Source organism: Musca domestica, unplaced genomic scaffold, assembly GCF_030504385.1.
Source record: "Musca domestica strain aabys unplaced genomic scaffold, Musca_domestica.polishedcontigs.V.1.1 1, whole genome shotgun sequence".
Classification (NCBI taxonomy): domain Eukaryota; kingdom Metazoa; phylum Arthropoda; class Insecta; order Diptera; family Muscidae; genus Musca; species Musca domestica.
Window position 1 is genome coordinate 39,836,927 of NW_026712114.1, and position 67,901 is coordinate 39,904,827.

Here is a 67,901-nt window from a genome sequence, read left to right on the forward strand (position 1 = left end):
ATACAAATGGACAGCTGGGTGGAAGATATTTCAAATTTAGAACCAATTTAAAATAAATTTTGAGAAAAAAGTTATTTTATGAATTGGGAAATGCCGGTTGGAAATGGTGTTTAAACATTCAAATTTTCAAACATTAAGGTACGCCGTTATATGCGCACTTTACCTAAGCATGGACGGATATATTCAATACCAAACCTCTTTGGAGAACAATAAATTTCTATGTCAAATTTCATTCGAGTATCTTAAATATCTTGACAAGATATTTTGATTTCTTAAGACGGGAGAACGAACACCGTTATCTGAATTAGATTTTTTGGTGGGAGTAGGAGTCATACTGCCACTGTCTCTTTATACATAGACTTGTGTAAAATTTCATTGATGAGCATATCTTATAACACCCATAGTTGTAAGATTTTAAATACAAAGATGTTTTCTCATTAAGCTTTTTGGGATTTCTCTTTTTTTTTGGGAATCCCAAGCAAAGAAGCTTAGATATGACTCTTAAGTTCCCACCGAAAACTAATATAATGTTCCACTGTGTCTGATATGTTAACACTTAAATGCACTATATTTTTAATGCACTTACCTTGCAGTCTTTAATAGCAGACAATTAAGAAATTTCATAACCATATTAAATGTTACTCTAACTGTACGAGTTTTATAAGTTATGGTTATGTGAACATAAGTCCAATAAACCAAATGCAAACACTCGCTGACCACCATGCCATACAAAATCGGTCATGCAGAGAATTAGAGAAATTAATGAAGACACGAAAAAAAGAAAGAAATACCTCACATGGTATATTAACAATGAAATAACAGTCCACATGTTTCAATGGCATTATTAAAAAAAGATTATAAACATCAACAAGAAACAAACACCTCGAAGGGATTTATTATAGCCTTTATTTACCTCATGCCTTTAAGTACCAAATTACAAAATGTTACTACAATAAATGCGCCTAAAGTAGTAATACATCAGCGGTAATCTCTGCTGCCTCTGCTGCTGATTGTTTCCCTTCAACACAAATACTGAACAACAAAATGAGCATTACAATTTTTGCAGACCAACCAAAAAAAAAAAAAAAAAAAACATATAAAAAATATCAAACAACAGGCACGCAGGCAGTCAGGCCAAAACAGAAAAAAAAAAAACAAATTAAATACCTACTCTCCGCGGTGAGTGAGTGCAAAGACCAACAACCAACACAGTGATGTTGGCCAAATTCATTGCATTTCGTTTCAGTTCGACTCCAACATTGCCAAAGTGAAATTCTCTCACCAACTACCCCATCATCATCGTCAGTAACCAATTGATTCAGCGGCGGGCATACCGCTTTATATCGATCGATAACCGTTATTGATTGATTATTTTCTGTTCGTATATTCGTAAAATATTTCGTTGCTTTTGATCGGCGTCTTTAAGCAAAGTAAAGTTAGTAAAAACGGACAAAAACAAAAACTATTAAAACGGATAGAGATTAAACTTGAAAAGCCCACACAATAAAGATTTTCATAGTGTATGTGTGTATGTAAGTGCAAGTGTTATTTTGTGGTGATAGTATATTTATGCACATTTAAAAAGCGAAGCGCAAAAAAAAAACGAGTTACTAAAATTTGATTGCCATTGCTGAAGCAACGGGTGCAAGAGCCTTTGTTTAAACACAACGTTTAGTTGTCATATTACAAAAAAAATGAAAAAAAAAAATGGAATCAATATTTACAGGTTTTCAAGATCAGTTTTTGTATTTCTTATTTATGGGGCTCAGTTCCAAAATATAGGTTTACATTACATGTCATCTTGGTGGAGAGCTTAATGATCTGGAATTTGGAAAACCAAAAAAGAGACAGAAGCGCGCCAATATTAGTGGAAATAAAGTGTTAATTTGAATAAACCTAAATATTTACAACTTTTTTGCAATTTTCTTCGACCTCTCCGTGATGTACATGAATTAATTTATTTTTTATGCCGGACTTTAATCGGTCTTTAAAAAAACGTTATCCCCAAAATATTATATACAGTTTTATAATTTGGAATGGCTTAGGTTAGTTTAGGTTGAAAAGAGGGGCGAAAATCGCCAATCCTGGTGTGCGCTCAAGACTAAAGTTTAAGTATTTGCAAACGATGGGGATTAACATAGAAAATTCTGCAACGTTTCATTATTCCCCGCATGCCCTGCATAGGCTGTTTTCTGCACATCCTATCTTTTATGAATGAGTCTATAGGCCCAGGTGACCCGTAAGGATGCCTTTTACCCCACTAATCTATTTCTTACCTAGTATCAAGAGGATCTTCGTTTTCCCTCATTGGGATTCCCCATTAGATTTTTGTGGTCTTTGTCTTCATTGTTCCATAGGGATATGGGACGTTTTTTGCCCATGTCTTTAACTATAGACGTGGCGCATTTAAAGGCTTTGGATTGTCCAAGTTTACTATTGCTAATTCCCTTCCTGTTTACGAAAGAGAGAAAGTTCGCTATCTATATGGTACCTATATACAAGGTGAAATGAAAAACTGCAACAAAGTCAAACGCCATAATTTTTACATTTTTTTTTTTATTTTTTTTGAATAAAAGCAAAATATGTCGGAAATAGCATCAAATTTTAGAAAAAGTTTAGATTTGTTCGAATTGGTCACCTTTGGTACGTTACACGCTGCCCGAATGTTGTTCTGCGGTATTTTGTCCCATTCCAGCGCTTGCTTGAGGTGTTGGTATTTTTTAGAACCAACCTGACATTCCAAAATGCTCCAGACAAAATAGTCCAAGAGATTGGTATCCGGAGATTTTGATGGCCATTACATTTTTAGCTGACCTCTTTGGCAAGTAAACACGGTCATTTTGTTTGTTTATAAACTGCTGGACAACGAATGTTTTCTCATCGGAGAAAACCAAATTCGGCAGTTCAACACTTTCGGCCAAGCGAAGCAACTCTTGCGACGCAGGTTTCGATCAAGTAGCTTCTTTACTTTTCGAACCATTTCTGCTGAATAACTTTTTTCTGGAAAATTCTCACCAAAATGCTTTTGTACGCTTGTTAACAATATCATGAGCTGTCACTTGAATAATTTTAACGGCTTTCGGACGAGTGGCTTAGAAATGACAACAGTCTGAATTTGATTGCAGTTTTTTCATCTCATTGCAGAAGACCTCAATCTATTCAATACTTTAAAAATTGGACAAGGAGTTATTTTCCAATCAGGTCAGGTTATCTCTGACATCAGAAATTTTTTCAAAGTAATATCCTGTATTTCAAATCCTTCGAAGGCTGTCTTTATTAACCCCCCAGAAATAAAACTTACGAATATTAACCCTTGCGTATTTTTTTATTATTAATTGCACTAAATAATTAAAGATACTTTTTGTAAAAATATAATAAAACGAATAGAAAAACAAGTAAGCAAAGGCTACAGTCGAGCGGGGCCGACCGTTGAATACCCTACAACACTATAATAAACGATACAGTTTATATAGGCGAGATACTCGAAAGAATTCCACAAGATATTGTGACAAATAATAAAAGAAAACCATCAGGTTCCGTTCTCTAATTTTCGAATAATAGCAACTTAAACTAATTTGCTCATTTCCTAGATCTGGAACCAATATTTCCCAAAGACTTATAATCTCTCAGAAGTGGCAAAAGATTAACATTTATTATTGGTTTTTGACTGAAACGCATCTATATGAGATTCAGACATTTGACTATATTCTTCAACGAAATCAGCGTTAACGAAATAGTCGGAACTGCCTCTTTCCTGTATTTGTGAATTCTCCAAAAAGTCACTGGAATTGACATTTCGTATTTTGTCTACAAAAGTTGGCAAACTATTTCACACATTGAATATTTTTGGATGGCTATCCAAAACTGCTTGGCTTTTGCAATGACCGGTAACACCCATTCAAATGTGCGTGAGGATCGGGCGATAATTACGACCAGCTGACAATTTTGCAGTTTTGTTGGTCCATTTCAACCGCTAAATATATGACGATCATCTCCAAAAAGAGTAGACTTATATTCTGAGCCTCATTTTATCCCCATGCAAAATTTCGTAAGGATCGGGCCATAAATGCGATATGTATATGATATTTGGATATCCTAACTACTTAGTTTTGTTAGCTGTAGAAATATTACCAAATGTTTAATTCAAAATGAAAATATACCAAAAATATGACAAAAATTGAAAAAATATGAGAAAATTTTACAAAATCAATATTTTCATCTTTAGAGAGATATTTTTATGCGATTTTTTAGACGTTGTTTCGTTCCTGCCAAGAGGCCATTCTGAATTAATGAGAACTGTCGAAATTAGTTCAGCCGTTCTCGACATATAAGAGATCTTTCAAGCATATCTTCTTTGATAGACATATATATCGCACATATTTTGCTATATATCTGATTTCTTGGATGTTAACATCAATGTAAAGATCAGAAGTAACCTTGTCATGGCTTTGTGATTTCGCTGGGATTTAAAATATTCGCGGTTTAATGAAAAATTTTGAATTTTTTCAACACAAAAGATATGGTCTATTTTACCCGCTAAATATTATCCGATGACCACCCAAATTGGTAGGCCGCCCTTAACTCTAGCTACATGCGAAATTCCGCGTCGATTGGTCTATAATTGCGACCTGTATAGCTACTACAAAATCCGACATTTTTTCAGTATTTGATCCATTTCAACCCGTAAACATTTGGCGATCATCTCCAAAAGAAATAGGCTTCTATTCTGACCTTAACCCCACCTTCGTGCAAAATTTCGTAAGGATCGGGCCATAATTGCGACGGACATACATAGCTAGATCAACTCAGCTCGGCGAGCTAGGAAGATTCATATATACTTTCCTATGTGGGAAATCAATATTTCGAGGTGTTACATAATTTTTGGCCCAATCAAATTTATAATACCCCCAACACATAGTGTTGTAGGGTATAACTATACGAAACTACACGGTAAATGAATTCTTGCATAGAGGGTAATTCCCTTCATCCTAAATTTCTGCAAAATCCTTTCCGCAATTTCAAATCTCTTGGAGCCTTTTTAAATTAAAACACACCCAATTACAACTGCCGCTCTTGTCTGCATGAAAATCTTTTGGTTTTTATTTCCACTTTGGGCCCTCTTATGTTGAATGAAAGCTTATTTCCTGCCGACCTTGTGCAATAAAATGTAATGCTTAGAGATAGACTTATACACGCTTTAGGAATAATCGCTTGACAGATAGTTTTTTTTTTTTCATACATGTATATCTACAACACCAACCATATGCACATTTACAACGCTTTGACGTGGCCAAAACAAACAGAGATCAACAGGCACTCTTTTTTTTGGAAAATGATGCTGGTGATTCGTTATGGCTTAAAACGAGTTGTTAAGCAGCTTGCCTGCGTTTTTGTGAGTAAATCGTTTTGTTTTTTCATTGATCTTATTTGTATGCCTGGGCGAAGAAAGTGTGTCAGGTGGTGGTGCATGAGTCCATGTATATATGAGTGTTGGGGCACCGCACCACCACCATCGAACACAATCAAACTTACACATCTCCTGACAACAGCCCATGAGCTCTGCAACAGCAAGCTACATCAATCGCAAGCGTAGGCATAACGATGTCTAAGTTTGTCAACGATTTCAGTCGCACCAAATGTACAATGCCATGGAAAGAAATCGACTGACAACTTCCACTTGGAAACTTACAGCAGCGCATATCCGCCGCATTTTAATTTCATGAAAAAAAAAATCTAGAAAAAAAAATTCAAATATGTTCGCTGAAATTTATGTTGTTGTGATCGAAGTGAAAACCAGACGTATCACTTCCAAAAGCCAAAAGGCACACAAACCATTTTAAACTCTATTACAAATAGTTTCAACGCCAACGACAACAACAATGGCATGAAGTTATTTTTTCACCAGCATCATCAACAAACACCGGTTTTGGCCAAAGTCAAAATGTGATTAAACTTTATTAGAAATCAATTAAATTTATGCATATAATCAAGTCGAGACAAATGTTTTGTTGTTATTTTTATTTATTTTTTTTTTGTTTTGTTGATTTTGTGCTGGGAAAGTTTTTGTCTCTCTGGCCACAACTGGAGAAGGTGGGGAATAGGGTAGATATTCAGACAGGCAGACTGGCTGAGTCGAAGATGTCGTGTGTGTTGTGATCAAGAGAAAATAACAAAAATGAAATGCATACTTTATCTCTGGTATTAAAAAATAGAAATGATTTATGTTCAAAACAATTGGTAATTGAAACCGAAAATAAATTTTAGTTAAATAGAAGAGAAATTTCTCCAAACAATATATTTTTGTATTCTGTCCAATGAAGATGAGACCAAGTAATCTAATACAATTGCAGAATATTTTTTGGAAAATGTGTCTTTTGCCATAAACCTTAAATTGAAATATTATTGAAAAATTTTACCAAGCAATGGTAAGGCAAAGTCAAAAAAGGTTCAAATATTTTTGATATGTTTGTAGTTCCTAAAACTATGATTCAATGCATATATCTGTAATGCTATTATGGCCAAATGTCGAAGTAGCATCAAATTTTAGAGTAAGTTTAGATTTGTACGAATTGGCCACCTTTGACACGAATTATGGCTTTCAAACGGCCAATGAAACCGTTACACGCTGCCCGAATGTTGCTTTGCGGTATTTTGGTCCATTCCCGGCGAAGCGCTTGCTTGAGGTGATCGACACTTTGGTATTTCTTAGTGCCACCCTTGCTTTCCAAAATACTTCAGATACGATAGTCCAACAGATTGGTATCCGGAGATTTTGCTGGCCATTGTGCGGTGGAAATGAAGCGAGGAACATCGTTTTGTAACCATTCTTGGGTGGCGCGTGCTGAGTGCGATGGTGCTGAGTCCTCTTGGAATGTCCAAGGACTTCGGCCAAAATGTTTGCCCAAGGCTTTAATACACCGTCCAGAACATTTTAGCGATAATTTTCAACATTTATTCTGACGCCACGGTCGATTAATACGAGCGGAGAGCGACCATCGGTTGTTATGGCGGCCAACACTATCACCATGGCCGGCGCTTGAGTTCTGGTGGCCAACCGAAGGTGCACATTTTCAGCTGACCTCTTTGGAAACGAATGTTTTCTCATCGGAGAAAACCAAATTCGGCAGTTCACCATTTTTGGCCAAGCGAAGCAACTCTTTAGCTCTTTTGAGTCTATTTTCTTTCTGTTACGGTGTAAGTTCTTGCACTTTTTGCAATTTCAATGACTTTACCCCGAGCTCAGTTTTCAATATTTTCCGAATGGTATATTTCGATATGTTCCGCTCACCATCTATTTTTCGGACACTGCGATGCGGGTTTCGATCAAGTTGTTTCTGTACTTTTCCAACCATTCCTGCTGATGTAGCTGTGTTTTTCCGTCCACTTCCTTGACGTCGAGCGGTAAGGAGCGATGGTACAAGACACAATAGATATATTCACAATTAAATGCTGGAGTGCACTAACGATTGCCACTTGTGGTTTTGCCGCCAGATATAAAGAAATCACACTATCACGCTTGAATTCCATCACGAATAACATTTTTTGTGGAAAAATCTCACTATAATACATTGGACGCTTGTAACCAATATAATGAGCTGTCACTGGCATAATTTTAACAGCTGTCGGACGAGTGGCATAGAAATGACAACTGTCTGAAATTGGTTGCAGTTTTTTTATCTCACCCTGTATATACCTTATTGCATTGGAATATTCCCAAAAATATACTAAGTTTATAGTTGTTTAAACTTATTATTCCTTCCGATCTTATTAATTATATTTTCATTATTATTTTCCTGTATTATAAATATATTATTAAATTAAATTAGAATTTTTATTAATTTCAATTATTTCCCTTCATATTTTTCCAGAGATGGATATGAAACCAATTGGATTTTCATTATTAATAACAACCGTCCTCTGTGCAACCATCTTAATTGGGCAAATATCAGGAGAAGCTTTACGTTTGCCGGACCAGCAGAGCCCTGGTGAACAGCAGCAGGCACAGACGCTTAACTTCAATCATGTCCAACAGGTTTATCAACCACAACCGCAGCAACAACCCCAACAACAGGCCCAGCAAACACCACCCAGCGGCGGTGAGGGTCGTTCTTCCATATTCGACATATTCGGTTTAGGTGGTGGTGAAAGTGATCCCTATTTGGCCCGAACTAATTCCAATTGTTTGACTGGCGATCTATCGGAATGTTTTAAAAATCAAGCCCTATCAAGTTTTGATGAGATCTTCTATCGCAATAGTTATCCGTAAGTTGAATTGGATATTGAAATGGCAATGGAATCGATTTTTATGTGATTTTTTTATTTTCCCTTCTTAAAGCAGTTTAACAGAATTTGCTCGCATTGTGCGTCTGCCAGAGACACAACAGCGTTCATTGTTGAGCGAGCCATTTGAATATTCTGAGGAGCCACGCAATGATGACAGCGACTGGGATCAAATGGTGAAATATGCCCTAAGAAGGGCCGAAAGGTAAGTTTCTTTAAATTAAGATTTAAGTAAAAAATCAAATATTTTTATGACTACATATTTCTCTTTGTTTAAATAGTTCATCTACTAGAACATAATTTTGTGGTAATGTTTTTTTGCTCTGTAAACTTCAGCTGTTCCGTCAAAAATTGCTTAAACAAATATGACATTTAACATATTTTTCTACAATGTGGCCACCTTTTTCTCAGTTGACTGTTTATTTTCACCCACTATCATTGCAAAAATATAAAATATTATTTCTACAATATTTCCTTACACATAAGACAATGAAAATATTGTACATATTCTTTAAATCACACCACTATGTAATAATGATGTCATATTAAAGTGTACAAAGTCTCTAGGGATTGCAGAAAACTTTGTTACTTATTTTGCGATACACGTCTGACATACAAACAACCGAATTTCGCATACATAATTAATGGTATGTGCGTACAAAGTTAGTGTCTTTAGAAAACTTTGTTTTCAAAATATTCTTAAGTATCATGTCAGGATGAACAAAATTTGCAATTCCGATTACGACTTTAAAGTGATTATTAAGTTTAAGCAATAAAGGGGGACCTTTAGCAATTAATCCTAAAGATATGCATAATTTTTACATCAAAGGGAGGAACTACAAGATATAGTGGTCTTTCGAGTAAATTACCCTTATTCAGTGATTGGAACACAAAAAGGAAGATATAAAAAATAATTTCAAAAAACTGTAGAATTTTTATATTTGTCTGTAGCCTTACTTGCAGGGTTGAAGCATTTCAACTTCTAAGTCCATAAATGGCATAATACAGTTAATTGGGGTAGAAAGTGTCTTAATTTCGTCAGTACTGCCATATAGAGACTATATCAAAATCTGCAGTGAAATTGATCACCAAGCAAGTAAAAAGGAAGTTAAAAAAAACCGGGCCGAACTTTGAATACCCTCCACCATTTGGGACGAATTAGGCAATTTTCAAAAAAAAAAAAAAAAAAAAAAAATCCATTCAATATTCTGTTAAAATCTTCAAAATACGGAATATGGGAAGGTGCCGATATTTGGGGGACATTGAAAAGTGTGGCTATATATATATGCCGATATTTGGGGGATATATAGACAATTCTCTTTCAGGGTGAAAAGTACTCACAAAGAACTCCTTGCGATGAATTTCAGAAAGTTCGATTGAAAAATGTGTGTAAAATAATCAAAAATCCGGAATATCGGGATGTGCCGTTATATGGGGGATATACGATATCGTGGACCTATATAGCCAATTCTATGTCAGGGGGTAAATTACTCATAAAGAACTCCTTGTGTGCAATTTGAGCCAATTCCATTGAAAAATGTGGTTAAAATCATCAAAATACAGAATATCGGGGTGTATCGTTGTATGGGGGCTATACGATGTCGTGGACCGATATAGCCCATCTTCAAACTTGTCCTGCCTGCAGACAAAAGACAGATCTGTGCAAAATTTTTGCTTCGTATCTTAATTCGTTTTGACTGTAGCGTGATTACAACAGACGGACATCCGGGCATGGCTATATCATCTTAGAATTTTACGCTGATCAAGAATAGATATACTTTGTTGGGTGTAAAATTATTAGAGTTACAAACGGAACTTAATATACCCTCCATACTATGTATGGTGGAGAGCATAAAAATCCGCTGGTAATAGGTAGAAACTATTAGGGTCTATATTCGAACTTGAAGTCCCTACAGACAAAAGACATATATGTATGTATAAAATTTCATTCCCCTAACCTAAATACTTCGGTAGATAGAGGGATTACAACAGATGGATGGGCGGACATTGCTAGATCGTGTTGTAATTTTTACTTTATGGGGTCGAAAATGGTTCTTTGAAACAATTACAAATGAAATAACAAAATCAATAAAGTTTTACTTCCATACAATAATTTTAAGTTTTAGCTAATGCAGAAACGTATGGCGAATATACCTCATATGTACTCGGAAATTAGAAATTTTTTGTCGAACATTACTAATTTTTTATTTAAAAAACCAAAAACTGATTTATTCTAAATAATAAAAGTTGCAGATGTTGGATTACTAACACTGCTTTGAAACCCAATCTAATATATCCACACACGAAATTGTGCAGCCTATAGTCGCAGAGTCTGCCTAATGGGATTTTAATATTAATAAATTATACTTTATGATAGGAAAATTGTTAAGACGACAACACTGTTAAAAGTTTAGTTAAATAATAAAATGTAACACAAGATTTACGACGTTTATATATACTACTAAAAAACTACATTAGACAAACTATTAATATATTAAATTTTTAATTTTTTTATAGATTTATTAAATCCACTGCCTTGGAAGTTGAAGTACCAGAAGAACTCACCGAAGCCGGGCGCTATGAAGCACGTTTCATTGGCAATGACATTGATAGTGAATTGGATATTATTGAAGAGAAACATGCTTCAACCTTGAGTAAGTGTTGCAACACGTCAGTCTACTTTCAGACATATAAAGTAACCACATTTTCTTTGCCTCTCCTTTAGAACGCAAGAAGTTGAAGAAATTGATCATCCCCTTGTTGTTGGTATTGAAAATCTTCAAGCTGAAATTGTTGCTCTTCCTGCCTTTCATTTTGGGCATTGTTGGTCTGAAGAAAGTTCTCAGTTTGGCTGCCATTATTTTGCCCGGTGTCTTTGCTTACTTCAAATTCTGTCGTCCTCCTGGTGGTCATCAAGGCGGTGGTCTGTTCTCTGGTTTATTTGGTGCCAAGGAATCGTTCACTCAGTATTCGCCCCAAGGTGTTGGTCCAGCTACCTACTACCATCATCATGATCATTATGAACATGGTGGCTACAGACCCGAACCTCAATTCTCCAAACCCTATGGAGATTATTACAGCAAGAATTATCAAGAAAGTGGTTCGGCTAACACGGTTAGCTTTGGTAATGCCCAAGATGCTGCTTATTCCGGTTATTATGGCAGAAGTACTGGCAAAGATATTGAAAGTACCCAAAAGAGTTAAATTTGAAGGGAGAAAATGCGTATGCGCATTTTCTTTTTGTACTGGCCATGAATTTTGTTGTTAGTGCAACATTTGTTAATAATACATTGTTAAATTGTTTTGCTTTGTTTAGATCATTTCTATATCATATTTATTTAATGTTGTTTTGATAAACATATTTATTTATATAGCTTTTTTATAAAAAAAAATAAAAATTAAAAAAAAAATATATTTTGGGTCCATTCAGTTTGCAGGCAACTCGAAATCGTAAAGAAAGTTTCACATGTACCTATCAAATGTTTAGGGTGTATTTATAAGCAAGTCATAACAGTTAAAAGTAAACTTTAGACCCTTCGAGAGTTTTCTTTCACTGTCAGTAGTCGATCTTGAAACTCTGCATTCTCTAGACAGTTTCCTATGTACACGTACAATACCTAATATTTCACATTTGTTATTATACATTTGACATTTTTGTCATGAAGCAGACTATTGCATTTTGTATATTACAAAGCAGTAAAGAAAAGCCAAAATTCGGGCAGGGCCGACTTTTTGATACCCTACATCCTTTTGCTTATTTTGTAGACCTAACCATAACAAATAAACGTTTTTCTGGGGATTATGTGAGAACTAAATCATACCAACTATGACTGAAGCTATATTTTAAAGTTGGGAAGAACTTATATATGGGCAGAATATCCTCCTCTGAGTAGATCTCTACTAAATTCGCGGAGGAATTTGAGTATGAACCAATATTCATCAAAATCCATCCTATTTGAAATGATATTACACTTTTTAGGCTCAATAAAAGTGATATCGGAAGAAGATATATAGGGTGAAATGAAAAAACTGCAACCAAATTCAGATTGCTGTCATTTCAAAGCCACTCGTCCCACAGCTGTTAAAATTATTCCAGTGACAGCTAATTATATCGGTTACAAGCGTACAAAAGCATTATAGAGTGAATTTTCAAAAAAAAAAAAAAAAATCGTGAAAAAAATCCTTGACATCGGGCTACGCTAACAGTATCACGGTAACGAGCGATGGCACGAGACACAAAACATTTATTCACATTTAAATGCTGGAGTGCTCTAACGATAGCCACTTGTTCTTTTGCAGCCAAATATAAAGAAATCACACTATCAAGCGTGCGCGATGTCAAGGAAGTGGACGGAAGAAAACAGCTACATCAGCAGAAATGGTTCGAAAAGTAAAGAAGGGACTCCTGCGTCGCATTGGCCGATTAATGGCTCGTGAGCTGAACATATCGCAATATTTCATTCGGAAAATATTGAAAAATTAGTTCGGGATAAAGCCATTGGAATTGCAAAAAGTGGAAAAATTTACACCGCAATATAAAGAAAATAGACTGAAAAGAGCTAAAGAGTTACTTCGCTTGGCAGAAAGTGGTGAACAACCGAATTTGGGTTTCTCCGATAAGAAAGCATTAGTTGTTCAGCAGTTTGTAAATAAACAAAATTATCGTGTTTACTTCCCAAAGCGGTCGGTTGGCCACCAGAACTCAAGCGCCGGCCATTATGATGGTGTGGGCCGCCATAAAAGCCGGTGATCGCTCTCTGCTCGTATTAATCGGACGTGGCATCAGAATAAATCCCGAATATTATCGCGAAAATATTCTGGAGGGTGTATTAAAGCCTTGGGCATGAAACATTTTGGCCGCAGACCTTGGACATTCCAACAGGACTCAGCACCATCGCACTCAGCACGTGCCACCCAAGAATGGTTACAGAATGATGTTGCTTGCTTCATTTCCAGCGCAAATCTCCGGATACCAATCCGTTGGACTATTGTGTCTGGAGTCTGGTTCACCTCAAACAAGCGCTTCGCCGGGAATGGGCGAAAATACCGCAGAGCAACATTCGGGCAGCGTGTAACGGTTTCATTGGGCTTTTGAAGACCATAATTCGTGCCAAATGTGTCCAATTCGAACAAATCTAAACCTATTCTGAAATTTGATGCTATTTCCTACATTTTTCGCTTTCATTCAAAAATTAAAAAACAAAAATTAGTAAAAAACAAGTAAGCAAAGGCTACAGTCGAGCGGGGCCGACCGTTGAATACCCTACAACACTATAATAAACGATACAGTTTAGATAGGCGAGATACTCGAAAGAATTCCACAAGATATTGTGACAAATAATAAAAGAAAACATCAGGTTTCGTTCTCTAATTTTCGAATAAAAGCAACTTAAACTAATTTGATCATTTCCAATTTATTGGTAGATATTGCACTTAAATGGTCTTCCTAGATCTGGAACCAATATTTCCCAAAGACCTACAATCTCTCAGAAGTGGCAAAAGATTAACATTTATTATTGGTTTTTGACTGAGACGCATCTATATGAGATACAGACATTTGACTATATACTTCAACGAAATCAGCGTCAACGAAATAGTCGGAAGTGCGTCTTTCCAGTATTTGCGAATTCTTCAAAAAGTCACTGGAATGGACATTTTCGTATTTTGTCTACAAAAGTTGGCAAACTATTTCGCACATTGAATATTTTTGGATGGCCATCCAAAACTGCTTAGCTTTTGCAATGTCCGGTAACCCCCATAATTACGACCTGCTGACAATTTTGCAGTTTTTTGGTCCATTTCAACCCCTAAATATATGGCGATCATCTCCAAAAAGAATAGGTTTTTATTCTGACCCTCATCTTATCTCCATGCAAAATTTCGTAAGGATCGGGCCATAAATGCGAACTGTATATGATATCCTGATATCCTAACTACTTAGTTTTGTTAGCTGTAGAAATATTACCAAATGTTTAATTCAAAATGAAAATATGCCAAAAATATGACAAAATGGAAAAAATATGAGAAAATTTTACAAAATCAATATTTTCATCTTTAGAGAGATATTTTTATGCGATTTTTTAGACGTTTTATGTTTCCTGCCAAGAGGCCATTCTGAATTAATGAGAACTGTCGAAATCAGTTCAGCCGTTCTCGACATATAAGAGATTTTTCAAGCATATCTTCTTTGATAAACATATATATCGCACATATTTTGCTATATATCCGATTTGATGGATGTTAACATCAATGTAAAGATCAGAAGTAACCTTGTCATGGCTTTGTGATTTCGCTGGGATTTAAAATATTCACGGTTTAATGAAAAATTTTGAATTTTTTCAACAAATGGTCTATGGTCTATTTTACCCGTTAAATATTATCCGATGACCACCCAAATGGGTGGGCTTCTTGCCAGCCCTAAACTCTAGCTACATGCGAAATTCCGCGTCGATTGGTCTATAATTACGACCTGTAAAGCAAGTGCAAAATCAGAAATTTTTTCAGTTTTTGGTCCATTTCAACCCCTAAATATTATGCAATCATCACCAAAAGAAATAGGGTTCTATTCTGACCCTAGCCCCACCTCCATTTTAAATTTCGTGAAGATCGGACCATAATTGCGACCTGTAGAGTGATTACAAATTAACATGGACAGACGGACAGACGGACGGACGGACATACATAGCTAGATCGACTCAGCTCGGCGAGATAGGAAGATCCATATATACTTTCCTATGTGGGAAATCAATATTTCGTGGTGTTACATAATTTTTGGCCCAATCAAACTTATAATACCCCCAACACATAGTGTTGTAGGGTATAAAAACATTACGTTCGGCCGGGCCGAACTTTTAATACCTTCCACCTTAGGGTAAAAGAAACATTAGAACCCATTGTGACCCACAAATACCTATTTTTAAACATATTGTCGCAAAATATCGAATATCGGGAGGTACCGCTATATGAGGCTATACAAAAACGTGAACCTACATATTCAATGTTGCGGCAACGGAGCTAGAACCCATTGTGACCCACAAATACCAATTTTTAAACTTATTGTCGCAAAATGTCGAATATCGGGAGGTACCGCTGTATGAGGCTATACAAAAACGTGAACCTACACATACAATTTTTTGCCACCGGAACCCATTATAAGCAACAAATACCAACTTTTAGACAAATCCGTAAAAAAAATGTGGCAAAAATCATCAAAATACCAAAAATCGGGAGGTATCGTTATATGGGGGCTATACCAAAGCGTGGAACCATACATACAATATTTCGCCACAGCAGCCAGAACACATTATGACCAACAAATACCAATTTTTAGTCAAATCCGTGAAAAAATGTGACAAAAATCAGAATATCTGGTGGTACCGTTATATGGGGACTATACCAAAAATTGGACGGATATATCTCACTTTCAATACCAACCATTCTAGACATAATACAAATTGTCCTGCTAAATTTTGACGCTCTACGTGAAATAATGTGGGCTGTATCGTGATTTCAACAGTCGTTAAATCGACTTAGAATTTTATGCTGATTATGAATATATATATATATATATTCTTTATGGGGTCTACGACGAATATTTAGGGATGTTACAAACGGAATGACAAATTAATATACCCTCCTTTCCAAGGTGGAGTGAAAAAATTTAAAAATTATGGCGTTTGACTTTGTTGCAGTTTTTTTATCTCACCCTGTATTTGATATATTTCCCTGAATATAGTTGTTACCAAGTGCATATTTCGAGTGTGAAGGACAAAATTAACAAATCGGATGAACAATATATATGGGAGCTGTTGCTATATCCGAACTAATTTCGATCAGATAGACGGAAATGCAAAAATCGACTCAGAATGTAATTCTATGTACATCATCAAAAGGATCACCTATGCAGACCATCAAAAGGAAAGAGTCGATCTCGCCTCCTTCTCTATGTTACAAACTAATGCTCAAAGACATAATACCCTGACCACATCGTGGTGTAGGGTATACAAAACGTCATTCTTCCATTTGATAATCATTGTTATTCGTGCATATTTCGAGTGTGAAGGACAAAATTAACAAATCGGTTGAACAATATATATGGGAGCTGTTGCTATATCCGAACTAATTTCGATCAGATAGACGGAAATGCAAAAATCGACTCAGAATGTAATTCTATGTACATCATCAAAAGGATCACCTATGCAGACCATCAAAAGGAAAGAGTCGATCTCGCCTCCTTCTCTATGTTACAAACTAATGCTCAAAGACATAATACCCTGTCCACATCGTGGTGTAGGGTATAAAAAACGTTATTCTTCCATTTGATAATCATTGTTATTCTTTTAAATTGTGTGTGAAGCAACAAATTTCTTGTAAATGGAAATTAGATGTAATTAATTTTTAATTTCTTTGAAAATATGACAGACCATGTGTTCGCATACACACACACACACACACACACACATAATTATAACCTCTGTAAATTAATGTACTTGGATTAAGAAGCTAATTTTTTTCTCCTTATTTTATTTCGAATATTTCGCACAACATTTTCTTCTACCAACTGAGGAATAATAAATAGACCAATTTAAATAATTACAAGAAATTTATATGACATTGAATTTTTTTACGGTCTTGTCTGCATTCATGGGACATTACATAAATTGCACTCATTCTCTCTCTTTGCCCTTCGGGAAACTGAAGTACTAATAAATTTTCTTGAGAATCGTTGTAACAAGCGAGCTTTTTTCTTTCTTTTACAAGAAACGATACAAAAAAGAAGAGGAAAAAATTGACGTATATATCTTGGCCTTAAATTTTTAACAAGGATTTTATGTTATAAAAAATTGTGAGTGTTCTAGATTTGGTTGGAGGGGCAACAAAGGGGCGGGATACATTTAAAATGCTTTAATTCATTCACTTGAAGAATTGAGTTTTTCTGTGGTTTTATGTTTGGCGTTTATATAATGGCACAGTGAGTGAAATCCCTGATGGCATATTAGGAAAAAATCTATTTCGTGTGAATTTGAAAATTTGTTTAGAATCTATGCGTTTATGAAAATGCGATATAATTTTAAGATAGCTTTCGCGTGCTCATATCATGTGAGGAAATGGTTGAATACAAGTAAGCAATGACTGTAGTCGTACGACCTAGGTATAAGAAGATTGAAAATTAAGATCTTTCAGAAAATTAAATAATGGATATTTTGCCATATAGTTTTTATCGGTTACGAACTGAAATTCCAAATTGTAGCCCCATTCTATGGAGGCATTCTCAACCCCGGTTCTACTATGAATATTTTGGTCAAGGTGTGTTCCAAATTTTAATATGAAAAAATATAACCTAAAATGAAAACCTATATTGCAAACCCAAGAATTGACTTATTTTGGAAATTTCAGCTAAGATCGTCTACATTTCGAATATAAGCTTTAACAAATATTTTTTATGCCCTGAGCCATATGGCTAGAGAGGTTATATATCATTTGCTGCGTACAAAATGTGCTTCATCGAAATAACGATTTTAGACCCTATCTCAATTTGGAGCAAATCCGTTTCTCGAAGGTAGTATCCGATTTGACCAAATTTGGTACATCGCAATTTTATTATCAAACTTAGATCGTGTTCTGAGAAGGGCAGTATCGGTCCACTTGTTCTGGTATCATCCCCATAAAAGGTCAATAATTTCAAAAAAAAAAAAAACATTTTGCTGCACCGAAAGAGAAAGGTGCTTCAACTTTGCAAATTTTAATATTTCCATCAGTGCTATTTCAGGTGCGACAATGGACAAAATCAGTCCACTTTATCAAGTACCTCCTTCCCCTAGATTCAAAATTTTGAATTATTATAACTCTTATGAAATGTGATGTAAGAGTCCGTCCTCAATATTTCTATCAGCGAACCATTCCTTTTGGTACCTCCTCCACAATGGACAATTTTTGGATAACCAAAACTATTATAAAATCGAAAAATGGCATCCGATACTCTTTACACATCCCATTATTATACCCTCCACCTTGGAAAGGAGGGCATATTGACTTTGTCATTCCGTTTGTAACATCCTTAAATATTTGTCGTAGACCCCATAAAATATATTTATTCATAAGAAGCATAAAATTCTAAGTCGATTTAACGATATCCGTCTCTCTGTCCTTCTGTTGAAATCACGATACAGCCCACATTTTTTGACGTAGAGTGCCAAAATTTAGCAGAGCAATTCGTATTGTGTCTAGGATGGTTGGTATTGAAAATGAGATATATCGGTCCACGTTCTGGTATAGTACCCATATAGGAGTACCTCCCGATATTCGGTATTTTGATGATTTATGCCACATTTTTTCACGGATTTGTCTGAAAATTGGTATTTGTAGGTCATAACGGGTCCCTGTGCGTGTGGCAAAATATTGAATGTATAGGTCCACGTTTTAGTATAGCCTCCATATAAAGGTACCTCCCGATATTCGGTATTTTATTTTTTTTGCTACATTTTTTCACAGATTTGTTTAAAAATTGGTATTTTTTGGTCATAATGGGTTAGAGCTCCAGTGGCGAAACATTGCATGTATGGGTCCATGATTTGGTATAGCCCCCATATAACGGTACCTCCCGATATTCGGCATTTTAATGGTTTTTCCACACATTTCTTCTAATGTTTCCTTTACCTTAAGGTGGAGGGTATTAAAAGTTTAATTTAAAAGTTTGGCCCAGCCGAACTTAATGTTTATTTACTTGTTTATACTAACACAAGATCTTTTGTGAAGATGGGATATATCGGTCCACTCATTCTGGTACCTCCCACACAAAGGGTCAAAATTTTGAATATCCATGAAGCTCATAAAATGCGAAATTAAGATCCGTTTTTTGATTTTGACTTGGCACATCTCAATATTTCCATCAACACAAGATATGTTATAAAGAGGAAAGCGATTGGACCATTTCTCCTGGTATCTCCATCACATAGGGTTCAAGATTTTGAAAAACAAAACGCTCAAAAAAGCAAAATAAGTATCCAACTCTCTTCAAATTTCAAACAGACATACATTTTTGCTAACAATGCTTCTGGTACCTCACCCACAAAGGGTCACAATTTTCAATAATTTTATCTGTCATAACTTACGAAACCTGAACCCTAAGATGAATAAGAAATATAAAGAAAAGGAAGTCACCAATATAGTCCAAACCTGGCACTCGACAATATTTATATTATATTTGCAGGGTGAACTGAAAAAACTGCGACCAACTTCAGATTGCTGTCATTTCTAAGACTCTCGTCCGACTGCTGTTAAAATTATTCCAGTGACAGATCATTATATTGTTTACAAGCGTACAAAAGCATTTTGGTTAGAACTGTCCAGAAAAAAAGTTATTAGTGATGGAATTCAACCGTGATAGTGTGATTTCTTTATATTTGACTGGAAAACTCCCGCGATGGCCATGGCGATGGTTTGGGCCGCCATAACCGCCGATGTACGCACGTACTAATCGACTGTGGCATCAGAATAAATGCCGAATATTATTGCGGGCACGCAAACATTTTGGCCGCAGACTTTGGATATTCCAACAGGACTCAGCACCATCGCACTCAGTATACGCCACCCAAGAATGATTACAAAATGAGGTTCCTCGTTTCATTTCCAGCGGACAATAGTCACCAAAATCTGTGAATACCAATCCGTTGGACTATTGTGTCTGGAGTATTTTGAAAAGCAAGGTTGGCACTCAAAAATTCCAAACTGTCAATCACCTCAAGCAAGCGCTTCGCCGGGAATGGGCCAATATACCGCAGAGCAACATTCGGGTAGCGTGTGATGGTTTCATTGGCCGTTTGAAGGCCATAATTCGTGACAAAGGTGACCAATTCGAACAAATCTAAACATATTCTAAAATGTGATGCTAATTCCGACATTTTTTGTTTTTATTCAATAAAATTCAAAAAATATATATACAAATTATGACGTTTGACTTTTTTTGCAGTTTTTTTATCTCACCCTGTATGTTCGATTTTCTTCTAATTTTGCCTATACCAATATTTTTATCCGTATTAGATGAAGTATGAAAATGGAATACTTCGGTCGACTATATCTGGTACCTCACGCACAATCTAACATTTTCTAAAAATTATCACATATCTCATATAAAGTAAAGGAAGTAACCAATATAGTACACAACTTGCACGTTGTAATATTTTTTATTAGGTCCGATACGAAATGAACAATATTGGTGCGTTCCTTCGGAACCTATTTGAATAATAATAACAGAAGTTAAAATATATTTGAATAATCGAACATAGGCTGAGGGTGTGAATCTGTCGGCAAAATCGACAGATAATACAAACTATTATGCCAAATTTCGAAGATCTATGCTGATTTAAACAAACAGCACAGCATAGCTAAATCGACTTAAAACTTTGAACTTATTAACAACATATTCTTATATTATTTATGATTTCAGACGAAAATTTCGAGATGTGGCAAACGGGATGACAAAATAATATTCACTTTTTTATGTTGGAGAGTAATATTTATATTGCTATTCATGCGATAATTTTCGGTGAAATCTTGCATAAGAAATGCTTCATTTTTTATGTAAAACTGAAATTGTTTTCATCAAGGTGACTTGGCTTTTTTCATCGGAACCAAAACATTATTCAAATAAAGAAAAATATACTCACTGTACAGTAAAACCAATGCTATTAAATGGAAAATCCGTCTTCTTCGTAGAATTATTTGATTTAATTACGGTTGCCTCATAACCCACTCACTGGCAGAGACATAAAAAAAAACATTGGAGATAAATATGTTAATTCTGTGTTGTGGGAAATGCGGTGGATCCAGAGAAAGTAAGGAGATTAGAAAAATAAAAACTGGTCTTTTGTTTAGCAAGTCTGATTAAGTATTTAATTTGCCATCACCCCAAAGGACCAATATGCGTGAAAACGCAATGCATTTCTATGGATGTTTCAAAACAGCAGGATATAAATTAAGAATATAAAACATCCCACAATGAAAACAACTTAACGTCTCTTTTTCTTGTGAAATGAAATGCTATTGTCTGGCATGACGTAAGTGAAGAGTACTAAAAAATAAATCTTGTTTTTTACATTCACAGCATTGCTGTAATAACTTGGCTTATTTTTTTTTTCTTGCTTAAATTAAGGGGTTGTGAAGTGAACAACAAGTTAAACATAATTCTGTGGAATAAATTACCATACCTTCTTATATCCGTAACCACATTGTCAGTATTTAAGTATTTCATAATCTTCCCGCAAAAGTAAATTTAAACATAAAAAAAAATATTTTTATGCCCTGCATCACTACGTGAAAAATGTTCTATAATACATGCCTCTCAAAATGAATATGCATAAATTTAAAAAATAATGCGCCCTTGAAATTTTTTCATTGCCGCTTTTTCTTCAACAGTTAAGAGTGTTAAATGTGTCCATATTAGCACAACATGTGAGCAATGGGTAAAGTCGCCAATATATTATCACAATTGTTAATAATTTTTCACGATGTTGTGGCATCAGGAAAATTATTTCAACTTTGTTAAAATTTAGTGGCCAAGGTCGCACAATTAAGAGCATTTGAAGGTGTGTAACTAGTGTCATTACCAAAGGTGAAATAAAAAGTAAAAAGCTAAGTTAGACAAGACCGAAATTTTTATATCCTCCACTATTTGGAAGAAACTTGAAAAATTAAAAATAAAAATCCGTCGGAAAATTCAGCTCAAATTAAAACCGTTGTATGAGGGCTATACGAAGACGTGGGCCTGCATAAGTAATTTGTGTCATAGGCTGCAGTAACTGTTTCGAACTTTTGTGCGAAATTTGAAACAATTTCGGTGAATAACGTCGCAAAAATAATGAAAATACGGAATATCTGGGGGTATCGTTATATGGGCGCTATATGAAAACATGGAACTATTTAGAAAATTCTCTTCTAGGGGGTAAAGTACTCTAAAGGTAAGTACTAAAGTACGCTGAGGATTTACAGGCAATTCCGTTAAAAATATGGCTAAAACCATCAAAATACCGAATATTGGGGGTAACCCGTATATGATATCGTGGACCGATATAGCCCATCTTCGAACTTGGCCTGCCTGCATACAAAAGATATATCTGTGCAAAATTTTAGCTTCCTACCTTAATTCGTTTTGACTGTAGCATGATTACAACAGACGGACGGACGTCTTAGAATTTTACGCTGATCAAGAATATATGTACTTTGTTGGGTCTGAAATTATTATTTCGATGAGTTACAAACGGAATGAGGAACTTAATACTGAATGTTTTTTGCCAGATAGTTTTTTTAAGAGTTACGAAATTGAAGCCCTATCCTATGCTAGCATTCTTGAAACCGAATCTATACCGAGCATTTTTATATAATGTTTTCTTCCTCTTAAGATGCCTAAATATCAAATTAAATTCGTTTGCAGGACTATATATCAAAATACAGAAATAAAATAATATAAAATAAATAAAATAATATATCAAAATATGAAGCAATGTTTCGACATTTTGTAAATCGGTCGAAAAAAACTGACAAAATCATAAAAATGCGGAATTGGAGCCTGTACGAAGACGTGGACCTGCACAGACATTTTTCTGTCATAGGCTGTAGTATCCATTACGAACTTCAAATACCAAATTTGAAACAATTCCAGTGAATAATGTCAATAAAATCATCAAAATACCGAACATAGGGACGCACGTCATATGGGGGCTTTACGAAGAAGTGGACCTGAATGGGCAATTTTCTGTCATAGCTTGTGGTACCCACTAGAAACTTCAAATAGGAAATTCAAAACAATTTTGATAAATAATGTCGCTAAAATCATCAAAATACCAAATGTAGGGAGATACCGTTATATGGGCGCTATACGAAGACATGAAAAATTTGAGTAATATTCTGCCATAACGTCTTATCCAAATTTGAACTATTTGAGGTGAAAATCGGGACATATCATCAAATGTCATCAAATGACGAATATCTGAAGGTACAAAATTGTTACTAAATCAGCAAAAAAAAGTAAACAAAATGAAATCTGTCGGAACAGTTATATGAGAGCTTTACCAAAACCTGAACCTATATAGACCATTTTCAATACCAAAACCCCTGCGGAAAAAGACACATCTTAGTAAAATTTTATCAACCCACTTCATTTCGATCGGAAGTTAGACTGATTTCGACACGCGGGCGGAGATCGCTAAATCGACATAAAATTTTATGCTGATAAAGAATATATATACTATGTGGGTTCTAAAATTTGTATTTCGAGGTGTTATCAATATTACGCATATGGCGCACAATAATATTGAAATCGGACGAGCTATATCTATATATAAAATTGAACCAATTATCAGGAATTTTAGAAGAATTAGTCACAAATGATTTGTGGAAAACTTCACCTCGGACAGTAAATGTGAAATGTAATTGGTTTAAAAAATACATGGACACATGGTCGGACATGAATAAATCGACTAAGTATTCGATTCCATGAAGATCATCAAAAGGAAATATGGGTCTATGTCGTTTTCTTCTGCATATTACAATCATGTGAGGGTTATAGTAGTTTATAAACTGATAGTAAGTTCGACGCGGCCACTCCACCATACTTTTAAAAAATGTATTTGCCTATTGAGCCCGAAATATTAAGTTCTTTCCAAATGTGCAAAATCTGGAGGTACTGATATACGGTTCCCTATATAGAAACTCTTTGCGAGGAGAAATTGTATCTGAATTTGTCTCTTTGAATCGGATTCAGCGGGACATTATTGCTGAAAACTTAAAATATAAATACTCCACATTGAGATATTGCATAGTTATATGAGTCTTATACCCTTCCAGAACATTTTTTAAACCAACTAGTCAGTATGTGAGAAATATATACCTTCAGCATTTGACCTGTTAATTATGTATACCCTTTTTGGGATATTGGATATATATATCCCATATTTATAATTGAGGTGACAGAAGTGGTCCATCTTTCACCAGATCTTGTGTTGGTAGAAATATTTGGATACGCGAGATTTAAAGGCTATCGGGCTTTTCTTTCGCATTTTATAAGCTTTGTGATTATTGAAAATTGTTACAATTTTCGCACAAAGAGTGGGTCGATATTGCTCATCTCCGAGTTTGATAATTATATTACTAAGTTTGCAAAAATCGGATACTCCAGGACGAATGGGTACGGTTAGATAAAGTCCAAATGTAATGAAATGAATGAATTGGTGTTGTGTATTTTCCCAGCTTACCATCACGACGAGGTCAAACATTAGGATTGCGAAATTTAGACTAACTAATTAACTCCCGTCGCTTTACATACAATCATAGCACGGATTTGCTCGTTTTCAGTAGTAAGCGAAACTTGCTCGCGAGCAGGACTGCTCGAGTTTACTCTTTTTCACTCTTTTGTTTTGTGTAGCAGCGCTCCCTAGTCACTCCTGTATGAAAAATTACATGTGAAGCAGAATCGCTGAAAAAAAGCTAGTGTTTGCTCTAGTAAAATCTGCTCGATTTCGAACGAAATTGTGCCACATTCAAAAATGAAGAAACATACACTCCACTATTCGGGCGACACCGAAAAAAAAATTCTTTTCTGCCCCCAGGAGTAAATTCGAATTGGTTTCACCATTTGTTCAAATTCGTGCGAGTTTTTCGTAGGTCTGCATCTAATACATTTCAACATAATGGCGACTTTTAATCGTAATCTGCTCAATATCGATCGAATTTTGCTCACTCTCAAAAACGAGGTAATTCGAGCGACATCGAAAAATTGAGTTTGCTCAATTTTTCTTGTCTGCTCCCAGTAGCGTTCCCGCTCGAACTCGAAGTTTCACCCTTTGTTTTTCGGAGGTCTGCATTTTAACATAACGTAGACCTTAAATCGGGTTTTTTCTTTATTAGAGCTATGTCAAAACAATTTTTTTTGGAATTGATTTTTGTTACTTCATTATATCCATTACAAAAAATATTCAAAAAAGTATATCGATGTGTGGTATATGAAAATATGTCATTCATCTCTTCCTGTGCAACTTAAACAGCAGTGTAAATTTTATAGTTTCAATGTAACACTTTCTTTGGTGTGGAACAATTCGTTTAAGTATCAGTATTATTTAAACTCCCAATATATGAGATTATGCTTTTTTATGTTGCTTCCATTTTCTTTTCTGTTCATTGCGGTCACTTATAAAATATTTTGAATATAAACTGATCCCATGAGGATTAATTCTACAATGCTCCATGCCAACTTAGAATTCTGTGTAGTATAACACTTCATACATCCTGTGGACGGATTAGAGAACACAGACTTTTTTTTATACCTGTAAAAGGACTCAAGAACAACGTTGTTGTAAAAGATAATAAAGTGCCAAAAAAACAAAAAAAAAATAGTCAGCACACTTCTTGGAAAGAAGCAAAACTTCCACCAAGTTCTTTAATCCTGCATATATTTTTGAATAACCGTTCTAATCTTTAAAGGGCTGCTTACGAATACAGTGAGCCAATATATTTTACACATTTCAGAGACATACGGTGATGAAGTACAAACTATTTGGTAGTTAACCAACGTATCAACATACATATATCTTTACATATACATGTGTATGTTAATATTTCAAGATAAGTTTTCCCAAGAATGTATTAAAAACTTGCGGTAAATATTTAACTTAATATTTAACATGACAGCGTTGCCGACTGCAGCAAATCCCTGTAGAGTGACAATCAAGGCATGAATGTAGACCATTAATAAGCTTTTATCTAGCGACTTTAAGTGGCCAAAATCGATGAATATGTACTTTTAAAATCGACATACATGTGATTTCCAATAAGTATTTTTGCAAGATATCCATTAGGCATATTCTATATAAAGCCAATAAGGTAAAGTCAAAAGTCGGGCGGGGCCGACTATGTGATACACTACACCACTATGCAGTAGTAGAGCTCCGTAACAAAAGAAAAATATTTATTATATATTTATTATTATTATTATGTTGACTGATATTAGCTATTATTTGCACCATAAACCTGAAATCGGATTAAGTATATATAGGGGACCTTTATCCACCGATATTGAAACAATTTGGCAGAGGTATTTCCGAGTTCAATAAGAAGTCTGGTTCAATAACAAGTCATTATTGTCAAATGCATATAACATATTTAAGAGACTTAAACATCAAATCGGATGAAACATATCTATGGGAGCTATAGCTATATCTGAACCGATTTTCTCCGAATTCGATGTACTTGCTTCTAGATTGAATTCGGTCGGATGTTCCAAAATTCAGGACTTTTCGACTGATATTGGTCATTTGGTATACAATTAACCCGAAATCGGTTGAACATATATATAGGGGCTACATCCAAACCTGAACCGATCTTGATAAAATTTGGCAGAGATATTTCTGGGCTGTATCTTATAACTGGTACCAAAGATCACTGTTGTCGAATGCATATTACCAATTTGAGGAACTTAAACAGCAAATCAGATGATTGATATGGGAGCTATAGCTAAATTTGAACCGATTTTCACCAAATTTAATGTACTTGCTTCTAGACTCGGATGTGCCAAAATACAGGACATTTGGACTTATATTGGTTATTTGGTCTACAATAAACCCGAAATCAGTTGAGGATATATATGGGAGCTACATCCAAATCTGAACCGATTTTGACAAAATTCGAAAATTCAGAGCTATATCTGATATTAGGTATCTAAGATCATTGTTGTGGACTGCATATTACGCTTGTAAGGGACTTAAAACCCCAAATCGGATAAAACATATATATGGGAGCTATAGCTATATCTGAACCGATTTACACCAACTTTGAAGTACTGATTTATAGGATGAATTCAGTCGTAACTGCTAAAATTCAGTCCATCTGGGCTGATATTAGCCATTTGGTGCAAAATAAACCTGATATTGGATAAAGATATGTATGGGAGCTATATCCTAATCTGATCCGATCTCGATAAAATTTTACAGAGGTATTTTTGAGCAGTATCTGATGTCCGGTACCAAATATCATTTTTGTGAAGTACATATTGCGCATGTGAGGGACTTAAGACCCCAAATCAGATGAATCATATATATGGGAGCTATAGCTATATCTGAACCGATTTTCAAATTTGAAGTACTTGGCCCAATGTCAATAGGGCCAAACAAATATTGTTCGCAAAATTTCATTCTACCTGCAGTTTGTTTACAAGAATACCAGGGCGGACGGACGGACAGACTGACATGCATAAATCGGCTCAGAAAGTGATTCTATGAATATCCTCAAAAGTAACTGTGGGTCGGTCTATCTCGCTTTCTTCTCCATGTTACAAACAAATGCACAAAGACATAATACCCTTACCACTATGTGGTGTAGGGTATAAAAACAACCCTTATGAATATATAGTAGGGTATCAAAATGTCGGCCTTGCTAAGCACATCAATGTTTTTACTTACTAACTTTTATAATAAATATAAACTTTTAGTGAAACGCTTTCTTTTCAAAAATGCAGACCAGTCCAGCTTGGTCACACATACAAATCCATGTATACATAGATAGTTTTACATTCATCGAACATTGTCCGTTTTCTGAGTTGATGCTGCTACAAGTTTATGTGGCAGCAGCTGCGGTTGCTAAATTTTCTAAGGATTGGGTGAGTAGGAGTGAGCCATACTTTGTTGTTGTTGTTATTAAAAAGTCATGGCATTATAAATTTATTTCAATTTATGTACGATATAGTAGATGGAATAGTTTTATAAATATACATACGGATGTTCATAGCTTTTACATCTCTTCAGAATATTTTATTTTTATCCGGATTATTAATAAAAACAAAAATCATTGTTGCAGAAAATCTGTGTTTAACGGTAATGAAAAAAGAAGGATACGGAAAAATGTATATGTTTTCCCGTAGCAAATAAATTTACAACTGAATTCTGAAAGTAAAAAATAGTATGTGTAATTGTAAAACTTCTGGATAAATTGTTGCATGGTACCACCATTTCACCAGAATCGTATGTCCACAGTCAGAATTCTGTAATTTAGAAAGTAATTTTTGTTTAACTGGAGAAATTCTATAATTCATACTGAAAATTGTGGCCATTGTGGGAACTTTTAATTGAAGTTACAGATCCAAATGAAGCACTACATACTTTGCTACATAGTACGATTGTTTTTTTTTTCTTTTAAGCAGATGAACTTTTTTATACCCTCCACCAAAAAAAGTATGGAGGGTATATTATGTTCGTCATTCCGTTTGTAACTCATCGAAATAATCATTTTAGACCCAACAAAGTATATATATTCTTGATCAGCGTAAAATTCTAAGGCGATTTAGCCCGGTCCGTCCTTCTGTCCGTCTGTTGTAATCACGCTACAGTTAAACGAATTAAGATAGGAAGCTAAAATTTTGCACAGATCTCTCTTTTGTCTGCAGGCAGGTCAAGTTCGAAGATGGGGTATATAGGTCCACAATATCGTATAGCCCTCATATAACGGTACACCCACGGTATTCGGTTTTTTTATGATTTTAGCCACATTTTTCAATGGAATTGTCTTAAAATCCACACAAGGAGTTCCTTGTGAGTACTTTACACGCAGACATAGATTTGTCTTTATAGGTCCACAATATCGTATATCCCCACATATCGGCACCTTCTTATATTAGATATTTTAAAGATTTTAAAAGAATTTTTAATGGATTTTATTATTTTTTGAAAATGTTCTAATTCGTTCCAAATGGTGGAGGGTATTCAAAGTTCGGCCCGGGCGAACTTACTGCTTTTTTACTTGTTTACTCTAAAATCCCAAAGTACATGCATGAATTTGCGTACCAAGTGGTGAGGGGTATTATGTCTTTGCGCATTTGTTTGTAACATAGAGGAGAAAGCGAGATAGACCCATAGTTACTGTTGAGGATCTTCATAGAATCACTTTTTGAATCGTTTTATGCATATCAGTCCTTCCGTCCGTCCGTTCGTCCATGTATTCTTGTGAAAAAATGAAGGTCGCATTTATTATCAGATTGAGATGAAATTTCGGGTAAATTGCGCACATAATGGCTAATATAAGTCCAAATGACCTGTATTTTGGTACATCCAACCGAATTCAGTCTAGAAACAAGTAAATCAAATTTGGAGAAAATCGGTTCAGATATAGCTATAGCTCGCATATATATATTTCATCCGATTTGGGGTATTATGCGTAATATGCCCTACATGCGTAATATGCCCTCCAGAAGAATGATATTTGGTTCCGGATACAGGGTGAGATGAAAAAACTGCAATCAACTTCAGACTGCTGTCAATTCTAAACCATTTCTAAGAAGAAAACAGCAACATCAGCAGAAATGGTTCGAAAAGTAAAGAAGCGACATGATCGAAACTCGTGTCGCAGTGACCGAAAAATGGCTCGTGAGCTGAATATATCGCAATATTCCATTCAGCAAATATTAAAAAATGAGCCCGAAGTAAAGTCATTGAAATTCCAAAAAGTGCAAGAACTTACACCGCAACTGAAAAAAATAGACTCAAAAGCGCTAATGAGTTGCTTCGCTTGGCCGAAAGTGATGAACTGCCGAATTTGGCAGTTGATGAGAAAACATGGCCGCAGACCTTGGACATTCTAGCAGGACTCAGCACCATCGCACTCAGCATGCGCCACCCAAGAATGGTTATAAAATGTGGTTCCTCGATTCATTTCCAGCGCACGATGGCCACCAAAATCTCCGAATACCAATCCGTTGGACTATTGTGTTTGGAGTATTTTGGAAAGCAAGGTTGGTACTAAAAAATACAAAAGTGTCGATCACCTCAAGCAAGCGCTTCGGAATGGACAGAAATACTGCAGAGCAACATTCGGGCAGCGTGTGACGGTTTCATGGGCGGTTTGAAGGCCATAAGTCGTGCCAAATGTGACCAATTCGAAAAATCTAAACTTATTCTAAAATTTGATGCTAAATTAATTTGATGTAAAAATTTGATTTTTCGCTTTCATTCACCCTGTATGTACTCTATATTGTTATAAGTGGTCACATGCAGTATTAAAATAGATTCATGTTACAATATACCTTCCATATTATCAATTTTTTGTGTTGAAAACTCTAAGAAAATTAGATGGTCTAGCACATATAAATCAAAATTGTCTTTAATTTATGTATGCTGGTTTAGCCGAAAATATGGGTTTATTTATTATAGTAAATGGTATCGAAGGAATGCTTAACAAAAACACTCACTTCCGATTAATAACACTGACTAGCAAATTGCAACGTATTTCCTCGGAATGTATTTATTTGCTACCAAAAACGTTCTTTGCTTTTCAAGTAAACCCCAACGGATAAAAATTTCTAGAAAACTATATACAACCATCCAACCACTTAGATATATATATATATATATATATATATATATATATATATATATATATATATATATATATATATATATATATATATATATATATATATATATATATATATATATATATATATATATATATATATATATATATATATATATATGTATGCACAATTCATGTGTACACGTTTTTGAATTTGCTCTCTAAATGTTAACTTTCGAGTAGCCATTATTCGGACATTCTCTTTGTTGCAGGAGTTTCCCGAATACATTCAACTATACAAGACTGTACAATTCAATTGTATCCTGTTGACTTGGCTATCAGACAAAAGGTTCCGATTTTTGGTAACATGATATTGCATGAAATCGTGACAACCACAATCACGTAAGCACTAGCACTATTATGCTAGCATATTCTGTGGATAGTCACAACTAAGCCATGCAGAAGATGTTGCGACAATTTCCATAGAATTTTGTTATTCAGTTTCAAGTTCTGATTGTTCAATATTTGTTGACCTATTTTCTGTCCTGAGTTGTTATGATGCATTGTTGATCCATAACAAAAAAGGGATGTTGTATCCAAGAATATGTTTGTAGTCAATGGTTAGGTTGAGCTAAATGGCAATTTTTGAAAGAGGAATATTGAAATAGAAGAATATTTTTCTTTTTGTATCCTCCATTCTTCACTTTCGGTTCGGAAAATATAAGAATCTTCCATAAATATTTTTCTAAGAAACTTACATGCATTGTTGAACATTGTCTTACTGTTTCAATTTTACTTAAATCTCCAAAAATGTAGTTGCAACTTCGAACGCTTAAGTTTAATATATTCTAATTGTTCTACTTTTACCATCTGCACTTCGTTCTTTTTTCGTGCGTACTTAACAAAATTTTGTACTTTAAAAAATCTCAAACAACAGGAATTTAGTTGAATAAAACTTTGGGGGATTCATGGTGTTGTATAGACCAATTGTCAGTTTCAAGAGTTTCTTTGAAAGCAAAACTTCTATGAAAATTCCATTGACAAAATAACGGCATTCTATTTTGATAGAATGAGCGGCATTAATGTTCAGTCTCAAAAATTCTAACGAATGCCATGTTGAATGAATGCCACGTTTTCTAATTTCAAAACACAGCTCACATACAGAGATATTAACCCATTAACGCCGACGTTTGCGAAAAAATAGAGGTGTTTTTTAGCATGCATAGAAACGGTTTCATATTTGATATCGCTTTTCTGTTTCTTGGTATAGATGGGATGGGTCTTTTTATTTGACTTTGGCTGTTTTTTCATCAGACGTCACCTATATGATGATAAACGCATCACCAAGTGCAGGTTTTCCCACATGCAAAAAATAACCCTATTATACAAAGAAAACATATAGAAAAAAAAATTTTTTATTAAATATATATTGGTATGGATCGGTAGCCCTCTACCCTATATTTAACTTATAAATTTTTCAAAATTGTACATATAAACGTCTTTGCATATATATGAGCTGTGTGTTTTCGCAGCCGTCGGCGCTAATGGGTGCTCTTTTACTAAGAAAAGTATTTTCGGTTAACCATATGTGCGAACGCTAATGAAGCGCTCCCAATCAAAATAGCTGTCACACCGTCTGCTCTCTGTCACGATCTCTTTAATGCATCATTTCGTTTAAAAATATCTAAAGATATTTTATATATATACATATATGGGAGCAGAGTTTCAACAAGTGTCGTATTTGCTCCAGGATAAATTCAGTTGAATGTGTCAAAATCCAGCCAACTTGACCTGAAATTACATATTTGGTGCACAATAAATATGAAATTGTATGAAGATATATATGAAATCTATATTCAAATCTGAACCGATCTCGATAAAATTTGTCAGAAATGTTTTTGAATTATATTTGTGCAGATTACGAATGTGAGGGACTTAAATTAGAAGTACTTGCTTCAGGTTTGAATTCACTGTGTCGAAATCCATCCATATTGAATACATATTAAACATGTGGCGCACAATAAAATTTAAATCAGACGAAAATATATATGGGGACTATATCAAAACGTGGACGGATATATATCATTTTCAATACCAACCATCCTAGACACAATACAAATTGTTCTGCTAAATAATGGGGCTGTATCTTGATTTCAACTGACAGATAGACAGACGGACGGACATCGTTAAATCGACTAAGAAGTTTGTGCTAATTATGAATATATATACTTTATAGGGTCTTCAACGAATATTTAGGGATGTTACAAACGAAATGACTAAGTTAATATACCCTCCTTTCCAAGGTGGCGGCTATGATAACGTGCAACCTTTGGAACTTGTATTACTTCACTATTTTTTAATATTATAATTTTAGTAATTTTATTAAAAGTCCATTTTAATTCATGTATTTTCCTTTACAATGCTATTAATTTATTGAAATATTTTCTAGTACTAAAATTGTACTCAGTAACGCCGATGGGTGCGAAAACGCACCACCCCCTGCACGAGCAAGGGGTAGAGATAGGGGGCTGAATTTTTGTGCGCGGAATATGAGTGATTATGGCATCCTCCACTAAGTTTCAACATTTTTCTCCCGCATATAAGGGAGCCGGCGTTAATGGGTTAAAAGTAGAACGAAATGTTAAACACGTTCGTGTTTAACTGATTAAAATTGATTTTAACAGTGGACCTGGTGTTTTAAAAACAGCTTTTTTAATATATTAAACATATATTAAAAAGCAATCTAAATTGCAATTTTTCGAATTTAATAGAATATCTAAATTTGAACGGAATAGAATATTAACAGGTTTTGAAGACTTTATACAGCAATTATAAGGTATGCATGTATGGTGAGATGCAGGGTGAGATAAAAAAATTACAACAAAGTCAAACGCCACAATTTTTATATTTTTTTTTAAATTTCATTGAATGAAAGCAAAAATGTCGGAAATAGCATTAAATTTTAGAATAGGTTTATATTTGTTCGGGTTGGTCAACTTTGGCACCAAGCGAAACAACTCTTTAGCTCTTTTGAGTCTATTCACTTTCTTTTGCGGTGGGCCACTGCGACGCGGGTTTCGATCAAGTCGCTTCTTTACTTTTCGAACCATTTCTGCTGATGTTGCTGTTTTCTTCCGTCCACTTCCTTGACTTCGGGCTACGCTACCAGTATCACGGTAACGAGCGATGGTACGAGACACAAAAGATTTATCCACATTTAACTGATGGAGTGCTCTAAAGATAGCCACTTGTGGTTTCCAGCCAAATATAAAGAAATCACACTATCACGCTTGAATTCCATCAAGAATAATTTTTTTCTGGAAAATTCTTATCGAAATTCTTTTGTACGCTTGTAAACAATAGAATGAGCTGTTACTGGAACAATTTTAACAGCTGTCGGACGAGTGGCTTAGAAATGACAGCAGTCTGAAGTTGGTTGCAGTTTTTTAATTTACCCTGTATAAAGAAAATTGTTGCATCAATTTCTATAAAGAGGAAACTGTGTATAAGTTTGTTTGTTTGTAATTTATAGACTCAGAAACTGCTGAACAGATTTTCCTGGAAATTTCCAAATATACTACAGCATAACCTGAAATATACATATGCTATATAAATGTTTGAAACTGCACTTGGAACGCGAGATATAGAATCAGAATCGGAGGTACCTCCAAAAAATTTAGTACACATATCTATTGATCGTTTACAGACACAGTCTTCAAATTTAGTGTGTGCAACGGAATTCGGAGCAAAAATAATAAGAACAAGTAAAAAAGCAGTAAGTTCGGCCGGGCCGAACTTTGAATACCCTCCACCATTTGGAACGAATTAGAAAATTTTCAAAAAAAATAAAATCCATTAAAAATTTTTTTAAAGTCTTTAAAATATCTAATATAAGAAGGTGCCGATATGTGGGGATATACGATATTGTGGACCTATAAAGACAAATCTATGTCTGCGTGTATAGTACTCACAAGGAACTCCTTGTGTGGATTTTCAAAATACCGAATATCGCAGGGTATCGTTATATGGGAACTATACGTTATCGTTAACCTACATAGAGAATTCTCTGTCAGGGGGTAAAGTGCTCACAAAGAACCCCTTGTGTATAAAGAACCCCTTGTGACCATTCCGTTGAAAAATATGGCTAAAAACATCAAAACACCGAATATCGGGGGTACCGTTATATGAGGGTTGTACGATATCGTGGACCTATATAGATAATTCTCTGCCGAGGTATAAAGTACCCACAAGAAACTCCTTGTGTGGATTTTAAGACAATTCCGTTGAAAAATATGGCTAAAAACATCAAAACACCGAATATCGGGGGTACCGTTATATGGGGGATATACGGTACCGTTATATGGGGGATATACGATATTCTTTTATGAAGGGGTAAAATGTCCACAAGGTACTTCTTTTGTGGAATTTCAGACAATTCCATTGAAAAGTGTGGCTAAAATCATCAAAATACCGAATACCGTTATATGGGGGCTATACGATATTGTGGTCCTATATAGATAATTCTCTGCCGAGGTATAAAGTACCCACAAGGAACTATTTGTGTGGATTTTCAGATATCGCTAAAATCATCAAAATACCAAATATCGGGGGTACCGTTAGATGGGGGCTATACGATATCGTGGACCGATATAGCCCATCTTCGAACTTGACCTGCCTGCAGACAAAAAGGAGATCTGTGCAAAATTTTAGCTTCCTATCTTAATTCGTTTAGACTGTAGCGTGATTACAACAGACGGACAGACGAACGGACGGACAGGGCTAAATCGTCTTAGAATTTTACGCTGATCAAGAATATATATACTTTGTTGGGTCTAAAATGATTATTTCGATGAGTTACAAACGGAATGACGAACTTAATATACCCTCCATACTTTTTTTGGTGGAGGGTATAAAAATAAACGAAATTTGATGTAAAAATAAATTCGCTAAATTATATTGAAATCGGTTGAGGTTTGGATTTAGCTCCCATATATATATTTCGTATGTATGTATGTGTATATATATATATGTATCTCCGATACCAATGAAATTAATTTTTCCAAATTATAATGAAATCAGTTGAGGTTTGGGTATAGCTCCCATATATATTTCGGCCGATTTCACATATTTTATGCACAAACGCGATATGTATGTCCGATTCCAATGAGATTCGGATTGGAACATGAAATTTGGTGCAAAAATGAATTCGCTAAATTATATTGAAATCGGTTGAGGTTTGGGTATAGCTCCCGTATATATTTTCGGACGATTTCGTATATTTGATGCACAGTCCGATATTTAAGTAATTGTTCATGAGTTTAGAGTTAGGGCCAGTATAGAATACTATAGCTTATTTACTTATAGCAGAAGATTTAAAGTCCCTTAAGGATAAAGTAAAAAAAAATATGTAAGTTGAGTAAAATGTAAAATGAGCTCTAACATAAATCGATGACTTTGCTTTCAGAAAGAAGACATTCGGAATATAATAAGGGTTTGTTAAAATTGGGTGGTATATAAAGCTTTTCTTTGTTTTCTAAGAAAACTGCGCTCATGGAGGTACAAACAAAATTTTACTAGGAAAATACTCTCTCTTGTATTTCTGCCTAAAGTCATGTAAAACCACAAATGTTATCAAAGTCAAATACTGCAGATGAATAACCAGTCGTCCACGAAATCACATTCCACATTAAAACAAACACATTCAGTTAGTTGTGATAATTTGGTTGGAAAAACTGTACAGTGAGAAATTGAAAGAAAATGCCATAAAAGCTCCTTGAACGAGAAAAACCAGTCGGCAGGCCATCTAAGAGATCTGTGACTTTGACATTCACAATAAATAACAAAACCAAACAAAAAATTAAAAAAAGGAGAAACATTGCAACAAAAAATGAAAATAATAACAAACCTGATGCATCAGCAACAGCATTAACTGACTATGTCAGCCAGTTAGTTAGCCTGTATATATTATAACTATTTTATTTTATTGTGATGATCGATGTGCCAAGGAGGTGGGAATGACAAGTTGCGAAAAAAGAACTCGTAATTTATACATTTCATTTTTCGGGATCAAAAAAGTGGTTTAGATTTCGATTTAGCTCCCATGCGCTCTATTTCAATTTACTTGAATGGTTCGATCCAGAGTGAATATGTACTACATGGTGAGATAGAAAACTGCATCAAAATCAAACGCCATAGCTTAAGTTTTTTTTAATTTTATTGCATGAAAGCTAAAAATGTCGGAAATAGCATAAAATTTTGGAATAAGTTTAGATTTGTTCGAATTGGTCACCTTTAGCACGAATTATGGTCTTCAAACGGCCAATGAAACCGTCAAACGTAACCCGAACGTCGCTCTGCGGTATTTTGGCCCCTTTCCGGCGAAGCGCTTGCTTGAGGTGATCGACACTTCATTTTGTAATAATTCTGGGGTGGCGCGTGCTGATTGCGATGGTGCTCAGTCTTGTTGGAATGTCCGAAGTCTGCGGCCGAAATGTTTGCGTGCCAAAGGCAGAATATTCGGAACTTATTCTGATGCCACGGTCGATAACTATGAGCGGAGAGCGACCATAGGCTGTAATGACGGCCCACGCCATCACCATGGCCGGTGCTTGAGTTTTGGTGGACAACCGAAGGTGCACATTTTCAGCCGACCTCTTTGGCAAGTAAACACGATCATTTTGTTTGTTTACTAACTGCTGAAAGACGAATGTTTTCTCATCGGAGACAACCAACTTCGGCAGTTCGCCACTTTCGGTCAAGTGAAGCAACTCTTTAGCTCTTTTGAGTCTACTTTCTTTCTGTTACACCGGTGCAAGTTCTTGCACTTTCCGAACTCATTTTTCAATATTTGTTGAATGAAATATTGCGATATGTTCAGCTCACGACCATTTTTCGGCCACTGCGATGCGGGTTTCGATCAAGACGCTTCTTTACTTTTCGAACCATTTCTGCTGATGTTGCTGCTTTCTTCCGTCCACTTCCATGACGTCGGGCTACGCTACCAGTATCACGGTAACGAGCGATGGTACGAGACACAAGAGATTTATTCACATTTAAATGCTGGAGTGGTCTAACGATAGCCACTTGTGGTTTTCGAGCCAAACATCACACTTGAATTCCATCAGTTATAACTTTTTTTCTGGAAAATTCTTACCAAAATGCTTTTGACACTTGAAAGCAGCTGTTGGACGAGTGGCTTAGAAATAATAGCAGTCTGAAGTTGGTTGCAGTTTTTTCATCTCACCCTGTATACGCTTTATACTCCTTAAAATACTAAAACGTTTCTTTTTCACTTTTCTTATTTTCCTACTCCTCGTCGTCGTGCAACGTGAATTTTTTTCGGCTTGGGAATATTTTAACAAGACAATCAGTGAAAAATGTTTCTTTATGAAAGACACCAACAGCAAAGAAAATAGTCCAGTGGCAAAGGAGAAAATCTAAAGACAATAAAAGATGTTTTTCCATGTTGAAACAAAAGTGGACTTGTACGACGACTTGTAGACATAGGAGGCCAAGTTGATTGTCTTGCTGCCATTTATCCATACAATAGAAATTCCCACTTTTGCTAGATGCTTTAGCCAAACTAAGCCTGACGGTACCAACAGCAACAACAACATTGGCAACAAACATGGCAAATAGAGGAGCCTGTCAGACTCAGCCTCCCGACGGCCATAGACAGATGTTTGGTTTAGCCGCTGTTGCTGCTGCAGCCTATGTTGTTTTTCGCGCTGCATCCAACATATGCAGCATTGGGGTTCATATAAAATCTTAATCACACTCTCGAAAATTCGCATTAGGTTTTCTTATATCACGACGATGTCATCGCCACATTCTAAACACAACGCATTCACTTAGCTCCGTCGCTGTGCCCAAACTAACAACAGAGTTGACTCTGTGGCAAACACCATTCGGATACGAAAAGGATTAATTTGTTCTACGTACAGTATTCGTACATTCAAACGTTTACGCGAGTGTATTTGTGTGTGCGTTTATTTTGTTGAAGAAAAATCATTTCAAGGATGTTGAAAAGTTTTCAAAATTCAATTAACTTCATAAAGACAAGTGCTCTAAATTATCCTTGTCACCAAGGATTCTATTAGAAACACAATATACACAGCTTTTACACCACCATTAAGATCGCATAAAAATAGAACAAGATTGCGAACAATAAGAGAAAGTGTGAATAAGAAACTAAAGCTAAACGTTAACAAGCAATACTCGTACCAAAAACTAAACTTAAGAGGTCCTTTGCCAGCACGCCGCCACCAGCAGAAACATGAAAACAACATTATTGTTATGGACGATTATCTGTGCGGTCGTTCTGACAGCGTACGCCACTCCCGCCATCAGTTCCAATGAAAATGCGGTAATTGTTTGCCAAACATTTAACATTTTAAGAGATAACTAGAAATAGCAGCGAATACACGTAGTAAAGCCTACAAACTAGATAAGGATAACGGATAATGGGTCATTCCATGAATGTATTTAGATGTGGTTTTTTATATTTGTGCAAATTAGTTTTATCAACTAGAATGTGGAATTGATTCGAATAGAAATGTGAAAATGTTTAAGAAAATAATAGATTTAGTTTTAATTATTGGATGTGTGCGGTTATGTCTTTAAGAAATGGGGCACAATGTTAAATAATCGTTTTAATTTTTATACCCTCCACCATAGTATAGAGGGTATATTATGTTTGTCATTCCGTTTGTAATACTTCGAAATATACATTTTAGACCCCACAATGTATATATATTCTTGATCAGCATAAAATTCTATGTCGATGTCGATTTAGCGATGCCCGTCCATCTGTGGAAATCACTCTAGCTTCCGAACGAATTGAAGTAGATTGACAAAAATTATTCTCAAATGTATATTATGTCTGCAGGAATTTTGTTATTTATATAAAATGGGCCATGTAGATCCACGTTTGGGTATAGCCCCATATAACGATACCTCCCGATATTCGGTATTTTGATGAATTTAGCGCCATTATTCGAAAGAATTATTTCAAATTTGGCATTTGAAGTTCGTAATGGATGTTACAGCCTATGACAGAAAATTATCTGTGCAGGTCCACGTCTTCGTATAGCCCCCATATAACGGTACCTCCCGATATTCTGTATTTTAATGATTTTAGCGACATTATTCACCGGAATTGTTTCAAATTTGGTATTTGATGTTCGCAATGGATGCTACAGCCTAAGACAGAAAATTGTCTGTGCAGGTCCACGTCTTCGTATAGCCCACATATAAAGGTACCTCCCGATATTCGGCATTTTGATGATTTTAACGAAATTATTCACCGGGATTGTTTCAAATATGGTATTTGATGTTCGCAATGGATGCTACAGCCTAAGACAGAAAATTGTCTGTGCAGGTCCACGTCTTCGTATAGCCCACATATAAAGGTACCTCCCTATTTTCGGTATATTAACGATTTTAGCGATATTATTTACCGGAATCGTTTATAATTTGGTATTTGAAGTTCGCAATGGATGCTACAGCCTAAGATTGAAAATTGCCTGTGCAGGTCCACGTCTTCGTATAGCCCCCATATAACGGTACCTCCCGATATTCTGTATTTTAATGATTTTAGCGACATTATTCACCGGAATTGTTTCAAATTTGGTATTTGATGTTCGCAATGGATGCTACAGCCTAAGACAGAAAATTGTCTGTGCAGGTCCACGTCTTCGTATAGCCCACATATAAAGGTACCTCCCGATATTCGGCATTTTGATGATTTTAACGAAATTATTCACCGGGATTGTTTCAAATATGGTATTTGATGTTCGCAATGGATGCTACAGCCTAAGACAGAAAATTGTCTGTGCAGGTCCACGTCTTCGTATAGCCCACATATAAAGGCACCTCCCTATTTTCGGTATATTAACGATTTTAGCGATATTATTTACCGGAATCGTTTATAATTTGGTATTTGAAGTTCGCAATGGATGCTACAGCCTAAGATTGAAAATTGCCTGTGCAGGTCCACGTCTTCCTATAGCCCACATATAATGGTATCTCCCTATTTTCGGTAAATTGACGACATTATTTGCAGAAATCGTTTATAATTTGGTATTTGAAGTTCTTAATGGATACTACAGCCTAAGACAGAAAATTGTCTGTGCAGGTCCACAAAATTTTGAACGGATTTTATTGTTTTTGAGAATTGCCAAATTCGTTCCAAATGGATGAGGGTAATCAAAGTTCGGCCTGGCCGAACTTACAGCTTTTTTACTTGCTTTATTTTATTTCTATAGGATTTTAAAACATTAAAGTCATTGTTCGAATAAGTAAATTTCTGGTCTATGAATAATACTTAAGTCAAATTTGTGCTGAAGAGTCTTCCTTAAAAACAACAAGTTAAAAAGCAGTAAGTTCAGCCAGGTCGGACGTTGAATACCATGCAGCATTCGGAACGAATTTGGAAATTATAAAAAAATTAATAAACCATTAAAATACGGAATATCGGAAAGGTGGACCTACTTGTACAATGTTCCCCCACCTGAGCTAGAACCCATAACGAACTACAAATTCCTGGAAAAATGTGACTAAAATCATTAAATTAACGAGAAATGGGAGATATCGTTGATTGGGGGCTATCCGAAGCGGAGCCAGAACCCATTACGAACTACAAATACCTTTTTTTAGACAAATCCGTGGAAAAATGTGGCAAAAAATCAATAAAATGTCGAATATCGAGAGCTGCCGTTATATGGGCACTATCACAAAACGTGGAGCGATATATCTAATTTTCAATACCAACCATCCTAACATGGACAGACGGACGGATATACATAGCTAGATATACTTTCCTATGTGGGAAACCATTATTTCGAGGTGTTACATAATTTTTGGCCCAATCAAACTTATAATACCCCCAACACATAATGCTGGAGGGTATAAAGATCTATTAAAAATTCACGTCTAAAACAACGATTGTTTTTCTAAAAATCCTTGGTTCACGATTATGGTTATGATTAAATAAATATAAGCTTTTATGTTTACATTTTTAGGACATCTTAAATTCAAAATGATTCAAAAATTAAGATTATAGCTATGAGATTGCTTTCACGATTTTCGTGTTAGGACGAATATTTACGAAACTATTTTACCCACTTTTTAAAGGAATAATTCATATGACTTACCTATGAATATAAATATCATGTGCCTACACATATTTCACACTGGGATACGAATTTGTGTGTGCAACATTTTAACTGATAATTGTATTAAAAGTTTAGAGGCTTGATTTGTTGGTATCTCCATTATATGTTGTTGCTTCAAGGTCACAAATCCATACATCTTTATAAGTGCTGAAATGGTTGATTTTTATTTTTTCGTTGTGTGGGTGTCTTTTGTGTTGTCGGCTAACCAAACGAATTATTTGTTGCGGTTCTAAGGAAAAACGAAAATCGACAATCCTAATGTGTTGCGTCGGTGGTAGACAACAAATTGTGTCATTAAGTTAATAGTTCTTTAAACTGACAACACAAAACACAAAATTGCCTGACTTACATATTTATTGTCTGGATAACATTGAATGAGAAGAAGATATTTTTGGAGAAATTGAATACATATTTCACGCTTCCACAATAAATGAGCCCGGCAAAACACATTTTAATGGGAGCAACTAAAATTAAGTTGTGGCAAAAAGAGTGAATTTTATGTTTAGGGATGATAAGCTGAAATGGGATAATTCCTATTGGAAAGTGGTCCATATTACAAAGATTTGCCGTTAAAAATTTATGCTATATTTTGGAATGAAATTATTCGGATTATATAGATATGGACATATAGGTATAGGTCCTATCTTCAAAAAAAGAAGCGTGCTACATAAAATTATGCTATGAAATAAATTAAAAATTGAACGAAGTGGCGCTGGATTGTTGTGGAGCCTTCGATTTGTGTTTCCTCCGTATGTTGAAAATAAAAAAAATAAAAAGTAGCAAGTAAAAAAACATTAAGATCGGCCGAGGCGAACTTGAAATACCCTCCACCTTAGGGTAAGGGAAACATTTTTATATAAAAGTATCTGAATTCAAGCGTGTTTCACTTTATAATACCAGTAGGGCCTTTTGCATAACGCAGTTAAATTTATCAAAAAAACATAAAGTTAGTGAGGACGTTATTTGGGAAACGGGAATTTTTATAGACAATTTTATACTCCAAAGATTGCCATCTATCTAATCTTCTAAAATACCAAATTTTAAAACAATAATGTGGGTAAATGTGACTAGGATTATCAAAATACCAAATATCGGTGGGTATCGCTAAATATGCGCTATAGGAAAACGTGGAACTAAATATTAAATGTTCTGGGCTAGAACACATTATAAATTAAAGTTCCAATTTTTTTTTTAAATGTCGAATATCAGCAGGTACAGGTATATGGAGGCTATACCAAAACGTGGCCCTACACAGACTATGTTTCGCCATTCGAGCTACAACCCATTACGAACTATAAATACCAATTTCTGGACAAATCCTATAAAAGATGTGCAAAAATCATAAAGCATTGAATATCAGGAGGTATCAATATATGGGGGATATACCGAAAAGTGGAACTATACATACAATATTTCGCCAAGGGAGCTAGAACCCATCATGACCAACAAATTCCAATTTTTAGACAAATCCATGAAAAATCAGCAAAATAGCGAATATCGGGAGGTACCATTATATAGGGGCTATGCCAAAACGTGGACCTATGCATTCAATGTTTCGTCAAACAATTATTACCCACAAATACCGATTTTAAAACAAATCCGTAAAAAAATATAATTAAAATACCGAATATCCGGAGGTACCGTTATATGGGGGAAATACCAAAACGTGGACCTATACATACAATGTTTCGCTATACGAGCTTGAACCCATTATGACTGGCAAATACTAATCTTTAGACAGATTCGTGGAAAAAACTAATAAAATACCGAATTTCGGGAGGTACCGTTATATGGGGACTATATAAAAACGTGGACCGATATATCTCATTTTCAATACCAACCATCCTAGACACAATACAAATTGTTCTGCTAAATGTTGACGCTCTACGTCAAAAAATGTGGGCGGTATCGTTATTTCAACAGGCAGGCAGTTAGACGGACAGTCAGACGGACATCGTTAAATCGACTTAGAATTTTATGCTGATTATGAATAAATAGACTTTATGGGGTCTACGATGAATATTTTGGGATGTTACAAATGGAATAACAAAGTTTCAAAGTGGAGGGTATAAAAAAAGCACCTTAGTTCGACTGGGTCGAAGGAACTAGCAAAATGTTAAGAAAAATCGTCGAAAAATATCGTTTAAATTAAAACCGTTATGTGGGTGCTATACGAAGATGAGGACCTGTATACGCAATTTTTCGTCATAGGCCGTAGCAACCATTAGGACCTTCAAGCACGAAATTCAAAACAATGTCGCTAATATCATTAAAATACCGAAAAAGGGAGGCACCGTTATATGTGGGGTATACGAAGACGTGGACCTGCATATATAATTTTTTGCCATAGGCTGTAGTACCCATTACGAACTATAAATACGAAAGTCGAAACTATTCCGATCTTTAATATCTCTAACACCTTTAAAATACCGAATAGTGGAAGATACCGTAAAGACGTGGGCCCGCATAGTTTTTTTTTCATAGGATGTGGTACCCACTAAGATCGTCCAATACAAAATAATTAAAATACCGACTATTGAGAGGTACTGTTATATGTGGGCTAAACGAAAACGTGGACCGATATGACCCATTTCCCTGTCTCTGTCCTAACATCAAGTAAGACGGCGTTTCGGCGTCATTCGCCACTCGCTGAAAGATGTTAATCATTTGCAAGTAATTAGGCGTTAACCGAGCAAAACATAGCAAAACAATAATTTTCAACCTAAATTAAACAGTAGTCAAAAACATTATTGATCCATCTTGAGGTTAAATATCTGATAAAGCCGTGACCAGTCAGTATGTCAACCACGATTCATAGACCTAAGACCTACTAGGCCAGATGGCCTTCGCAGCTTCTTCGATTAGGTATTTTTCAAAGCAGCTAACGTAACAGCATATTTGTGGTTTAACAATCTCAGCAATTGTATATCCACCACGATCTAATTCATTAGCTACTATATTGCTATGTCCTGGAACTCACGTGTTTCAACCAGGGCTTTCTTGCAGTCAAGATAGATAGATAAAAGTTGTTTTTTTTAGGTTTTCTTTTTCCCTCATTGTGTAGGATATCAAAAGTGCAGCTGGGGGACCTTATTGTTTTCAAAATATTATTCTTATTGGTATTCTCTTAAAATATGACATTCATAAGTAGATGTTAAACAAATGTTTATTTATTCTGTCTTTTTCAACAGATACCAGCGGTTAATCGCAATCAACTGGAAGAAGGATTTCTGAGGAAACTCAATACAAAATGCAGCCAAAGAGATAATCACTCGTGTATGATGCTCAAGTTGATTGTGTACATGAATCGGATATTCAAGAAATCTTCACTTGAAGTGAATAAAAAAGTAACAGTTACTCAGAATCGGTAAGCATTTTGGAGCATATTTCAATTTCTTTTTGACCAATCCCAATCCCGTTGGTGGTCTTTTTATGGTCTTTTGCATTATTTTCTTCTTCAGAGATATTGATGAAATACCCGATGATCCGGAAGATGATTTACTGTTGGCACGTTCCATAGACTCGGATGACGAAACGCTGGCCTTGATTGTGGCCAATAAAATAAGAAAATTCATATCATCACGAACGTTGCGTTATCATTTCAGTGATAATGCAGATTTTGTGGCATATGCCGAACCAAAGGGTAATTTAAATATTGGCGTCTCCATTAGTCCAGGTGTGGCCTTGGAGGAGGGAAGAGGTAAAATGAAAAATATGTTACCCATATTGATGGTGATGGCCGGTAAAGCTGGCCTTGTTGGTGCCATTATATTAAAGGGTCTGTTCTTGTTGGCGGGTAAGGCATTAATAGTCTCCAAGATTGCCCTGTTGTTGTCGGTGATAATTGCGCTGAAAAAACTATTGTCACAAAAGAAACACATTGTGGAGGTACCGCATCACGATAGCTATAGCAGTGGTTGGGCACGTGCTTTGGATGGTTTTGTGGAGGGTTTGGTTGAAGTGCCGGCTAAGCTACTGGCCGAAGAGGCGCATGATATGGCATTTAGTGCACAAAAACCTGAGGATTTATAAGGTATTAGGTATGGAACGGAATATTGAAGGCGTTGTATTTGGCGATTATAAAAGATGGTTGACATATTTTTAAGTATTTAAGATTTCATATCTGTATCTATGGTTTTGTTCTTCTGGATATCTGCTTTGCGAGTTCACTTTGTATTCTTCTAAAACCAGGTATGAGATGAGTCAAACAAATTGGAGAAAAAGTGTTAGAATTGCTCAAACATCAAAATGTTAAAATAAAAAAATATAGTATTCTGGCGATGCAGGGAAAATATGCTAATTTCATCCTTTACGTCTGATTAATGCCAAAATCTTTGTTTCCAACAATGATTTTTTTAAATATTTATTTTAGGTGCAAAAAACTGTACAGAATGAAAAGGGGGAGTACATTTTCGGAACCGCTCCACATTTCCTCACTACAGTTTATAGGTTCTCACACTGGTTTTAGAATCATATTTCTGTACTTTCTCTACATCAAAGGGCTTCGAGGTTGACTTTTGTTATTGTTACGTGTTTGTTTAATTATTTATATATTTATTTTGTTACAATTGTTATTTATTTATTTTTTATTAATTTTCTTGTGTATTAATTTTCTCTACGAGGTGTGGCTTCTTTTTCAAACTTTCCGTTTCTCTTCTGTTACTGTGATAATATCTCATTTCAAGAGCTAATTACTCTGCACATACATTTTTCATTCTCTCATTCATTATTTAACCTTTGTTTATTTTCATACAATGAAACAGCCAAATGTAAATGGAAAAAGTAAAAAAAAAAATAATTTTATTTATTATTATTTATTTTAATTTATTTATACTATTTATTAACTAATTTATTTATTTTACATTAAAAAAATAATAATATTAATTGTATTTCCATTTTTTACAAATAAAATACCAATTAAGTTGCAATGAAATAAATAAAAAAATGTTTTAAACATGTTTTCTCTACTGGCATTTCATTTTAAAGTCTTGTAATGTTCTATAATTGAGTAACTTTTTTTTTTTGATTTTTGAGCATGTTTTGCTGTTATTTATAAAACAAATAAATAAATTTATTACTTTCTACTAATATGGAAAAAACTTACTTGCTAGTTCCGCGTGTCCCATCGATTGGTAAGTGTGTGTGTATTTCATATTCTTAAACTAAATGTTACATAAAAATTCCCCTAATTGTTTTTTTTTACATTTTCTTTCTGCCGCTTTGAAGTAGTCGGTTTTTAAACACTGGCCTTTAATATCCTTTCTTGTTTATTGCCTGTAGTGCGAGTATGGATTTAAGTAATTGTAAACCAATGGCCGTCTCAGGTTTGGTGTTGCTGGAAATTAAAAGAAAATAAATAAAAATTAGAAAATTTAAAATTAAATAAATTGGTTTTGTTGATTTTTTTTAATAAAAATAGAAACGAGTAAAAAAGCGGCGAGCCGAACTTTTTATACACTCCATAATTTGCAAGAAACTTAAAAATTTTCAAAAAAAAAAAAAAAAAAAAAAAAAATCCGTCGGAACATACCGCTCAGTTGAAAACCATTACATGAGGGCTATACGAAGTCGTGCTTCTGCATAAGTAATTTGTGTGATAACCTGTGGTAACTGTTCCGAACTTTATATACGAAATTTGAAACAATTCCGGTGAATAACGTTGCAAAAATTATCAATATACCGAGTTTCGGGAGGAACCGTTATACAGGGTGATGTATGATATCGTGGACCTATATAGACAATTCTCTTTCATAGGGTAACATACTCACATGGAACTCCTTTTGTACATTTTAAGAAAATTCCATTGAAAACTTTTGGCTGAAATCATCAAAATACCGAATATCGGAGGGTACCTTTATATGGACAATTTTTTCTAGGGGATAAAGTGCACACAAGGAACTTCATGTGAGCATTTTCAGACAATTCCATTGAAAATGTGGCTTAAATCATCAAAATATGGAATATCGGTCGGTACCGTTATATGGGGGCTATACGATATCGTGGACCGATTTAGATAATTCTGCAGGAGGTAAAGAACTCACATGAAACTCTTTGTGTGGATTTTCATTTCAGTTAAAATCATCAAAATACCGGATATCGGGGGGTACCTTTGTATGGGGGCTATAGAATATCGTGGACTTATATAATCAATTCTCTTTCAAGGAGTAAATAAGTAAATATAAAGAACTCCTTGTGTAGAATTTCAGACAATTCCATTGAAAAATGTGGCACCGTTATATGTGGACCTATATAGCCCATCATAGAACTTGACCTGCCTACAGACGAAAGACGGATTTGTGCAAAATTGTAGCTTCCTATCTTAATTCGTTTTGACTATAACCAGATTACAACAAACGGATGGGCCGACAAGGCTAAATCGTCTTAGAATTTTACGCTTTGTTGGGTCTAAAATTATTAGTTCGATGAGTTACAAACGGAATGACGAACTTAATATACCCTCCATGCTATGTACGGTGGAGAGTATAAAAAGAATTGCATGACTCTTTTAAATAGGCTATTTTTGCCTTAGCATTGTTTCCACAATGCAATTAACATTGGTTATTGATTTGGCATTTAATAAAGTAACATTTTCTAGAAATCGTAAATCCTTCAAAATCAACATTTCAGCCATTCCGAGCTATTTTTCACCCCGTCAAAATTACCCTGTAAAAATTAGTTACAGCGAATTTTATATTTGTATGTCTTCTCTTTATTTTTTCAAAGAAGTAAAATGGGTTTATTGACCACGAGACCGGTGCTCAAGTACGAAGTTGTAAAAAAGTGTTGTAGTTTGAGGAACACAACGTAAGATACACCGTAGTAGGCATTTCGACAGTTGAATGATATTGAAAAGGGTGACGTGCCATTATATAAATGCTATAAAAATCTCGGACATACACACACCAATTACTTTAAGAAGGTTAGGTATCCATGCAGAAAACTCCGTTGAAAATTTTACAAAGACATCACAATATCGAATATTGGCTGGTTCGGCTATAACACAATACTGGTTCAAATTGATTTTTTTCCCATAAGACTAAATACTTATTAAGAACTATAAATGACCATCCTTAAAATTAATTTTAAAAGGTGCCGAATGTACATGGAAGCTGTACTGACAAAGTACATGCAGGGTGAGATGTAAAAACTGCAACCAACTTCAGACTGCTTTCATATCTAAGCCACTCGTCCGACAGCTCTTAAAATTATTCCAGTGACAGTTTATTATATTGTTTACAAGCGTACAAAATCAAAATTGAGAATTTTCCGGAAAAAAAAAGTTATTCGTGATGGAATTCAAGCGTGATAGTGTGATTTCTTTATATTTGGCTGGAAAACCAAAAGTGGCTATCGTTAGAGCACTCCAGCATTTAAATGTGGATAAATCTTTTGTGTCTAGTGCCATCGCTCGTTACCGTGACAATGAAAGTGGACGGAAAAAACAGCAACATCAGCAGAAATGATTCGAAAAGTAAAGAAGCAACTTGATCGAACCCAGCATCGCAGTGGCCGAAAAATGGATATTGAGCTGAACATATCGCAATATTCCATTCGGCAAAGATTGAAATTCCAAAAAAAATGCAAGAACTTACATCGCAACAGAAAGAAAATAGACTCAAAAGAGCTAATGACTTACTTCGCTTGGCCGAAAGTGGTGAACTGCCAAATTTGGTTTTCTCCGATGAGAAAAAATTCGTTGTCCAGAAGTTTGTAAACAAACAAAATGGTCGTGTTTACTGAAAATATGCACCTTCGGTTGGCCACCATAGCTCAAGCGCCGGAGGGCGTATTAAAGCCTTTGTGTTATAAAGCACGCAAACATTTTGGCCGCAGACCTTGGTCATTCCAACAGCAGTCAGCACGCACCACCCAAGAATGGTTACAAAATGAAGTTCCTCGCTTCATTTCCAGCGCACAATGGCCACCAAAATCTCCGGATACCAATCTGTTAGACTATTGAGTTTAGAGTATTTTGGAAAGCAAGGTTGGCACTAAAAAATACCAAAGTGTCGATCACCACAATCAAACGCTTCGCAGGGAATGGGCCAAAATACCGCAGAGCCAAATTCGGGCAGCGTGTGACGGTTTCATTAGCGATTTGAATTCGTGCCAAAGGTGACCAATTCGAACAAATCTAAACTTATTCCAATATTTGATGATATTCAATAAAATTAAATAAAATTAAAAAATGTAAAATTTATGGCGTTTGACTTTGTTGCAGTTTTTTATCTTACCCTGTAATATGACCATTTTCGAAAACCTTGGTGTATAATACCGAAACTATACTGGTTATTATAAATTTCGCATGCCAAATTAAAAAAACTAACAATCAATAAGAAAAGGCAAAAGTAGAGCGGTACCGACTTAATGTTACCCAACACGAGAATGAATATTTAGTAGAGTCGCCTGTAGCAAATAAACGTTCATGTTGGCAATTTAAGTATTATTGCATATTAAGGCTTTAGAACGGATTTAATTTGAAATCAATTGAAACTGGCATATGAAAACTATATCTTAATGGATTTCTTCAAAACTTAACTGAGGAAAATTTTTGTTGGATGTAAACTCTCGAATCAAGTGTATTTTCTGTGGAGTGAATATTTTGACTTTCAGAATATTTAATTATAAAATCGGATGAAAGAACTTAGTTGGCTAATTATAGCATCCTTGATGTATAGATTACATCAAATTATCGTGAATTATATATGGGGAATATATCCAAATCTGAACCGATCTCTACAAAACTTGCCAAAGGTGTTTTGAGAATGTTTCTAATATCTTGTACCGAAGGTCCTTTTTGTGGAGTGTATAATATGGATTTGTTGGACCTAGATATGTAATTGGATGAAAAATAATATTACATTCTATATAAATTATATGGGACCTATAGCTAAATCTTAATTGATTTTTGCCAAAGGCTTTTACAAATTCTACCTAAATTTGGTAATTCCTGCCAAAATTTTAATATAACACATTCGGCGAATAATATAATTGAAATCTAAATCTGAACTAATTATACCCTACACCACAAGGTGGTCAGGGTATTATGTCTTTGTGCATTTGTTTGTTGATTTATGCATGGCAGTCCGTCCGTCTGTCCATGTATTTTTGTGAACAAAATGCAGGTCGCATTTATTATCCGATTGAGATGAAATTTTTCAAACAACATTTGTTTGGCCCAAGGACGAACCCTATTGAAATTGGAGATAATCGGTAAAAATTTAGATATAGCTCCCATATATATCTTCGTCCGATTTGCCTTTTATTGTGCACCAAACGTGTAATATCAGCCCGAATAGTATGGAATTTTGCACATGCAACCTAAAAATAAGCATGCCAAATTTGATGGAAATCGGTTCAGATATAGCTATAGCTCCCATATATATTGTTCATCCGATTTGTTATTTTTGTCCTCCGCAGCCGTAATGTGCACTCTGTAACAACAATATTTGGGGAAATATATCAAATGCAGCTCAGAAATACCTTTGCTAAATCTTATCGAGATCGGTTCAGATTTGGATATAGCTCCCATATATATCTTTATCTGATTTCAAATTAATTTTGCACCAAATGGGCAATACAAGTCCGAATTTAAAAGATACAAATGCTTCGGCGTATTTAGTCCTTTAAATTTTAAATTATAATTATAATCATAGGGCGTATGATTGAATTCTCCCAAATTCGTCCTATTTCGGTCTGTTATTACACAATTTGTGCACAATAAACTTTAAATTGGGGCACTATATTTATTGGAGCTATATCTAAATTTAGACCAATTATCACTAAGCATTGGAAAAACATTATATGTGCAAGATTTCATCACAGTCGAATGGACCTGCATTTTGCTTAGACAAATATATGGGCAGACGGACATGGATAAATCGATTAAGAATGTAATTCTATGAATATCATCAAAAGGAACTATAGGACTATCTCGTTTCCATTGGTATGTGCTGAAAGACGTGATTTCATGTTCAACAGGTATTTAGGATTATGGCGTGTATTGATTAAGTTTATTTTTGAATTTCGCTTGTCTCAAAACACATATGCGTAGAAATTATTGATTAAGTGGACGGACACATTTAGAATTTTATTCATATCAAGATATATGTATTATTTGGGGTTCATAAGTACAAAAAACATTATTTGTATATTCTAGCATATGCTCAATTTATCCATTTTATGCATCCCTATTTCAATTTTTTGCATTTGATGCTCCAATTCACGGTATTTGTGTGGATAAAGCTTATTTAATCTGGTTTTCATGCAACTATCCAAAATATATATGCATTTTCATCGTACTGATAATGACGAATTCAATATTTATTCATAACTTATACTTACTTCTAAAAATATGTAAAAAAAATGTTTATTTTATTTTAATTTATAACGAGATCATTGATTTTCATATATATGGTGGATTGAGTGTTTCAAATACATATTTACAAAATAATATATGAGAACTACCAATTACTTTTTCTTTTGCGTATATCCATTCCTAAATATTGCAAGGTATCCTTTATACTTTCTTCTTCATTGAATATTTGATCTTCTTCTTCCTCTTCCTCGACTTCTTCGACGTCCATGCCAAGTAAATTTGCTTTCCATTGCAAACGTTTTTCATTTTCTTCCACGACTTCGGCAGCTGCTACGGCGGCAACTTTTATAAGATCATCATAAATATTCAATGAAGATATTTTGTATTTCTCTCTTAAATAGAATGGTGATGATTGTGAAAATAACTCAGGTTCAAAGGAGTGCTTTAAGTGGGGTGCTATAATTATTGTCATGGTGAGTGCATAAGAATGTGCAAGTTGTGAATATCATATGCTGGATTTAAACTTACTTCGACCAAGCCATGAATCTTCACGTTTAACTTTTTGTCCCAAACCGGCTGCATTAAGCGCTGCCAGAACTTGGGTATTATTTTGGGCTTCGGCAATATTTTGATGTACTGAACTCTCAGCTGCATAATGTTCCAGGCCCGGATGGCCACCAGCATGACCACCCAGTGGTGCCACCGCAGCAGCATGTATTGGCAAGCCACCGGCATACATATCAGAACCTGCCATATCTCCGGGGCCCGCAGCCATTGAGTGCATACCATAATCCATGCTGTAGGGCATCATGTAGGGTGAGTGTTCCGGATATTGGTACATCATTCTGAAATTGAGAAACATGATTTATATATTTTGCAAATTTCGCTGGTTATATGGACTTCTCCCTACTTTTCTGAATCATTATCCATTAACTTTTTCATCAATACCATAGCAGCAACCACAAAAGCTATTTTTGAAATTGCCAGAGCTTTCAGTGTCAACAGACCAACAAATTTGGCAGCCACCAAAGTCCAACCAAAAGTAGTGGCTGCCAAATACATGGGCACATACATTTGCATTTGTTTTTTATCCTCTTTTTCGTGGCGTTCCTTGAACCGATGTATAATTCCACCATGTCCTCCTCCGCCTCCACTTCCGCTACCACCCAGCAGGCCACCACCTCCGCCATCACCACCGCCGCCTCCTCCTAATATGCCGTGGCGCGCTACAAAATTGAACATTTTAGTATAATACATCTATAATATTTGAAATATTTTTGCAAATTCAAATATGCAACTAAATATCTGTGTAGGTATTTAGTTTCAAAAAGAAAGCAATATTTCCATTGCTATGAATTCGTGGAATATCTTTCCAATTAGAAGATACATATTGCATTACATATAATTCTGCTTCTCGTTATGGTTAAAGTCTTAGTTGCATGCAATATTTCAAAATAAATTGATTGGAGCCATATGAATATGAAATTTTGAAACCAAAAGGATATTAAAATTTTGTGTGTAACTCGTTGAGTAATTTAAAAATTCAAATTGGCAAAGGCAATTAGTTTGCGATGTCACCAATGCGTAAAACCATAAATTCATTTCATGTAGTAAAATATACTTCAAAATAAATTTCAAAAACAAAAATATAGAAATAAAAAATTATCAAATTAAGAATTTGACATTTTAAATATAAATTTTAATACATTTGGTGTTTGTGTTGAAGTTGCCAAAATTATTTGCATTATAAAATGGTACAGTTGATCGTGAAAAATGAATGATTACAGGGTAATTTGGATAGAAAATATGATTACAAAAAATAAAAAAGCCTGCAAGTTTATGTGAACTAAATTTGACATAGATTGAAACCGGTTTCCCCCAAAATATATCCCATTTGAGCTGATATTGCACCTTTGCTGCACAATAAACGTGAAATCGGATAAAGATACAAATGGGAGCTATATCCAAATCTGAATCCATATCTATAACCTTTAGCAGAGGCATTTGTATGCCTTCACCAAATACTTTTGTTTTGGATTGCATTTTACACATGTGAGGGACTTAAATACAAAATCGGATAATAATATATGTATGAAACCTATAGTTATATCTGAACCGATGTTCACTAAATTTCCAGGCTGAATTTGATCGCATGTGCCAAAATCTATTTAATTTGGGCTGATATTAACCATTTGGTACAAAATAAACATAAAATCAGGTAAAGATATATATGAGACCTGTATTTATATATAAAGAGATCTCCATAAAATTTGACATAGCTGCATGTGATATTAGTTATTGCTGTATCTGAACCAATTTTTACCAAATTTATCATACTTTCTTCTAGGCTCAATTTGGTTGCATGTGGCTAATATTAAATTTGGTTTACAAGAGGAAAAAAGACAAATCGGACGAAGGTATATAAAGGAGCTATAAAATTTCAAATTTCATCTCGATAGGACAATAAATGCTACTTGTAAAGGCAGACGGACGTCATCCATAAATTGACTCAGAAAGTGATTCTATGATCCTCAAAAGTTACTATGGGTCTAACTCGTTTTCTTCTCCATTTTTTCAAAAAAAAAGCACAAAGACATAATAACCTGACCGTAATGTAGTGTAGGATATAAAAAACGCCTTTAAGTTCAGGGCTCCAAATTCGAGCCATTTTTGCGAGGACTCCGTCCGGAGTCTGATGTCTCCCATCAACTTGAAGATACGCAGATATAGTCATCCCTACTAAATTGTTTAGTCCTGTAAGGATCATCCATCGTTTTGTATATACGATGACTTAGTTTTCCCGACGGAATTGTTAGTCCTGTAAAACTATGTGTAAGACCTTCATACATACCATAGAGATTGGACGCTACCGTTTCGTTTGTAAATTCACGACTTATTAAGATTTAACAAGTAAAAACACATTAAGTTCGGCCGGGCCAAACTTTTAATATCCTCCACCTTAGGGTAAAAGAAACATTAGAAGCAATGTGGCAAAAACCATTTAAATGCCGAATATCGGGAGGTACCGTTATATGGGGGCTACACCAAAACGTGGACCTATAATTACAATGTTTCGCCACACAAACCAGGACTCATTATGACCCACAACTACCAATTTTTAGACAAATCAGTGAACAAATGCGGCAAAAAACTAAAATACCGAATATCGGGAGGTACCTTTATATGGGGGCTATACCACAAAGTGGACCTATACATGCGATATTTTGTCACACGCTCAGGGACCCGTTATGATCTACAAATATCAATTTCCAGACAAATCCGTGAAAAAATGTGGCATAAATCATCAAAATACCGAATATCGGGAGGTACCGTTATATGGGGGATATATCAAATCATGGACCCATGCATGCAATGTTTCTCCACCGAAACTGTAACCCATTATGACCAACAAATACGAATTTTCAGACAAATCCGTGAAAAAATGTGGCAAAAATCATCAAATTACCGAATATCGGGAGGTACCGTAATATGGGGGCTATACCAAAACGTGGACCTATAATTACAATGTTTCGCCACACGAACTAGGACCCATTATGACCCACAAATACCAATTTTTAGACAAATCAGTGAAAAAGTGTGGCAAAAACCATCAAAAAACCGAATATCGGGAGGTACTGTTATATGGGGGTTATACCAAATCATGGATCCATACATGCAATGTTTCGCCACCGGAGCTAGAACCCATTATGACCAACAAATACGAATTTTCAGACAAATCCGTGAAAAAATGTGGCAAAAAAACTAAAATACCGAATATCGGGAGGTACCTTTATATGGGGGCTATACCACAACGTTGACCTATACATGCAATGTTTTGCCACACGCTCAGGGACCCGTTATGACCTACAAATACCAATTTACAGACAAATCCGTAAAAAAATGTAGCATAAATCATAAAAAAACCGAATATGGGGAGGTACCGTTATATGGGGACTATACCAGAACGTGGACCGATATATCTCATTTTCAATACCAACCATCCTAGACACAATGCAAATAGCTCTGCTAAATTTTGGCGCTCTACGTCAAATAATGTGGGCTGTATCGTGATTTCAACAGACAGACAGACAGACGGACATCGTTAAATCATTATGATCATTATGCTGATTATGAATATATATCTTTATGGGGTTTAAGACGAATATTTAAGGATGTTACAAACGGTATGACAATGTTAATATACCCTCCTTTCCAAGGTGGAGGGTATAAAAATTGCAACATGTGGACCAGCTTTCAAAATTAAGGTCAAATTTTTGTTCGTTTGTGTGGGATAGTATCATTTAAGAACCATACTTGGCAAATTACATTCAATTTGGTTGAAACTGCATCGAAATCGTTAAACATACTTAAAATCAGTAGTAGTATATTGGTAGTCTTCCGCGAAAAAAATAACTATAAACAGAAATGTCTTCGGATCTATGATATATACAGAAAACCGAAAATCAGAATTCACTCATTTCAAATTTCTAATACCAATCATCTTAGAATTTCATGCCGATCAGCATATAAGTACTGTATGGAGACTCTGATGAATATTTAGAAGTAAATATTTATGTTTATTTTATGTATTTAGAAGTAAATGATTATCTCGTGATAAGGTCGTAAATTGGTCTTGTAATTAACATATAAATTCAAAAATTATGCTTGGATAAACATTTTGTTAGTTTTTTTTTTAACACATTTGTAATAACATTTTTTCACGAGTGTTGTCTCTTTGAGAAAGGTGCCGATTTGGTGGCAACTCTTCATTGGGCAAATGTTGAAGTTTTATGACTTCTAAATTGTTTAAATAATTTTTCACCATAGCTGATTGGAATTATGTCGGACTTTTCCACAAGCAAATACATTTGCCAGTATTTTCTACTTCTCATGTATCTCAAAATATGGATAAAATTCGAAAAAATATTAAACTAATATTGGAAACATATAGGAATAAAAAATATTACTTTCGACTCTGGTCCTTCACCATAAATAAAAGTAATCCTTTAAATTCATTTAAACAGAAAATACAGACAGGGTAATATAGTTTAAGGTCCTGACTAATGTAGACGATTTGAGACTGCTGTCTAAGTGGAGCCATCTCTTCATTTGTCAAATTTTTTGACTTTTAAATGGTTTAACTAATTTTTCATTAAAGCTGATTGGAATTGTGCCAATCTCTTCTGTAAGAAAGTTAATTTCCTGACATTTTCTACTTTTTATTTATCTCAAAAGATTGTTAAAACTCGCAAAATGATAAATTAATATTGGGGAAATACAGGAATAAAAACCAGTAAAGAAAGTCTTAAAGTCGGGCGGGCGACTTTATGATACCCTACACCACTTTGCTAATTAAGTAGAGCTGCGCATAACGGAGAATTCGGAGAATTCAATCATACACGCTATGATTATAATTATAATTATAATTTAAAGTTCAAAGGACTAAATATGCCGAAGCATTTGTATCTCATAAATTCGGATTTGTATTGCCCATTTGGTACACAATTAATTTGAAATAGGATAAAGATATATATGGGAGCTATATCCAAATCTGAACCGATCTTGATAAAATTTGGCAAAGATATTTCTGAGCTGTATTTGATATATTTCCCTGAATATCGTTGTTACGGAGTGTATATTACGGCTGTGGGTAACAAATATGACAAATCGGATGAACAGTATATATGGGAGCTATAGCTATATCTGAACCGATCTTCACAAAATTTGACATACTAGCTTCTAGACTCAATTCGGTCGCAAGTGCCAAATTTCATCCAATTTGGGCAAATATTAGACGTTTGGTGCACAATCAAAGGTAAATCGGACGAAGTTATATATGGGAGCTATATCCAAATCTGAACCGATCTCGATAAAATTTGGCAAATTTATTTCTGGGTTGTATTTGATATATTTCCCCAAATATTGTTGTTACAGAGTGCATATTACGGCTGCGGAGGACAAAAATGACAAATCGGATGAACAATATATATGGGAGCTATAGCTATATCTGAACCGATTTTGATCAAATTTGGCATACTTATTTTCAGGTCTAATCTGAACGTACGTGCAAAATTCCATACTATTCGGACTGATATTACACGTTTGGTGCACAATAAAAGATAAATCGGACGAAGATATATATGGGAGCTATATCTAAATTTTGACCGATTATCTCCAATTTCAATAGGGCCCGTCTTTATGCCAAACAAATGATTTGTGCAAAATTTCATCTGGATAGGGCAATAAATGCGAACTGTACTTTGTTTACAAAAATACATGGACAGACGGACGGACAGATAGACTGACGGACACGCATAAATCGACTCAGAATTTGATTCTATGCATATCATCAAAAGGAACTATGGGTCTATCTCTTTCCTTTTGCCTGTTACAAACAAATGCACAAAGACATAATATCTTGACCACGTTGTGATGTAGGGTGTAAAATTATAACTACCTTAATTGAATGAAACCGTTTGAAATAACAAGAGGTAGCATTTAATGTTGGTTGTTACCGTTTATGAAAGCAATGTCGAAAAATTGATTTACACTTAAATTTTTGAACGGAGAGATTATCGGAGAGAGATTCTTAATTACAGGCAAGTGAATATCTTCAAAATACCCAATATCGAAGCTATACAAAAGCTTGTACTTAAATCCACCATTTACTACACATTACAAATTTAAATTTCAAAGTTGCCAATGATTTCACTTGGAAATAATCTATACTAATACTAGTTCCTCAATAATATATGGGGAATGTTTTCAAAACACCATAAAAAGAGTGGAACTGCTATATGTCCTCATTTCTACTTATTTTCGTTTTAATTTTACACGGATCAAAAATATAAATACTCTTTAGGTCCACGTCCACGCCTTCGTATAGCCTCCATATAACGGTACATCCCTATGTTCGGTATTTTCATGATTTTAGCGACATTATTCACCGAAGTTGTTTCAAATGTGATATTTGAAGTTCGTAGTGGATACTACAGGCTATGACGGAAAATTGTCTGTGCAGGTCCATGTCTTCGTATAGCCCCCATATAACGATATTCGGTATTTTAATGATTTTAGCTACATTATTCACCTTTTTTTTAAGTTTCGCATTTGAATATTGAACAGGTGGCTTATGACAAAATTTGCCTTTGCATGTCCACGTCGTCGTGTAAACCCTAATATAGTGACTACATTCGGTATTTTTAAGATTCTAATAAAATTTTTAACAAATTTTATTTATTTATTTATGTTTTGAAATTGCCAAATTAGTTCCAAATGGTGGAGGGTATTCAAAGTTCGGCCCGGCCGAACATACAGCTTTCTTACTTGTTATATTTATCGAAGCATTGTTTTATATTTTAGCATAAAAATGCCCGTAAGGCTTACTCCAATACATATTTGAAAACTACGAATATTTCATTAAACCATGCAATAGACATCCATAAACATTCTATCTACTCATGTCCATCGCATACGACATTCCTGACAGAAGCATTTCCTGTTTCTTTGCTTGTCTTTGCACACATTTGAAAGTGTAACACTTCTCACAGCCACTGCCACTTGTTCTACTTTTTTTAATAAACGGACAAACATCAAGACAATACCTGTACTACTGGTTGCCTTCTTCAAGAGTGCAATTTCAATGTAGTTGGCATCATCTTCGTCACGTTGCACACTAAAGACCATGGGGCCGACCGGTATCCGTATAGCATTGCCACTGATAAAATCTACAAATGTGGACATACTGCGACCGGTTTCAGTGGCATTCCATTTCGATTTGGTCTTCTTCGATGGCGGCAGTTTAACCAAATCTAAGAATCCCAAATGGACCGTTTCTCCACGACGATAAGAATTAATAATGCCGCTGGCCATGTTGAACAGGCAACTGGCATTGTTGGCACATTTCCAAGACATTTTATCGATGAAATCCGTATTCACTGGCGACTGCGAGGATGTGGAAAAACCTGACTTGGACGCACTCGAAGAGTCATTATCCGCTGGATTATTGCCACTTGACTGCTTGTGTGTGTTATGGCCATCGTGAATGCTATTACTTTTTGCACTAACACTTTTGGAGGGGCGACTGCGTATTTCTGCTTGACTCGCAGGTATTAGTAAACATAGCGAGCTCAATAACACTAATCTGGTTTGTAATGAGGGAGCCATTATAATGGGTATTTTAAGTTTTAGTTTCTTTCTTTTAGGATTTGTTTTTTATTCTTTTTCACTTTTAAGGATTTTTGCTTTTTTATTTTTAAAACCAAATATATTGTATTTGTTTTTTTCTTTTTCACATAAAAAGTCCTGGACGTTGGTGTCCAGCTATGGGGTGGAAACGCGAACGCGTATCACTTGCAACTCCAATGTTAGAGCTTAGTGTTGGCTGTTCAATGTCGACTAATTATCGTGGTAAACTTGCAACTCAGTTTTATTGTCTCTGCCCCATCGAGTTGCAGCCACAAAAAATAAAACAATTTGTATCTGATAACTAAAGTGCAGTTGCAATAGAAGCATACTATTTATTGTTGTTTATTTTGAACATTATTATGATTAGATATAATTTAGTTGCGTTAATATCTATTTTCCATTGCATTTTTACACATTTTTCTTCAAGTGTTGTATAGACTATTGTTGGCATTGTCGAAGCACAGTGTTTTCGAACGTACGAAAATTGTTGACAGTAAAATGCGATACGCCGAAGTTTTTGAGCGCTCCAACACGAGAAGATCTTAAAATGCATGTAAGTCGGTTGTTTCGTTTTTAAACTTCGAAATATCAAAAACCAGCTACATTGGCTTCACATCAAATCGTTGGCCGTAATGAAAAATTTTCCACGAAATAAGAACTGAAAATCCAAAATTTGGCTAAATTAAATGAAAATTTAACTAGAATTTAACAGAAATCGGCGTTTACTCTTATACAAGTACACCGACCTATTACATTTTTTAAACCACAGATTCTGGAAGTAATCCAAAGCTTTCTAGCAATGTCTATAGCTTTATATTAAATATGGAAAAATATATCTCAAAACATTGTATATGACTGGCTATTGGACTGTGAAATTATAAGATAATTTTCATTGAATTCGGAAAGAGTGCTAATTTTGTCGGAACAGAAAGTGTTTTTTTTATAAATAAAAATTGATAACATTATTTTTTGTTCTGAGACTCAGAATGATTTTTGATCTTAGGTATTAGTTGGCTCATTTTCGCTTGAACGTGATAAATTGAGAGAAAAAGGTAAACACATTTTTATACCCTCCACCATACTATGGAGGGTATATTAATTTTGTCATTCCGTTTGTAACTCATACTCATGTCAGACCCAACAAAGTATATATATTCTTGATCAGCGTAAAATTCTAAGACGATTTAGCCATGTCCGTCTGTCTGTCTGTCTGTCTGCCTGTCTGTCTGCCTGTCTGTCTGTCTGTTGTAATCACGCTATCTTTCGAACAAATTGAGATAGAAGGCTAAAATTTTGCACACATGTATACTTTGTCAGTAGGCAGGTTAAGTTCGTAAATGGGCCATGTAGGACCAAGTTATCATATAGCCCCCATATAACGCTACCTCCCGATATTCGGAATTTTGATGATTTTAGCGACATTATTCACCGGAATTGTTTCAAATTTGGTATTTGAAGTTCGTAATGGATACTACAGCCTAAGACAGAAAATTATCTGTGCAGGTCCACTTCTTCGTGTAGCCCCTATATAACGGTACCCCCGATATTCGGTATTTTGATGATTTTAGCGACATTGTTTACGGGAATCGTTTCAAATTTGGTATTTGAAGTTCGTAATAGTTACTACTACATCCTAAGTCAAAAAATGAGCCATGTAGGTCCACGCCTTCATATAGCCCCCATATAACGGTACCCCCCGATATTCGGTATTTTGATGATTTTAGCGACCTTATTTAACGGAATCGTTCCAAATTTGGTATTTGAAGTTCGTAATAGATACTGCAGCATAAAACAGAAAATGGGCCATGTAGGTCCACGTCTTCGTATAGCTACCGTACATTATCTAAATTATCTAAAATTCCACACAAGGAGTTCACTGTGAGTACTTTATTCCTTGGAAGATAATTATCTATATAGATCCACGATATCACATAGTACCACTCTATCGTGTATCCCCCATATATCGGCACCTTCCGATATTCGGTATTTTTAAGATTTTACCAGAGTTTTTAATGGATTTTTTTTGGAAATTTATTAATTCGTTCCAAATGGTGGAGGGTATTCAAAGTTCGGCCCGGCCGAACTTACAGCTTTTTTATTTGTTTTTTTTTTTTTTTTTTCATTTCAATCTTAATCTTCTTACAGTTTTTTCTAATATGAAATTGTTGCACCAACCCGAAGAAGGCAGAATAAAAATTTGTCTTAAAATTAGGATATATTTTCGAGTTATTTTGGTAACATTAATGCAAATATTTTCTTGCTATATAGAAAAATGGGGATTTCTTTTCTTTAGCGAGTTATAGTGCAATTTGATATACTATAAGTTTGTCTTTGTCGTCCTTCTCCTTAAATAGTAATTTGTAGGAGAATATTGCTTAAATTCACAGTAACTCCAAATATGCGATATTTTGATAATTGTAGCTAAATTTCTCAACAGAATTATACAAAAATTGGTATTTTCGGTTTGTAATATGCAACTCCTTCTCCGACAAATAACTGGCTCTTGAGGTCCAAGGGTTTTTATAACTATTCCACCAAAACCAGCTTTCACCGGAATCGTTTCAAATTTGGTATTTATGTGTAGTCCACATCTTCGTATAGTTCACATATAACTATATTTCCCTATGTTCGGTATATTGACGATTTTAGCTAATATTTTCATCAGATTTATTCAATTTCGGAATTCCTACGTCAGAAATTTGTCCATACAAATTCAAATATTCGTGTAGGTACTTCCCAATATTCGGTATTTTGTTGATTTAACCTAAATTTTTCAACCGAATTATTCCTTTTAAACCGTGACACCTGATATTCGGAATTTTTAAAATTAAGGCGTTATTTTTCAACGATTTTTTTTTAACTTTGCTTGTCATCAGTAATATTGGCCAGGACACTATATTACCTAAAATGTAAAAATTTCCTGGACATTCTTAATCGCAAAATAGCAAAAAATACGGAAGAGTTGGGGACTTTATCCCTATATTTAGCTTAATTTTGCGATGTAAACTTTCAGGACGCTGACTTGTTCTCATTTTTAGTTCTATTCTCATTACCTATTGGGGTATTCCTGTAATTATTATTATTTTTTTTCTTTTTTGTTACACAGTGCTATTCAAAATAGGGTCGTAATCTCATATTCACATAAAGACAAGTAAAAAAGCAGCTAAGTTCCGGGCGCAATTTTAATACCCTCCACCATTTGGAAAGAACTTGCAAACTTTCAAAAAATTCCGAAATCTACCACTTAAATGCAAACCGTTATATGGGGACTATACGAAGTCGTGGACCTGCATACGAAATTTTTTGTCATAGGCTGTATTACCCATTAAGATCTTCCACTACGAAATTTGAAAAGATTCCGGTGAATAATGTTGCTGAAATCATCAAAATACAGAGAGTCAGGATGTACCCTTAAATGAGGGCTATACGTAGAAGTAGACCAGCATACGAAATTTGTACCCATTACGAACTTCAAATACAAAATTTGAAGCGATTCCGGTGAATAATATAACTGAAATCATCAAAATACCGACTAGCGGGAGGTATCGTTAAATGGGAACATTTAGGAACATAACCTTTTGAACTAGGCATATATGCAACATTTTAGCCTTCTATCTCAATTCGTTAGAAAGATAGCATGATTACAACAGACAGACGGACATAGCTAAATCGCCTTAGAATTTTACGCGGATCCAGAATATATATACTTTGTAGGGTCTATTATAAATATCTAATATATTCTCTATAGACTGGTGGAGGGTATAAAAATCGCTACTTGTTTCGCATGTTAAATTTTAACCCGTTGGGGTGCGTTATAGCCCATCTCCACACCAGATCTTGTGTTGGTACAAAGAGTGGGATGTGCGAGGTTAAATAAAATTTGGATGTTTATTTCGCATTTATTTTATTTATTATATTTCGAATTTTAGTTATTTTTCGCATTTATGTTTATAAGATATCTAGAGTTTAAAGAAATATTGGAATGCGAGAAATTTGAGGACAATCAGACATTTATACCACATATTACAAGAATTATGATTTTTATACCCTACAACACTATGTGGGGGTATTATAAGTTTGATTGGGCCAAAAATTATGTAACACCTCGAAATATTGATTTCCCACATAGGAAAGTATATATGGATCTTCCTATCTCGCCGAGTTGAGTCGATCTAGCTATGTATGTCCGTCCGTCCGTCTGTCCATGTTAATTTGTAATCACTCTACAGGTCGCAATTATGGCCCGATCTTCACGAAATTTAGAATGGAGGTGGGGCTAGGGTCAGAATAGAACCCTATTTCTTTTGGAGATGATCACATAATATTTAGGTCGAAATGGACCAAAAACTGAAAAAATGTCAGATTTTGCAGTAGCTATACAGGTCGCAATTATAGACCAATCGACGCGGAACTTCGCATGTAGCTAGAGTTTAGGGCGGGGAAGAAGCCTACCAATTTGGTTGGTCGTCGGATAATATTTAGCGGGTAAAATAGACCATATCTTTTTTGTTGAAAAAATTCAAAAATTTTCATTAAACCGAGAATATTTTAAATCCCGGCGAAATCACCAAGCTATGGCAAGGTTACTTCTGATCTTTACATTGATGTTAACATCCAACAAAACGGATATATAGCAAAATATGTGCGATATATATGTTTATCAAAGAAGATATGCTTGAAAAATATCTTATATGTCGAGAACGGCTGAACTGATTTCGACAGTTCTCATTAATTCAGAATGGCCTCTTGGCAGGAAAGAAAAAAACGTCTAAAAAAATCGCATAAAAATATCTCTCTAAAAATTAAAATATGGATTTTGTAAAATTTTCTCATATTTTTTCAATTTTGTCATATTTTTGGCATATTTTCATTTTGAATTAAACATTTGGTAATATTTCTACAGCTAACAAAACTAAGTAGTTAGGATATCAGGATATCATATACAGATCGCATTTATGGCCCGATCCTTACGAAATTTTGCATGGGTATAGGATGAGGGTCAGAATAGAAGCCTACTCTTTTGGAGATGATCGCCATATATATAGGGGTTGAAATGGACCAAAAAACTGCAAAATTGTCTGCAGGTCGTAATTATCGCCCGATCCTCACGCACATTTGAATGGGAGTTACCGGACATTACAAAAGCCAAGCAGTTTTGGATGGCCATCCAAAAATATGTGTGAAATAGTTTGCCAAGTTTTGTAGACAAAATACGAAAGTGTCCATTCCAGTGACTTTTTGGAGAATTCACAAATACAGGAAAGACGCACTTCTGACTATTTCGTTAACGCTGATTTCGTTGAAGAATATAGTCAAATGTCTGTATCTCATATAGATGAGATTCAGTCAAAAACCAATAATAAATGTTAATCTTTTGCCACTTCTAAGAGATTATAGGTCTTTGGGAAATATTGGTTCCAGATCTAGGAAGACCATTTACTTGCAACATCTACCGATAAATTGGAAATGAGCAAATTAGTTTAAGTTGCTTTTGAGTTTTGCCTTGTTAAGGCGAAGATCATATGTTTTATGATTTAAGTGTTGCTTTTATTCGAAAATTAGAGAACCAAACCTGATGGTTTTCTTTTATTATTTGTCACAATATCTTGTGGAATTCTTTCGAGTATCTCGCCTATATAAACTGTATCGTTTATTATAGTGTTGTAGGGTTGTCGGCCCGCTCGACTGTAGCCTTTGCTTACTTGTTTAATATGAATCCTTTTTGGGAGGAGTACTAGAAGCATTGATTCGATATTATTCATTCTGAAAACTGTCCTTACATTGATTCAGATATTACGTTTACAAAGTTGAAAACAAAGTTGGATCATCTTTTCTCTTTTTGTGAGGAAAATAATTTTTACCTTTTGCGGTGGAGGTACCAGACTGGATATATATTGCCCATATCCGTACTCGATCTAAAACTCAAATTACATTATGATTAAACAATTTTCTTCAAAATCGGATACTCTCTTCGAGACCTATCGTGCGCCACAACGTTGAGAATATACAAAAATATTTTACATAATTAACATTATTTCATTTCTCAATCACTGTTCGCTGGCCAACTACCATTTCTCTGAAGTATTAATTACGCCGCCGCCGCCGCCGCAAATGCAAACCATAGTAAAGGGGTATCGTTTTCAATTGACTGAAAGAAAAGAAAAACACCGAGTTTTCTTTTTCTTCTCAATTTCATCTACTCTAACGCAGCATGCAATGGACAAACATAAAACAATTTGATTGCTGGGGCAATGGACATGGCCGCTGTTGTAGATAGAGCTGACTAGCTAGCTAGCTGGTTGGCTGGCTGCCAATGTTGTTTGATGCTGGAATTGCATGTTGCATAAAGTAATGTAAAACCGCACATACATATGGATGTGCAAATATCTCACGGCGGCAAAGAAAGAAAATAATATCTTCAAGGCGTCTTTAAATGTTATTAACTTGATTTTACAGCAAAAATCCTTGGTCTAGTGATTGTTGCGAGGCGGCGCGGTGGGTAAAAAACAAAAGTAGAAATGCAATGTCGACACTATCATTTGAAAGTAAACCACATCATTACAAATGGAAAAGCTTGCTATGCGAGAATTTCATACATTTATTTCTGGGTTAAACTGCTTTGTCGTACATCATGGAGTGGTAACTGGTTTAGAACCAGCCACAAATGATGTGACAACAGTTGTTGTGTTTATAAGGTACTACTACTTCAAATGATGTGATTCAATAAGAAAGACATAACCGAGCAGTAGGTTTCATTGATGCAAGCTGTTATTAGTATTACTCGAATGAACATGTAATGAATGTCGAAGAGTTTCTCCACCTTCTTCTCTGATTACAAATTAAATTTGTGGAGCTTGACAAAAGGAAGGCTGGTTTCTCTTTAATTATAATTTTCATTTTGGAAGAGGTGTCATTAGGTATTATTCTAATTATTTCCCTTGCCACACTATTAAGTCTTCGTTAATAACAAGCAAAATGAAACAATAAAATTTATATATTGCTCCTTTTGATAATCTACATAGAATTGTTTTTATGTTGATTAATGCTTTAACTCCTTCCGCCTGTCCACGCAGGGCGCATTTATTGTGCAATTAAAATGGAATTTTGTAAAGTTAATTTAAAGATCCCGATTGAAATTTTTTATAATCGAATCATATTTGTACATAACTCTCATATATAGCTTCGTCTGATTTCACTGTTTTATTCATCATGTGTGTAATATCATCTCAATTAAGATGGACTTTTGCAAATATGACCTATTTAGCCTGGAAGCAATTATGTCAACATTTGCTAAAATAGGTTCAGATATAACTATATCTCCAGAGTATATTTTTTTTATACAATTGTATACATTAGTTCCATTCAATTTCTCTAAAATCTTAATAAACATTTTGGTGAGCATTTTACAAAAACAAGTTATTCGTGATGAAATTCAAGCGTGATCGTGTGATTTCTTTACATTTGTCTGGAAAATAACAAGTGGCTATGGTTAGAGCACTCCAGCATTTAAATGTGAATAAATCTTTTGTGTCTCGTACCATCGCTCGTTTCCGTGATACTGGTAGCGTAGCCCGACATCAAGGAAGTGGACGAAAGAAAACAGCAACAACAGTAGA

At 34.9% G+C, this 67,901-nt stretch overlaps 3 protein-coding genes across 7 annotated transcripts in view; 2 read left to right on the top strand and 1 right to left on the bottom strand.

Moving 5' to 3' along the window:
• The window catches only part of LOC101899972 (uncharacterized), a 19,419-nt gene extending 7,768 nt beyond the window's left edge, over positions 1-11,651 (top strand). Inside the window, exons 1-5 of one of the 4 annotated variants that reach the window (XM_059128717.1) lie at positions 1,136-1,532; positions 7,869-8,262; positions 8,339-8,485; positions 10,798-10,934; positions 11,006-11,651. In XM_059128717.1, the coding sequence (XP_058984700.1) occupies positions 7,871-8,262; positions 8,339-8,485; positions 10,798-10,934; positions 11,006-11,484 (1,155 nt within the window). In that variant the 5' untranslated portion in view covers positions 1,136-1,532; positions 7,869-7,870 and the 3' untranslated portion in view covers positions 11,485-11,651. Of the gene's footprint in view, positions 1-1,135; positions 1,533-7,868; positions 8,263-8,335; positions 8,486-10,797; positions 10,935-11,005 lie in introns of those variants that run through there. The other 3 variants (XM_059128672.1, XM_020036321.2, XM_020036320.2) reach the window with 3 other exon arrangements.
• A 27,230-nt stretch (positions 11,652-38,881) lies between these two features.
• LOC101899798 (uncharacterized) lies at positions 38,882-45,812 on the top strand. Its single transcript, XM_011293686.3, has 3 exons — positions 38,882-38,971; positions 44,972-45,147; positions 45,242-45,812. Exons 1-3 carry the CDS (start codon positions 38,882-38,884, stop codon positions 45,810-45,812), a joined length of 837 nt encoding a protein of 278 aa, XP_011291988.1.
• A 1,004-nt stretch (positions 45,813-46,816) lies between these two features.
• On the bottom strand, positions 46,817-60,481 carry LOC101899631 (uncharacterized). Of its 2 annotated transcripts, none has more exons than XM_059128829.1 (4): positions 59,703-60,481; positions 53,009-53,324; positions 52,627-52,943; positions 46,817-47,115 (listed from the first exon to the last, which is right to left on the bottom strand). In XM_059128829.1, the coding sequence occupies exons 1-4, from the start codon at positions 60,262-60,264 to the stop codon at positions 47,048-47,050; spliced, it is 1,263 nt and encodes a 420-aa protein (XP_058984812.1). In that variant the 5' UTR covers positions 60,265-60,481; the 3' UTR covers positions 46,817-47,047. The 2 variants fall into 2 exon arrangements, with proteins under 2 accessions (XP_058984812.1, XP_011291987.2); XM_011293685.3 differs by lacking the exon at positions 46,817-47,115 and adding an exon at positions 52,141-52,554.
• Between the last annotated feature and the right edge of the window lie 7,420 nt (positions 60,482-67,901).

Bases quoted from the DNA above. Each gene is read 5' to 3' on its own strand.
- LOC101899798 (XM_011293686.3), top strand. From the start codon at position 38,882: ATGAAAACAACATTATTGTTATGGACGATTATCTGTGCGGTCGTTCTG. The intron at 38,972-44,971 runs GTAATTGTTTGC...CTTTTTCAACAG, and splicing joins TCAGTTCCAATGAAAATGCG to ATACCAGCGGTTAATCGCAA. The intron at 45,148-45,241 runs GTAAGCATTTTG...TTTCTTCTTCAG, and splicing joins GTAACAGTTACTCAGAATCG to AGATATTGATGAAATACCCG.
- LOC101899631 (XM_011293685.3), bottom strand. From the start codon at position 60,264: ATGGCTCCCTCATTACAAACCAGATTAGTGTTATTGAGCTCGCTATGT. The intron at 53,325-59,702 runs GTATTGTCTTGA...TCAATTTTGTAG, and splicing joins GAAGGCAACCAGTAGTACAG to CGCGCCACGGCATATTAGGA. The intron at 52,944-53,008 runs GTAGGGAGAAGT...TCTCAATTTCAG, and splicing joins ATGGATAATGATTCAGAAAA to AATGATGTACCAATATCCGG.